Raw genomic sequence first — 64,312 nt, 5'->3', positions numbered from 1 at the left:
ATAAATTATGGATATTATAGGCTAAGAGTGGTCAATTATAATGTAAAACAGTGTGTTGAGTTCATCACACTATTAGTAAGATACTAGCAAAAACAACATTTAAACGTGGTTTGGATTAAGAGATGAGATAGTTTTAGATGAGTTGAATAAAATATTGTTATTATTGTTTTGAGATTTGAAAAAGTTGAATTGAAATTTGAAAAAGTTGAATTATTTATTATATTTTATGTAAAATTTTAAAAAAATTATAATAATGAGATGTGATTAAATAAATTGAGAAGGTTTTCGAATCTAAATGAAACATTTTGATATAAGTTGAGATGAATTATAATTCTCAAATAAACGTGATATAAGAATATTCAATATCACGTGGGAACATATGTAGAGCGTGGTAACAAAGTCAAACACGAGCACAATCCAAATCTTCAACCATGAGATTAAAAATATAATGGAAGAGAAGTGCTACAACGACAACTAAATTCTACAAATGATTTCATTTGATATATTAAATTTACTTTAGAATCTATTATATCACATCAAGTTAAGTCAGTTTGTGAGTTTATTTTTATAAAATTTTTTTTAGCTAAAGTATTTCTCATAATGAAATATTGAAAACTAAAGCATATTAACATGGTCAAACACAAAACAACCACACTTGAAAATACTACGATTTTAGGGCCAGTTAAGTGACTAACAACACATTATCTCACGTGTCATAATTTTCAATATAAGTGATTGACTTGTACAATTTCTTAAAACATGTCGTATTAGCTTGTGTAATGATAATAAAATATAAATTAAAAATACTATTGTGACGCCCCCAAATTCCGTTTGGGATCGGACGGACATTTGAAGTGTCGAGACATGCAACACAAGGTTACCTGCCCCCGTTCATGACATATAAGATGCAATGTTCCTAACATGCATCTAACATTAGGCAATATTCGCAGCGGATAATTTTTTTTTCTTTAGCAATACTATGCACCAAATTGAAAATATCCCAAATGCTTAAAACATACTTCATACATAAAGACCCATCGAATATATCACAACACTAGTCTAAAATGGTTATGATCCAAAAAGTACTAAAGATGTAACTCCATTGTACAAATAGTAATTTACGTTAACTACTATATTAACATTGGCGTCGCACTGTCGCTTAGTCAACTGTGTCTAGTTGATCAGCTCCTGATTCTCCTTCAAGTCCTGTAACAAGATCTACCATTCAGGGGGAATGGTAGTTGGGACTACCAAAATGAGATTTGATTACAAATCTCAGTAAGTTAACAAAAAACTTCCACACAAGCTAATGATGCATGCATGACAGTAAAATCATAAATGCATAATCAAATTCATAAGTAATTAAAACATAACTTGGCCTACAACATAGCATAATTGACATAACTTAAATTGAAACATGAACTGAACTTGACTTGACATGAACTTGATCTGAAACTTGACTTAATATGAAAAATACATACTCCACAGTTGTTGTTGCCCCATGTATTCTACGTGTAAATACATACTCCACAGTTGTTGTGGCCTCATGTATTCTACACAAACTTGACTTAACATGAAAAATACATACTCCACAGTTGTTGTGGCCCCATGTATTCTACGGAAACTTATTCTTTAACTGCTTAAATACATACTCTACAGTTGTTGTAGTCCCATGTATTCTACGTGTCACAATTCCTGTGTCTCACATAGTGTATGCGCCACAATTGCTGTGACCCCATACATAAGTAATCAAGATGAAACGTGACTGGAATACGAAATGACTGAAGCCCTGACGTAACATAACGTGACTTGAACATAACTTGAAATACATGACCAACTTGAGATAGAAACATTTTGTAACATGTCATAACATATAATAGACAACATATTTAATATGACATACTTGTAACGTACAGTAATACATGACAGAATATATTATGTAACAGATAAAAATTGATGACAGAATAAATTCTGTATAATAGACAATTACGTGATAACTTGGCATGGCATGACATATATGATAACATACATACATACATTGTAGTTCATTTACTTAGCACACATACACAATAAACTGCTAGTAAGTTAAAATCTAACTTACCTCGATCTCCGCGTTTCTTATAAAACTTCAAGTGCGACCACGAGGAATTGTAATTAGTGATTCTAAAAGTTAGAACTAAATCACTAATAATTTGAAATATGGAAAATACTAACTTAAAGAGTAAAATTTTCATTTTACTCTCTACATGTGGGAAAATGACCGTTTTACCCATAACTTAAAGATTTTGCATACTAACTCTAAAAGTTTCCAAAATTTACATTCCTCATGTAAATTTTGTCCTAAACTTAAATATCAATTCAGAAAAATTTAAAACAAAACACCACTATGAAGAACACATTATGGCCGAAACATCCATAGGCCATTTCCTTTGATTTTTGTTGCAATTCCTTCCAACTTCAAAACTCATGCTTAAACCAAAATTTTGCAACAAACATTTTCCAATCCTAAGTTCAAAACCATACTTAAAACATCCATTTAGACAAAGCTAATAATTAACATCAAACTTTTTTGTAAAAAGATTCAAGCACTTGAATCACAAGTTTTGACCTTAAATGAAAACATCTCCAAGAATTTCAAAAATCAAATCTTACTTCTAACATATTCATAATATCATCCTAACATCAACCATACTTTAAATCATCAAACTAAAGTCACCAAAATCACAAAATAACATTTGGAGTTTTTGGTTTTATACTTAGTCCAAAAACAGAAACTTTTTCCTCAACTAGTTTTGATAAATCTCTTGATCTATGACTTATAAATATATGATCTTCAAACCAAACCATCACATGGTTTAAAAAGATGTCCTAAAACATATATAAGCTTCTAATTCAAGATCACATAGTTAGAAATTAACCAAAACATAAATTTAGCCAAGAATATCCACACTTTGGCTTATTTGAATATCTCTTTGCATAAAATTTCATATCTTTGAAACTAACATCAAATATCTTCAAAATAATAATATAACATGTATATAAGATACTTAGGGTCCTCCAATAGAATTATTAAAGTCATTAGAATAGGTTTAGACCACCAAAGAGTTAAACTTTCTCAAAACAGAAACTGTTTTTCTTCTTCCAGTTTCTAAGTTTCTAAATCTAAGAAAATCTTTCATCAAAACCTTTAATCATGCAAAATTCCTCAACCAATAGTCACATATACATGTTAACAATACTCCATAAAAATTTCGGACCAATATCTATCCATTAGCTTGGTCAAAAATTCCAAACTATAACATATTCTCCAATTTATTTCCTAGAATGACCTTTCTATAGTTTACACAATATTTGACTGACCAAATGATCTTCAAATGGGGCAAATAAGATATCCATGTAAACTAGACTAAAAAAGGAACAACTTATATGAAGGAGATTTTATGATAAAACACTTACAAAAGCTTCGAAATGGGTGTGCAAAAGATCTCCTAAAAGCTGTCCGAGAGAGAGTGTTTGATATTCTTTCAATGAAAAGTGTAAATGAAGATAATTTCGTGGGGAGAGGTGGCTAGAGATACTTATGGATGAGATATGGAAGAGATGAGGCTGGAGTTGAGAGTTGAGTGTAGTTTTCTCCTATCCAAAATATCTATAAAAGATTATCTCATAATATTCTATCCAATAGTATCTACAAAAATCAACTTAAAATATTTTTATCTAATAATATCTATAAAAATCAACTCAAAATATTTTTACCCAATAATATTCATGAAAATTACTTCAAGATATTTCTTTTTATCCAATAATATCTACAGTTTTGAACAAACGTTTTGTCCGAAAATATGAAAAAATATTATTGCGCCATAAGACTTTAAATAACCCTCCGAATCTAATGGCACAAACCATAATACATTTTGACACTTCTAATTACCTCCAATAATCAAAAACACACTTCTGATACCATAGTAAATAATAACACTAACTATGTAGTTAGACAAAAACCTATACGATTAATGGATTTGTGAAAACTTATGGGGTTTTCACGAGGTTCTTAAAGTTAATAGAAATTTCACAATTGAATTTCTAGCGGGCTGTTACAACTATCACTCTTAATGTATTAAGTTTCTTACAATTATAACTATAGAGTACCATAAGCATGATATTAGAAATGAAGCTTCAAAATAATTCAAAACTCAGCTATTAAATTTAAAAGTAATGTTTAAGATTTTCCTAACGAAGAATTCACATATAGAAGTCAAATTATATTGATCGATTTCGCAAATCGATTCACTGATTTATAAGAGTTACCATTTATCTTGTGTCTATGATTTTTGTTATCATTAATTATATTTGGTAATGTCATAAACTTTAAATGAATACTATTTAAATGATTGATAAAAGATGTTGCCCAGATGACTAATATAAGAGGGAGGTGAATTGAGTTGTATTTAAAAAAATAATAATTATAAATCAAATATACAATATAAAATATAAACAAAATATGAAATAATAATAAATATAAAGAATAAGGATAAGAGAGAAGTAAACTCAGTATGTTAACGAGATTCGGCCCCATTGCCTACGTCCTCGCCTCAAGTTACCCCTTGAGGATCTCAAAATTCACTATTTAACCTCATTCAGGTTGAGATAGAAACTTACACATTTGAATAACACCACTATAAAAGATCCGTGTAGAACACCCTCTATACTTGCAATCACCTTATACGTAATGATTCAACTATTCCCTGTGTAAAACACCTTCTATATGCACAAAGGGTTATATACACCCTTTTATTGATACAAGAGCTGATAGTGAGTAGGTTATCAGAGAACACTCCTCAATGAGTGAAATAAGAATAATACAACGCAAACTATATATCTCAAAATGAATAAGGGTTAATGTTCAATGCTTAAAGAAGAGAGAATAAAAGTTTTAAATGAATGTTGTATGCTATTGGTGTTGTAAATGTAATCTCTCAAATGATCTATTTATAGGCATATGAGACTTCAAATTCAAATTTAAAAAGATTTACATGTCAAAGACAACATCATTCACTTTTCAAAAAATTCAAATCTAATCATTTTACTTTTTGCATATGACAAAATGAGCACACTTTACTTTTCAAAAATTTCAAACCCAATCTTTTTACTGTTTGCATATGACAAAAGGAGCACGCTTTACTTTTTAAAAATTCAAACCTAATATTTTTACTTTTTGCATATGACAAAAGGAGCTCACTTTACTTTTCAAATTTTTCAAACAAATCATCTACCTTTTGTATAAGTAAAAAAAAGCATCAATCCCTTTTGAAAATATTCAAATAAAGTATATACATGTAAAATATGACAATCAATCATTTTTAATATTTTCAAAATTTAAACGTTTAATCATATCATGCACATATGAAAAATGACAATAAATCATCTTTCAAAATTTTCAAAATATTCATGCACATGTTAAAAATGTATTTTAATACTTTATGATAAAATATTAATTTTGAGTCTTAATCCTAATTTCAAATTTTTAAGAGATTTACAACATTACTCTATGACTTTAATGTGAATTTGTTCCTTTCTTACTTATGCTCAGTTCCTTGATGTACTCGACTCCATTGTGTAGATAACTTGAACTTGAAACTCTTTTATTCTTTGAATTCATTTATTATCATCAAAATTTATGTGTAGATATATAATTACACGAAACTTGAAATCTTAGGTTCAACAAAAAAAATCATTTTAAATGTGATACATTGTTACACTTAATTGAAAATAAAATAGAAAATAATATGAGGTTCGATTTGGTCTCTAGGAATTCTTAGATAATAATTTTAAATTTTAAGATAAAATATTAAAATATTAGATTTTAATATTATTATTATTTTAAGATTTAAAATAGTTAAAAAAAATTAAATTATTTATTATATTTTATATAGAGATTTAAGAAAGTTATAATAATAATATAAAAATTTTGTATTTAAAATAAAAAATCTTAATAACCAAACCAAACCTTAATCTTAATAGAATATGTTTATTCGTATTCTCATTCTAACGTACAAATCGCACCCAATCCCCCATTTATAGGCACAAACATGGAAAAAAAAAATAATAATGCTGGGTATAAATTTTAAACAGATAAATTTTATAAAGTCTTTTATAAAGTAAGTTTCATTAATAAAGAATATGTTTTTTATAATTTTTTCAAGTGGATTCCTTTTTTTACAAGGGTTTGTATATTTAGAATTTGTATAAATTATTTTTCTAAAAAAATTATATAAAAGTAAATTCATAAATTCATATAAATTCATACTTTATGATCTACTTTACAATAAAACTTAGGATGCTTGAGAATGAGATAAGATGAAAATTTTGTAAATAGTAGTAAGATGATTTGTAAATAAAAGTAAAATAGTTTGAGTTAAGTTTTTTTTAGATTTTGTAAAAATAGAGAAAAAATTGAATAAAAAATATTAAAAAGTTAAAATGTTGTTTAAATATAAATTTTATTTTATAATTTTACTAAATTAAATATTTTTTTGTTTTATATTTTAAAATTTTAAAAATTTATAATAATTAATTTTAAAAAATTATAATGATTAATTTAAAAATATTTGTAATGAGTAATATTTATAAAATTGATGAGTTGATATTGGAATTATTAGCGAACATCCCCTTATTTTGTTTTAATGAAATCTGGCTAAATAATTTCCATTTCCATGGCTACTATTTCAATCCCAAAGAGTGTTACAAAAGGCATGGATAAAGAATTCATGAAATTTTGGTGGAGTTTTCCTTTAGAAAAAACTTATAATTTCACACTAAAATCATGGAAATCGATTTGTTAACCAAAAACCATGGGAGGTTTCGGCCTTCGTCTAACTCAAAACTTCAACAAAGCTTTCTTATCAAAAATTAGTTGGCTTCTAATTCAAGGAAACATAAGTCTTTGGAGTAAAATGTTAAAATCAAAATATCTTAAACAAAATTCCTTCTTCTCCACTCATCAAAAGCAAAATGATTCATGGATATGGAAATGTATTCTTAAGCAAAAAGAGTTCTTGCAAAAAAGTTCGTGTTTTCAAATAAACAATGGAATAGGAGTGAACGTCTGGAATGACCCTTGGATCCTTACCATGCCAAATTTTACTCCACAACTGAGAGATGAGACCATTCAAAAAGATCCCACTCTAAAAGTTTCTGAACTCATTATAGAAAATCCTAAAAGTTGGGATACTATTTTACTCCAAGCTCTCTTTAATCAAGACCCAATGAATGAAATCCTAAAAATCTCTTCGGCCCAATACAATGATCAAAATGTTGATGATAAACCCATTTGGATCCACCATTCTTGGGGGCAGTTTAGTGTTAAATCAGCCTATGCTGCAATCACTTCAAATTTTGATACTACAATCAATTCCATTTCCTCAAATACTTGGAAAAATCTTTAGAAACTGAAAGTCCAAGATAGGCTGAAATACTTATGCCGGAAAATTCTTAGCAACATAATTCAAACCAAAGAGAGCTGTTAAAGAAAAATTTCCCTATTGATAGTGATGATTGCATTTGTCCCATATGCCAAACAGGAATAGAAAGTCAAGAGCACCTCTTTCTGAATTGTAACTTTACCAGGATGCTTTGGAGGCAATCCCCCTGGCTCTTAATATTTCTAGTCTGACTGAGACAATGAACCATTAGAATGAATGCATTATAAGTCCTAACAAAACACTAGGCATTTTCTCAAATGAAGAGCATTCTTTCCAGATTTTTGCACTTGTTGCCATGGATAATATCTGGTACTTATGAATAAAGTTGTCCATGATGCTATTAAACCTAATCTTGAAATGTTCATTTCTCAAATACTGAAGATTCATAAAGAACATTGTGAAGCTTGGGATAATGTTATGATTAACAACAGCCATAACTGAAAAGTTATTCTAAAAGATCATCACATCTTAACATTTGACGTAGCAGTAAAAGAAAAGGTAAGTACTGCTGCTGCAATATGTAGGAAAGATGAGGGGGATATCGACTTTATTCAAACCAGCTTCATACACAATACAAATCCTAATCAAGGAGAGGCTACAACATTACTCATTAGACTTAAAGGTGCAAAGGAGGCAAATATACAAAATCTAATCATTGCAGATGATTCCTTAAATACTATTATGGCAGCAAATGAAGCATCACATAACCCAGATTAGATAACTCAACAGATAATGCAAGACATTCGTCATATACTGAGTACACTAAATAACTGGTAATTGAGAAAAATACATCAAGATCAGAATCGATACGCGCACTTTATTATGCCATGGACATCATTTAAATTAATTTTTAAAAACATGCCTTTAATCCTTCTATCTGCTTATCTATTAAATTTTCATAGTAGAAAGGACCACTTGTCTGTCTGTATTAATTAAGGACTGTGCCTACTGATGGGTACTAATACTTTGTAACGCGGATTTTCTATTAATAGAAGTAGTCTTTGTTGGAAAAAAACGAAAAAAAATTTCCATTTCCATGGGTTGGGTTCTTCTCACTTGCTTCGGGTGCGCCTCTCGCAACTGTTATGTTCCATCTGTAACTACGTCTATCGTTAGCAAGCGGCAGCCATACTCACTGACTCATCATCAGACTTTTTTCTATCCTTCGCGGTTGCCGCCTGCCGGACTCGGTTATATTTAACGTGAAATCGTTGTGAAATTATTCTCTATATTTGCTTTAACAAGAGTACGTCTCGCTGCCTGAATCGGATCCTGCTGACGGCCCCTTTGAGCCCAGAACTAGTGTTCGGTTTTCTTGCTTTCTTTTAGGGATTTCTTTCACTTTGATACCCTGTAAGGTAGAGGTTCTTTTAGACGGTCTTGATGGAGGAGACTTTGCTTGACGATATCATACTTCGGCTGACGGGGGCGAAGGTTGGTCCGACGACGAAGCAGGTGCAGCTGACCTAGTCGGAAGTCCGGCAACTCTGCCTTTCGTCTAAGGAGATTTTTCTCAGCCAGCCTAATCTTCTCAAACTCGAAGCCCCAGTCAAGATTTGCGGTACAAATCACAAATTAGTTTTACACGCGGATTTTGTAGTTCTTTTTCCTTTTTCGTTTCAGTGCTTGAGTTGTCTGCAATTCGAGTCGGTGAATAGTTTCTCATAGGTTATTTCCTGAATTTGAACATGTTTGAGAGCGGATTTTTTATTTTTGTTTTTTTTTTCCCGTCAATTATCATCCCTCATATTTGAGGGGGCATTAAGATTTGAAACCTTGGTTTCTGGAAGTAATGGGTGGGCTTCGATTGTGAGGCACATTAGGGAGCGAGCTATGTCTCGAAAGAAGTGGGGGCGCGCGCTAATTATATTTGATTGGTTGAATAGGTAACTGAATAAGAACATTCAGTTGGGAGTTATTGAGGCATAAGACTTGTCATTGGAGGTTTCTAAAATTTGCAGGTGAACAAACGAAGCTTTTCATTTGCAACATGTGTCGGGTTGTGTATATCGTAATATGTCTGTTTGGAAAATCAATTTAGGAAGGAGAAGAGATTAAAGAGAAGTGGGTTTTAGTAATAAAAAATAAAATCCTTCTTTTTCAGAGGAAAAATTTCCTTTGTTTTGATATTTTTGTGTTCGACTCTAAATAGGTGATATATTTTCGTTATTGATTGTTGAGGGTGGGATATACTAAATATAAGAGTTTGTAGATCTAAGATTTTGGCTTTTATTCCTCTTCTTCTTCTTTGATTTATGTCTTCTTTTTTTTTTGTTTTGGGGGGGGGGGGGGGGGTGTTGAATGTTACCAGCACCTTCTCAATTAACACCAAAATTGATAATGCTTGCATCCTTACCGTCTTGCTTCCAGTTTATCACCAGCAGCTTGATTTTCCATAAATATGTCATATAATAAGTGTATGAATATTTGGGTTTGCCCTACTTTTACCGAATGCCAAGCTCATTAGAGAAATTGCTCTTTAGAAGAGTAGCTCCTAATGTTCTATCTCCCCACATAATGCGTGCGGATCAACTTACAAAAAAAAAAAAAAAAAAAAAAAAAAAAAACTCATATTTGCCAACTAGCAAATACATTTAAGCCTGTATGGTTGCTCCATTGTATCGGAATTATTGGCTTATACTCTCTTACCTTTCTTGTTAACTTTTCCTTTGGGAATAATGTTACATGGGTGATAAATTTTTAAGTTGGGTTTGCTAATAATAGCTTAGATTTATTCAACCTTTTGAGGTTGTTGAATTCAGCTTTGTGATAAGTGAAACTTTGTATACTACCCGTGAACTTGGTTGATGCCTCTTTACTTGTTTTAATAAAATCTTATCTTACTTATTAAAACAAAAAAAGTGGAACTGTCTAGTTAAGAATTAAAAAAAAAAAGTGGAACTGTCTAGTTAAGAATTAAAAAAAAAAAAGTGGAACTGTCTAGTTAAGAATCAAGCCTGTTAACAAGCTTAACCAAATCAAGCTTAGCTTTGGTTCATATTGTTACACAAATGTTTCAGGTTCCAGGCTTGAAATCAACAAATTAAACCTTACTATGGATAGCCTTCGCAGGTGTCATAGTCTTTTGATAGACAGGTGTTGTATGTTTAAATGAAATTGGGAAACCGTTGATCATCTCCTCCTCCATTGTGACACGGTCTGCAAACTTTTGTACCTCAACAGGGTCTTCAAATTTTACCATTAAGAGTTGCTTAGTCATGCAAGATGCCATCTTGGGTTTCATATTGTGAATTCTTATATAGCCTTTACTACGTGCTCACTTCATGCAACCTAATTGTAATGCCCCACGGGAGTCCCGAGCCATTATCGGGTCTATACTCCAAAAAGACTGTTAATGATACAATTAAAGCCCCATTGGAACCAATTATAAAGAGTAAGAACTTCTCATTTCCAAGTAATGAGGGATCCCATACACCACCTCTCTTATAAGTTAGAATGGGGTATCACAATCTCTCCCACTTAAATTCCCGGCGTTCTCATCGGATCAATCCATCATAAATGGCATAGCTCAATCCCACATTTCTAGTTGTGATAGGTTTTGATACCATTTGCAGACTAATAGAGGCCCAAGCTACATATGGACCTATACTCCAAAAGGACTTGTCAATGATATAATTATAGCCCCATTGGAACCATTATAAAGAACAAAAGTTTCTCTTTCTCAAGCAATGTGAAATCTCATACTCACATAAATCCCATGTTGGGTGGAAGGTCTATGATTGATAGAGATCAATGAGTATGATAAAGGCATATTGAGTATCAAATCTCGCACCTAGAAGTGGATTGGGTTTCCTGATGTCAAATCTCTCACCTAGATCTCGCATGGATCCCTTCCTTTCTATTGTTGCCAGTGCTATCTCGGGCCGAGTTGGAATTTTTTATTATAAAAAAGGGCAGGCAAAACCTGAAGGCTGCTATCCCAATAGGCCAGCGGGCAGAACGAGGAGAGGGCCCGACAATCATACCATCGCGGTCGAAAAAGCTTGTTCCCTTCAGATGACACGCACTGTAGGCCATCCTTGGCCTTCTTTGCTTTCGATGAAAAACAAATAAAATCTCAATCTCCAAAAGCATTTTCCTTCCCCCGCCGCATCTCCCTCCCTTCGTCAAGCCTTGTAGCCTTGGGCTTTCCCATTGAGTATTTTAAAGGTATATTGAGCGTCAAATCTCACACCTTGACGATTCACAAGTAAACAGAAAAAAGTGATTCATTTTCTGATCTGCGGAAATTCTATGATCTAATTTTCATATCATATATATAATTTTTGTGATATTTATTGGCCGTTGTAGCTTTGATTAAAGAATTCTATGATCTAATTTTCGTATCATATATATAATTTTTGTGATATTTATTGGCTGTTGTAGCTTTGATTAAAGGTTTGGATTCTCATTCCAGCTTATCAGAGTTTGGAATAATACAATTTAAAGGTATATTGAGCATCAAATCTCACACCTTGACGATTCACAAGTAAACAGAAAAAAGTGATTCATTTTCTGATCTGCGGAAATTCTATGATCTAATTTTCATATCATATATATAATTTTTGTGATATTTATTGGCCATTGTAGCTTTGATTAAAGAATTCTATGATCTAATTTTCGTATCATATATATAATTTTTGTGATATTTATTGGCCGTTGTAGCTTTGATTAAAGGTTTGGATTCTCATTCCAGCTTATCAGAGTTTGGAATAATACAAATTTTTATCTTTTTGTTTTGACACATTCTAGATGATAGTCAGTTGGCGAAACAAAAGACCAACTTCAACAAGAAGTTTCAAAGTTCCTATGAAGATCAAATATAGTTCTTTCTCAATGAAGGTGGCGTCATCAAACTTCAGTCAATCTTCTGGAGGGAACAACTTCTTTGGTATGGCATTTTCAGAAAAATTATAAATAAAAGCGGTTTGCCTCTTTGAAGAGACTTAATTTGTTTATTTTTTGATTGCTAGTGAGCAAATTCAGTTCATATTTGGGGTTTGAGTTTGCTGTCCATTTAGAGATTGAGTTGAGGTTTGAAGCATTAACCCATATCCAAATTTAGATCTCTCTAGTTTTGTTAAACAAATGAAAACAACCAATTTCTAGGTGTTAATTAGTGTACTAGCTACATATTTATTCATATTAGTAAGACATGTATACCTCGGTCAATATTTTGTATGCTATTAAAACTAAATAGGCCATAACATTTGTACCTCTTACTTGGGCTATGCCTATCTATATCGTTAATAAAACTCTTGTTTACTGATAAAATAAATAGAAATAATAATTTGTGGTATTAGAAAAGTTAGGGCAACACATGAAGTTGTTTCAGTGAACGTAGGGGTGATATCAATTGGGAACAAAAGGACAAAAGTCGTTAGAGATGGTTTGGATGCGTACAATGCATGCCTTGTATCAAAGTGAAATAAGTAAAATGACAAAAGAGAGCAAGTCCTTGCAGTTATAAGAGATATCCATCTGTTACTGATATAATTGGGGACATGACTCTAAGTGAAGCTGAGTGGTATAAATGGATCCATTTAACAGAACCCAGTTACTTGGGATCAAGGCTTGGTTGAGTTGAGCATTATTTTTATTTTTACTTTTCTTTTACTATATCTACAACTCTGGTCCTCACCTTCGTATTTACCACCTTTTGCTCAATCTTGACGTTGCCAGAGGTTTGTGGAACAATTTTTTTGAATTGGGTGGGCTTGGGTTATGTAGAAGGATAGTAGACTCTTGTGCAAACGTGATAGGGTCATATGGCAACCTTTGAATTGCGGTAGTATGGAAGATGATTCATATATCTAGGGTGGTGTATGGGGAGACAAAGGATGGATAAAAATTTTGAGGATCATAAGCGGACGATGGAAAAGCTAAAACCTTCTTCAATACTCTGTTTCTTTGGGCAGCTGCTATAAATCTCAGTAGGATGAGTTTTCATGATTTCCTCGTATATTTTTTTTTTCCTAGTTAGGTGTTTCTCTTGTATGCATCCTATATACTTGGGGTAGGCCTGCTGCATCTTCAAGAATATTCAGTTATTTATAACAATTCACTACCCATATATTGATGTGGGAGGAAAGATTACCTTATAAGCTACCTATTGAGATTTTTTCTTCACCCACCCACAAAAAAAAAGAAAAAAAAAGAAAAAAAAAAAGAACAGGTATAAGTTCCATGAATCTAATAAATATTGGAAATTATTATCAGGGTTATATGGTCTGAAGCTAGATGCTCATGACATCACGAAACTTACGGATGAACCGGCTTTGATTGATCTACTTGACGGCACTTACAAGTGTTCTAGTTTAATTAAAGACAGAGGAAAAAGCAGAAAACCTTAATGAAGGTTTTTTTCATTCAGTTAGAAAAGCTTTCTCTGTCCTGCAGCTCTCAAGAACTGTCCAGTCCCAAAATATTGCCAATATAGACAACTTCTCCAACAATAAAATGTCCACATGCATCTTGAGCTCTGTTTCTGATGATAAAGGAGAGTCCTGCGCAACAGATCCATCTTCATGTAACAAGGTTAGTTGTATAGAGAATTTAGGATGCTGGTCAGTCTGACCCTGGCCCACACCTTCCGAGCTTTTTTCACTAAAGTCAAATGACTAAAATCATAAATTTGATTGCTCAGTTGAAAAGTCATTGGAAAGTTATTCTTCTTATTTGAATACAACCTTTTGAGGGACTTTGATATTAACCAAGCAAACCAGGTAGCCATGGAGAGCTGGTAGAATTATTGGAAAACTACCTGACGTGACTATTGATTTTAAATTTAATACTTTCTTTTTTCCTTTTAAAAAATAAATCATAGTAAATTTTTAAAACCAGCTCTGCTAAGAGAAAAGGTATGTCTGCTGGCTGAGTCTCTGGACGTGTAACATCAATGATGGATCAACATAGTACATTTGAAACATGAATGCTGCACCCATGTATTACGAGTGCCACATGAATGCTGCTCCAGCTCCATTATAGTTAATACCATTGAAAGCTAACAACTTTTTTAATGGTTTGCTATATAATTGAAGGCTGATAACCAGTAGTCTTGTTCCTCTATCCAGGATTCATATATCAAGCCTGATACACCATCTAATCTGCTTGATTATCCATTATGTCAACCTAAAGATATTTTGAAACGTTTGGTACTTGCTGAACCCAAGGACTTGGAGTCTTTGCTCCTTGATGTGGCCAAGTCTTCTGCATCTTCAAGAAATACTTCTGATCTATGTTCAGGCAAGACAATGCCTTGCAAAGTCACCTTGCTGCCTTTTCCATGGTCACATATTTTTAGTGGGCATTGTAGAAATAATTCCGATTCAATTAAATTGTCTGCACGTAGGAGCACATGCCAAGGTAGATGGCTAAGAATAGGGAATGTTTGCAGCTGTCAAAGGATTGCCACAGATTTTCTTGCGAACATAGAGTCACTAACTTATGATCAGAGCCTGGTTCCTTCAGGTCTGAGTTCAGAAAATAAAATTTGGCCATCGATATCTGTTAGTCTTCCTTGGTCTGAGAAGGATTCGTTCTCTTCTGCAATGTGTCCAAAAGCTTCTCACATATTTCGGGGTAAGAATCTCATGATTTTTTTTCATAGATTCTTCTGTTTTCTTTTTTTAAATTGGGATATTGCTTTTTCTTGAAAATGCAGATTCTGGAGGACAAGTTAATTATCAAGAAAACGGTACGACCGGCACTATAGCAACCTTCTTGTTACTCATATATATGTATGTATGTATGTGTGTGTGTGTGTGTGTTTGTGTATGTATTTACCCTTCTTGTTACTCTGTTGCTCAGAGATATGTGAGTTGCCTTTGCATATCCATATACCTGGCTGTTTTTGTATCTGTTTGTTTTGGAACTGTGTTTTGGGCACGTGTGTTTTAGAGGAGTGGGGCATGAGGGTATGCATACTTGGTGTGAAGGGAACAGGTAGAAGGAAATGTGAAAAAATAAGGAAAAAATGGAGATTGGAAACTAGATGAATGATGAATGTTATATCATTTGATATTAATTGCTTCAAACCTTTTGGTGGTGGTCAGTTTTGTTTGCATGTTATGTTATGGAAGAGAACTAAAACTTAGCGGATTTTTTCTGCTTTGCAAACTCTATCTTATAAGTGATCTAGGAGCCTTGGATTAAGCTTAAATCAGTTGTTTTCTCTAATCAGATTGGTGATAGTCATATCTGCCGCATGAAATTTGTTACTAAGATTGAAAAATAAATTGTTAGGTGGAGGGGCCAACTTATGACAATGTGTAATAGTGAAGTTATGGTACTGGGACTAGGAAATAGAGTGATGTTATGTAAAAAAATTTTGGCAGCCGGCAACAACGTACTTTTAGCTTTTACTTTAAACTAGATTAAATAATTTATTTGTCTAGACAGCTCTGTAGTGGCCTAGACGTACATGTATGGGATAGCTGTACATGATTGATTGAGAAAAAATTATGTCCCCCCCCGGGGGCCGAGCGTGGGTCTGCCCCTGGGTCTATGGTTGTGTTACAAAATGTGGAATATCGATGGCATTGATTTCATTCAATATATGAGTTATGTTCTATTGCCTTTTTTCTTTGGGTCAATGTCCTTTTTGTTTATGACAGCTGGGCGATGTCCAAAAGTGGTAGCTGCTGCACAAACTCTATATGACTTTGCGACTCACTCATTCAAGCAAAGTCCAGATGGAATGGTAACGTGGCCAAAAAAGCCCTCACAAAAGGCTATGAGAGCTCGCGAGTTGAAATCGAACGAGAAACCAGAAGAAATATTTGCAACATTGATTCCGGTATTGGCATCCAACAATAGGTTAAGAAGTTTGGACCCTCTGGTGTCCTCAAAGAAGCCTAAGCTCTCCATGATTGAGAGCAGTGGGGAACCAGATTATTACAATTGTCCAAGGAGAGGACCGACAAATTGGTCAACTCCTAGGTCAAGCAGATCATCACCCAACAAATCAATTAAGGACTCGGTTGAAGAAACTAAACATTCAAGTGCCAGCATTTTAAAGCAATCATGTTCAATGCTCCCACCTGCAAGGGTGTTGGATATGGCTTACAACAGTCATCAGAAGGCAAGAAAATCTTGCCCATGGATTGGTGCAGAGGACCGGATGGGGTCGACTGATCACAACTTTGTACAGAAGCTTATTCCTTCTGAAAATTGTTGTGATTTGTCGGTAACACTGATTTGCCTTTGTTTAAACCATTGGTTTGTATATTTTATGGTGTTAGGTGGAAAGGAATTGTTGTAGGGGCTGAAGCTCTAAGCTGGAATGGCACCATTGTAAGGGGTGACCTTGAAGGGTGGATGGGGGTTCCAGTGTTGTAACATTGAAAAAATTGTACACGCGGCAGGGAATTCTTTGCCTTCTGTACATCATTTCATGAAGCAATGGAAGTAAATTTACGTTTCATTCTCTCAAAACACTCGATTCTATTCATTTCTCGCCCAGCTGAAACATCTTACAGCACTCCCACTGGATTATGTAAAAATTTGAAGAATTTAGCTTAAAATGCACATCCAACCGATTTTCTATTTCATATTTATTTTTTAGTTTGCTATAGTGTTATCACTACATGGAGCGTGGCACTATTCATGAATGTAAACATTTTAAAATTAATTTGTCTTTGGGTACTATTTTTTTCTGCATAAAAAATTCATCTTATTTCACAAAAGCACTACCGTGTGTTTGGCGTTATCTTCCCTCTTTGTTCTCGTCGATTCCAGCAACCACAGTTTGCTTTTAGTTGCTCTTCCTTGTTTGAGTGGGTTCTGGCCCTTTGGGTAATCTTCCTTGATCTTGTCCAAAGTTTATCTTATGAGGCCCAAAATGAATGGTTTGTGAAGCTGAGGGTTGCTAGAAATGGGTTCGCGTTGAAACTGGTTTAATTTGATGGGATTGTATTGGTTTGGTGGATTTTGGAGTGTGAGATGAGGGTGGGGTTTGCTTGGAAATAAAGTGGGTGAGCAATGCTACGTACAGTCACTTTTACGTACTTCCAGCGCACTCCACTGATATGATTGGCTGGATTAATTTTTTTTTTAATATCCAACCAATCATATCACTGGAGTGTACAAAAGAGTGCACAAAAAGGACTGTACATAGAATTTTTAATATTGTAAATATTAAAAAAGAGGAGGATATTATTGATAGTTGGAGGAAATATTGCAAATGAATAAAAAATATTATAAAGTATAATATTTAAATGATAAAAAGAAAAAATAGACAAATTGATATATAGTATATTAGATAAGTCAGTATATTAAATAAAAAAAATGAATTTTGATGATATATTTTAAATGATAAGATGAAAAAGTCATTATAAATAATCTTATACGTCATTGCAAAACTGATCTTGTTTGATAATTTTAAGAAATGTCTCATTTGCTGCAAAAATAGTTGTACTTTTTTTATTAATCAAGGGTTTCAAAAAGATGAGATGAAGTGGGATATTCGAGATGGGAATGCATCAAACACCGTAATCATTATCGGAGGTAGCTCAATTAGCGAACTTGTACCGTGAATAATTCGCACTTTTATGAACTTTGGAATTGACTGGAAGGAGAATTCTTTTAGGGTAGTGGTGGCGAGGCAATTCTCCAATCCATTATGAGGTGGCTTTGTGGTATTCATTTGGTGGTATTGATGTGTAGAGAATCTCCCGTCAGCGCGCATGATGTTTCAATTTCAAGGCCGGTGAGGTGCTTCCTAGACCACAAGTTTCGCTTCTCTGACTCAAAGGCTTTTATCAAGGTCATATTTGGCTATCCCTCCATGTAAAGAAATATCATGCATTGTTGTAGCCATCATGAGAAAGTTGCTTCTGACCTTTCATTTACTGCTTGTACTAATTATCTTAAATGATGGTGTTTTCTCTTAGAAGGATTTTTGAAGATATCGCTGGCCTTTAAAATTGCCCCCATTTTGAATTTTTAAAATAATAATTAAAAAAAAAAAAAGAAGGATTAGTTAGAAAACAAGCCTTTGTATGGGTGGACAAGTATTATTTTTTTAAGGAGCAAAACAGAATGTTACAAGAAAGCATTATATAGGGCAAGTGTGTAATGGGGATGTAGCTCAGATGGTAGAGCGCTCGCTTAGCATGCGAGAGGTACGGGGATCGATACCCCGCATCTCCACTTTCACGTTCACTGTCTTTTTTGGTTCTTCTTCTTCTTCTTCTTCTTTTTTTTTTTTTCAGGTCTTTTTTGGTTCTTACACTCATGATTACTTTATAAAATTCATGATGTGAGAAATGAAGCTGAATTTTCTCAGAAGATGTGAATATATATGATATAAATATCCAAAGCTTTCTGACTGGGTTTTCAGTTAGCACTACCTATTTATTACTTATAAAGTATTATGAATTTTTTTTATAAATTTTTTAAAATATTTTTTTAACATCCTTAATCATTAATTTTTTTTTTAAATATATAATTTTATTAATAGTCACTTTCTTAACATTAATTTTGACTGGGTTTACAGTTAGCCTATTACTACCTATTTATTACTTATAAAGTATTATGAATTTTTTTTTATAAATTTTTTAAAATATTTTTTTAACATCCTTAACCATTAAAAATTTTTTTAAAAATATATAATTTTATTAATAGTCACTTTCTTAACATTAAATAAAATAAAAAATTTTAAAAAATTAAATATAAAATAAGTAATAAATAAATAATAAAATAATAATTATCTTATCATTTTCCTTACCGTTAGAGCAGCCTGAAAGAGTAGTTCTGTCTGTAATTCCACGCAGAAAGAGTTTACGTACGGTCAATATATAGGAAAGTGGGTGGTAGACCCATCCTCCCTCGATTCATTGACATCAATCGCTGCATGCCAGAAAGAAACAACGCGTGTATCCATATCCACCCAAATTCTCTTTCTGGCAGTCCTTAATTTGCTTGTGTATATATATATATGCTTATATTATTGGCATAATGTGGTATTTTGTGTATATATATATATATATATGCTTATATTATTGGCACAATGTGGTATGTATCAGTATATACACTGCGCTCTCTATCATATTCATGTGCAATTATTAATTGGTCTGATATCAAATTAATGCTCTTTGTACATATTTTTTATAATCCAACTTTTTTTTCTGCCTCTTAGTTTACGATCAATCAATTATCGGACGTTCTTCCATCGTAAATTTGTTTGTAAATCTTTAAAATGTCGTATTAAACACAAATCATTGTTTGACACGTGTAATGATTCAAGAAAAATTCAATCTACATTTGTCTACATATTGTAAAAGTAGTACGTAAAATAACTTCACATAAAAATTTTATAAGCAATTAGAGTGACTGCACACATAACAAATTCATCATTCACGCCAACTTATGAACATAATTAAGCTTTGAGAATGGGTGGTTAAGAGTAGGCCTAACCAAAATCCTGTTTTGTATAGGGAGATATTGCATGCTTTGTGAAAAAAATACAGATTGAGAAATTTTTAAAATAGAGTAATGTTAGACACAATCTTATGATGTGTACAAGCCTCGTAGATTCTTTTTTTAAAAAAAAAATTAGGCTTATTATTAAAAAAGTTTTTATGTGAGCTTTAGATTTATCCATTTTTTTCTATAAATAGAGTAATAATTCGTGAGACTTGCACTTTAATATTCTCTTTAAAATAATAAATGTTGATTGAGTAAAGTTTGGATCATTGAATTGAAAATATAAATGGTTGAAATTTGGAGACCAAAAAAGGAATAATCGCTTTAAATTTGCATGCATATCATAAACTATGAACATTAAGATAACGACTTTTAACGTAAGATAATGACATAATCTATATAAATATATAAATATATATATATATATATGTATATATGTATATATTATGTTTCACATGGTGAATGTGACATTAAAAACCAAGAAGAAAATCATGTGTGGTAGCGAGATTAATATCTGAAACGAGCTAGATATACTCATTCATCAAGTTTCCCAACTAACAAGTATATATACATGATGTCGTCGATTGCGGTCGGTATGAGTTACCAAGAAATTCAAGAGGGATGTTGCAATATTGGCAATCGTCACAGTCCAAACACGAGCCGGCCGGCCAAGAAATTAGAAAATGCATGGGAGGGTTGAGGACGTTACTTTTGATACAGACTGTACGTACCTAGCTGTTTCAAAGTCCACACCTACTCTATATTACTCATGCATAATATATTAATTCATATATATTTGATATATTTTCAGAAACAAATCGGGAATGGAAAAATGGAATTTCCGTACTGATCCTTTTGCGAGGCGTCATGAAGCAAATTAATTAAGCTGAATTAACTGGTCAAGACATCATGAACAAGCTAGCGTACGTTTGTGTATGTACTTGACATGAGCTACAAGAAAACTTAGGCAGTATTACCGTTTATTTTTTAAGAAAATGACTGTTTTTTTTTTAACAAGAATTAAGTGATAATAAATATTCAATTTTCTTGACACGAGCTACAGCTACTTCTACCAACTCCCACTGGGAACAAGGATTGTGACCGCAAAGCTGAAAAAGTCAGGAGAAGATAAGGACTGACTGATGACCATCGATATTTCTTAATTTCTTATCTATTCTACCCCCAGCTTTCTCTGCTTTTTGATCTCGATCGATCGGCCTTGAATGACAGGTTTTATGTCTTTCCTTTCAGTTTCAGTCATAAACGTCTCAACAAAACTTTCAACCATGCATGCATTGCGTGTCTAGCTTTTCATCTAACTGAGACGACGTCGTCAATGCGCGCCCACATATATATTGCAATGAGAACAATTACAAAATGATCAATCCTTGTTTCGATGGCAGCTAGCTGGCTAGCATTTTTAATTATATGTTATGATCTTTTGAATTCTAATTTTGGTCAAATGTAGTAGGATATGTATACGAGAAAAACTCAAGGCCGGTCAGTTGAGGTTGTTATTTTTACACCCACTAATAAAAGTTGGCCATTTAAGAGATGTATGAACTAAATATCTACACCTACACGCAGAGTTCCTCTTCTCTCTCCTACGCATTATTCTTCTTCCCCCTCCCTTAGAGAAAAACGACGAAAGCAACTCACTCCTTCCTCCCTCGCCCACATGTAACCAAAATTCTATATTCAAATTGATGACCATTTGCTGTATCGTGCATAAGCAAAAATAAAATTTTTTAAATGATCCAGACCACATCCAATCAATGTCCAAATACTATATTTGCCATGAAATGAAATATGAAGTCTAATGATTGCAGAAGTACTTTGAGAAATGATTGTAAGCAAAAAAGAAATCCCTCACACATTTTCTTAGTGGCCAAACAGATTTCTCCCATATTTTTGGAGCAACCAAACAGATTCTCTCCCACATTTTCACAGCACTATACATGTACAACAAATGGAGGAAGAAGAAAGAAAAACAGTACCTCGCTATGACAACAAGTCTCTCAAAAACCTTGTAGAGAGCGTATGACAACAAGTCTCTCAAAAACAGTACCTTACAGCCCAACATCAGAGAGAGTCTTTTAGAGAGAGAAGAGAGAGAGAGATAGGGGATAGATGGGGAGCAGGACGTGGGTGGGAGGAGGGAGAGGGTGAGAGAAAGAGATCATCTGCACGAGGGTGCAAATGCATTTTGCTGAGATGTCTACGTGGCAGCTCTTGATTGACGGGTGTGAAAAAACACTACACACCCGATCGGCTGGGAGTATCACCCTATGTATATATATATGTATAGATATCTATATATATATGTATAGGTAATTAACATGTGCGCATGTACACATGCATCGATTGAAGTACTTCAACACTTTTTTTTTTTTTTTTTTTTTTTTTTTTAAATAGACTTCAATTTAAATCATGAATGAAGGAAGTTACAGCTGTAACTAAGGTCAGGTATAAGCTTTGATTACAAGTCAACTGCTCATCGGTTATACGCTCCCCTGCACATAACTTTCATTGTGCTGGACATTGTCTAAAAACTTCAGAAAAACTCTCTAATGACACAACCCTTTTAAGATGCGAGACTTTGTAAAAACAAAGATGTCCATCTCGACTTGTCTACAAGAAAACAACTCATATTACTACCACCCTCCAAAAAAGGACAATTTATCACCCTCATCCTCCAAAATAAGATAGGGACTAAACTACCATTCTCCTCCAAAAGAGGAAAGAGAATTACCTATTTCAAATTATTTTATTTTAACCCTAACATACAAAAACAAAAACAACTTAAAACATCTAACAGAAAGCCCATCCTCTGTCTGCACCACTTTGTCCCCCACTATCCTTGCTACTTGTAGCTGGCCCAGCCCGCCCTACGTCCTGCCACATCCTGCAGCCTGCAAGCAATGGACATCTCCAGAGTGCAACCGGCGAGCCATCCTCAAAACGCCAATGGACGAGCAAGCGCCAACAGACAACCACCTTCATCGTAAACCCTTATTACAGACTAAAATCTTCACCGACCAAAATAAACACCAAGAAAATAGAAAAACAGAGACTAAACAAACCCAACGGAAGGCCTCACCACCTCCTTATCCCTTAATACAGACTAGAAAAGAACCAAAAGAAAAAACTAAAAACCGAACAAGGCTGGAAAAAATAGAGAATAAAACATTCTGTAAAAACAGACTATAACCTGACTGTAAACAGCCATCGCCGATCCCCTTCTCTGACCACCATCCACGAAGAAAACCGCCATGAGCTACGGCTGGGCTCCACCCCAAAGAGGGTGCCTTATCCCCCCATGCACGTTGGCATGCAAACCGAAAACCTCCTTTGTTTTCCATGGATGAAACAGAGTCCTTTAACCTCACCGGAATGCATCCCAAACTCGCACGCAATTCTTCGCCTCCGAGAGCTAGCCGCACTAACCTCGCTCCCATCGTAGATCCTCCAAAACCGTCCCCTCAGCAGACCATTCTTTCGGCAACTAACTCCAAACCATGCTCATCCCCACATGCACCTCTCAAGCATGCATGTCTTCATTTTATACGTTTGAGAGCTAGCGCCTCCCCTTTGTGTAAACCACCCAAAACCAACCGGTCAGAGACATTGGACTGGGCCATGGGTTTACAAACTGCCCAAAACCATTGTTGTACGCAACCAAGATCCTCCATTGCCATCGTGTAAATCCTCCCCGCCCAACTACGTGATTAATAGAGGTTAAGGATTCAGCCATTCATCCCATCAGAGTCATGACCACAACTTTTATTACCAAACTAAAAAAACAAAACAACCTTGAAATAACCATCCTAGAGCTAACTGGAAAGGAGAGAGTGGAGGGTGGGAGGAGCCTCGGCTCCCACCTCCCTCAAATAGTTTCCTTGAGCTTTTTTCCTAGAGAGAAAGGAGAGTTTCTCTCACTAGGATTTTTCTCTTTTTTTAGGATTCTTGTTTTTTAGTACTCAGCACTTAACATGAAGCATGGGGTATAAAAAATTAATTCTATGATATTATATATATATATATATATGTATTTATATGATTACTATTTAATTAATATAATAATTAATGTAGTACTTAACGTAACTAATTACATTCACACGTGTCTATATTTTAACGTGCCTGTACTATTTGAGTTACACTTTTTTGAGATATTTATATATATATATATATCAAGTACTGTGGCCCGGCCATCTGATCATTGTGACGATAGGTTTTCAATAAGCATGCATGAGACTTGGTTTAGTTTGTTTTTATTATAATTTTCATCTTATTTAATTTAATTATTATAATTTTTTTTAATTTTCACATAAAATAAAATAAATAATTTAACTCTTTCAAATTTTAAAATAAAAATAATATAAAAAATATATTTTAATAATATTTTATTTAATTTTTAACTTTTATCTTAATTCATGATCTTTATCTCATTTGTTTTTGGAAACAAATGGAAATTCACTACAACAATTTGAGGTTTTTGCCACCAATTCTTTTTTCATGACACAAGAGGGTGGCAAACATCCACTAATTGTCTCCAAAACCAGTAGTGGGAAGGAAACATACCCTTTAGCCATGAGTTTAGTTCGGTGGGAATAAGTTTGTGGGAAAATGAATTTTTGTCACTAGAAAATATATTTTTTGCCACCACATGTATTAGTGAGGAAAAAAACTAACATAACCCCTTGGTCCTCATGGGTTATATCTTTTAACATAGAACTTTTTTTTTTTTGCCATGATATGGACTTAATCGCAAAAGGTTATTTTGTCTCACCCCATGTATCCGTCGGTAGTTATTTATTTGCCACGATGATCTATTCTTTTTGGGACGACTAAAAGTGGCCGGTATTGATAGGAAATAAAAGACACACCTGGCATACTCCCCGCGATACCCCGCGAGACCATTTTTCCCTTTCTTGGTTCAGCCCGCCAGCCATTTCCTTTCTTCCCCAACCATCCCCCCACCCAACCGAGCGATAATCACCATGGCCCTCTCCCTATAGACGGCGGCGACTTCGCAAGGAGTATAGGATCCACCCCACCTCGCAATCTCACCGACGTTGCCTATTAAATCCTTGTTCATGCCCTAGATTCCAGAACCCTCTCTTCAGGCGAAAATCACCCAGTAAGTGCGTCCCCCCTCTCTCTCAAGGAATATACACAGTAAGCCTCTCTCTCTTCTCCCTCCGTGTTCTCTATCTATTGGTTGTATGATTGTGTACCATTATAGAGAATTTTGTATGATTGTATAAGATTAGTGGGAAAATATAAGTTCAAGGTTGTCACAACAGCTTTGAGTGGTAATTGATGTTTCGAATCTAGATTTCTAGAATTAATTTTTTGCATATGCCCGCTATTTAGACAGGAAAAAAAGCTGAAGAGCTACCTTTGATTTTGGTGTACTGTTTTTTAGTTTTACCGAAATGGTATAACAGCCCTATGTTCTGGAAATACCCCTGTAGAAGATTTAGCATTTTGATTTATAATAGATGAAGTTAATATGCTGAATTAAAATGCCATTAATTCAGCATATTAATGGGTTTGTATGGAATTTATAAACAGTATTGAACAATTGCCGAATTTTAATCATCATTTTAGCCTTCAATGAATAAAACTTTGTTTTTTTTTTGGACATTCTCTGTAATGAAAAAGCATACGAACAGAGAACATGATTGAAGTATTGAATAAGACTAGGTAAGATGTTGATGTTTCGTGAGCAGCCCCAAGCCTTTATATTTGCCTCGAGATCTTTATTGCTCTTGTTTCCCAATTATACACAATCTCATTGTGTTAATTTTTTTTGCAAAACTACCTATGCTCTGAAAGCATAAATACAGTTAGGGTGTCACATACGCACAATTGTTGGCAGATTGTATCTAACCAGCTAGCTCATGATAAGCTAGTACTATTTGGTTCTTCGCACACTTATTGTCTGAATCCACACCTGATTTTTTTGTCTATCAGACATGCATGCATACATGCCCAGCTACTCACAATTTGTTAGTGTACGTGGAAATGCAGAATATAGGTATTCTGGCTAGGGGCCTATATTGTGTATGGTTGCATCAACCCTGAACAGAAAATGTAAATGGTGTTGTTATAATGGTAATGGGTGAAGTCCAGACTCTGGCAGAATATCCTTTAACCCATACTCTATTGATTGGAAGGTGGAATTGGTTTTTAGTGTTTGTTCTCATGATGTAGTAAAGCTGAGGTCAGTTCAAATAGCCTTTTCCCAACTAGTATTCCCAATGCATGTATTTGTTGTCATGAAGGTGCACTGCTAATGGTCAATTTTCACTTGACCATTATTATGATTGTTTCTTTAACTCCTATGAATCAGTGATGAGATCTTAGAATTGAGGAGATGGGCTTAGGCATCTTTAATAAGGGCAATCTTCTAAGGCTGGTTCTGTGGAGCAACCAATTGCCCTTATTGTTGGAAGCTTAATGTGACGTAATTCACATTGAGTTGATGTGGTTTGCTTTTCTAGACTCACATCTCCACTATAATCACAATTATAGTGGGATTTGCTACAATGATCCACGATAACATCTTGTAGTGGGGTTTTCTTTAAATAGTATTTTCTTTGGTTCTGAAAGGTTTATACGACTACACCAGTGGCGGTGAAGCCCATGGGTAAAGTGCTTTTTCAGACTGCGGAAAATGGTGACAACTGATGTTCCTCTCACCACAAAGACTAGGTAGCAAGTCAATTTGCCACGAAGGGAAACATGTTTCTCCACCCAGAGGCCTCGTGACAAAAAGCGATTTTTTCCCACCACTTAATTGACTCATGCGAAAAGTTTATTGCTCATGAATTATATGCCACCAACGAGTCACAAACCGAATTGGTGGGAAAAAATGTTTTTCTCACATATGCCCCAGATATGTCCACCAAATTGGCTCGTGGAAAAAACCAAAATTTGTTGTAGTGAAAGTCTAGTCAATAAATTACTTAGTACGTGTGACGTACGTAAAACTTCATTACAGAAATTTGCATCGATCGTAAGAATTCCTTCTTTGGACTTGACGATCATCATTCATCAATAGATCAAAAGAAGTCTAGTCAATAAACGTCTGGTACAAGCTGCTGCTGGTCGGGTTAAGACAAAAACGGAGACCTAGCTCTACATTTGCGTTCGTTGTTTGACGGGAACTACTGGAAATTAGAGGGTACAGTAGTTAGTACTCGAGAAGCTTAATATGGAACAAGCTGGCCGTACTGATTTAAGAGAAAAATGTAGCACAACAGCAGCATGAAGCATAGAAGCAACTACGCACGGTTACTGGTCCAAGAAAATCAAAATAATGAGGGTCAGAGCGAGTTTACATTCTAGATGCCTCCAACTGCAAGAAATATAAATAAAAAATAAAAAAACTTGGTACCTTCTTTAGGTCTGGAGGTAATTTTAAGGTAGTATATATATATATATATACAAAATCTGTTGATATTGATTATAAAATTATTACTTATCTCAAAAATTTAAATTGATGAGTGAGATAGAATATAGAGTTAATGTTCGAATTCAAAATCTCTACTGTAATATAATGTAAAATCATAACTTATCAAACCCTGAGGGGTAGCTCAATTGGTCAGGTCTTGAGTTTGCTCCTCAATGGTCACTAGTTCGAGTCCCCTCAGGGCCACTGGAGGTTTACCTGGCCGTTAACTTCAGGGCCTCTTGGGATTAGTCGAGGTGCGCGTAAGCTAGCCCGGACACCCAAGGATATCAAAAAAAAAAAAAAAAAAAATTTATAATCAAAATTTAAATAAGTAAAAAAAGATAAATTTAATTTAATGCAAGCTCTGACCAGTACAGCAGTGCTCCTCGGCACCCCCAAAACCCGTGTGAAGTCAAAAAGCAAAGCATGGCCGATATTTTCCAAGACTTTAGACGCGTTCTGATCATTAACTGGTTTGATATCTCGCACGTACGTAAGTATATGCAGGAAGACTTGGAGTAATAACAAATTAAGAAGCCTAGCTCCTTTCAGAAAAAAAAAAAAAAAATGAAGCCTAGCTAACTACTCCTTATTAAGTCACGAGTATATCCTTACTGATGCATCCTTAATTACTACTTTAACAAGTTCTTTTTCTTTTTTTTTTTCCAAAACAAGTCACTACATTAAATCAGCATTTTCTAGTGGTTTCAGTTATGTCATATAATAGTGGTTTTCTTGACTTTTATCAGTAGAATCGAGTATGGTTTTCTTCATAAAAATGGCAATAATTTATATCAAATATCATTAATAGTCGGTCGAGCTCATGCTGATCTCTTTATGGAACATAAATCTTTTATCTTGAGGTATATATATACGTACGTTGATCGTTCCTATATATTGGCCTCTGCAGGTTGCTACAGCTTGCTAGAGATCATATATATTGACCGGCTCAAACACTTTTTCATACATGCACTTAGATCGATCGAGGCATATTATACGTCCCTAATTAAGTAAATTTTGACCATCCAGTTATGGTATACAAGTAAATATATGCACATCTTTTCTTCATTCCTAGCTTTTGGTTTTTGTTCGTTTGGTTTCTTTAGACCAATGAATTTCACACCCAAAAGATTTATATGATACTATATACATACATACATACATACAGACATATGTATGTATGTATATATAATGTAAGCATGCACAGAAAGAACTCATCATGCGAGCTAAACGCCACCAACACCGACTCAGCTAGAACCTTTTGTTTTTCTCAACTGATCTAGCACATGAAATCATTGCAGAGGAAAAAAATTAGCAAACAGAGATCAATAAAAGGACAGGCATTAAATGGCCAATTTAATTGGGATTCCAACATGAGGAGTTGGTGAGCAATTGACTTGGGAGTTCTCGGGTATTGGTGGACCCCTGGCATCTCCCTGGGGCTTTGTTTTTACGTGACAATTTCTAGAAGTACTCTAACCTTTCCCAGCCCCACTTCTCTTCCGAAGATAAACCCTAAACTGTGCGAAAACACATGGCCAGAATTATTTGATTCTTTTTGTTTTTTTTTTTAGGCAAATCTGCGCTGACAAATGCGGAAAAAGAATAAATAAAGGCGTTACTACTGCTGCGCGATTCCTTTACATTTTTGTTTGTTTATGCGCAATGGGTCTCACGTTTCAATCCCATGGCTGAGCACCATTTACTTTGAGCTGAAAACCAAGCACATAAATACAAAGTTCCTGCTGAATCATCTTAGAATGACTTTGATTATTGACCAGTATTATCAAGAGCTCTAGCTTGTCCTGTGTTTTGCCGTTTGCGCATTGGCTAGCTTGCTTTGTTTTAACCCTAAAATTAATAATTACAATCTACAAAGTCAAAAAAGAAAAAACAGGAAAACATGAACTAATTAATTAATCCCAATAGGCCAATTATGTAAATATTTTTGGTGCAAGGGGATCGGCCAAAGGATGCATGCTTTCGGCCTGGCGTGCCTTTTCTGGTGACGTACTGATTCTGAACACAGTCAAAAAAATAAAATAAAATAAAAAAATCCGGACTACGTGTTCTTCTGATTCTTCGATAGCATTTTGGCATGATTCATTAGTGTCAATAAAGTTTATTTTACCATAATCATAATCATCTTCGTTTTATCCACGCTCTGTATCTATATATGGATTACCGCGTGTTTCACGACTCTTGATTTATATATACTATTCATGCACTGATCTGGTTTTAAGTTTTTACCTTAAATTATCATAACTGTTAATTTCTATCATCATAAACTATCAATTTGTAACCAGTGTAACCACACTTTCAAACCAATGTTCACATGAAATACATCATTTTCCACGAAATTTTATTTTTTTTCGTTCGGTTATCATTAAATAAATCTTTTGGGTCATAGGATTTTTGACTCATGATGATATCATGTTTTGCATCGATCATATCGATTGGGTGATCAATTAGAGTGCATATTCTTAATTTGAGGATCGAGATGAAGGAAAATATATGAACTACTGGATTATATATATATATATATATATATATATATATATATATTATAATATAGTACTTTCAAACTGATCGATCTCTTGGTCAGTGAAGATTTGGTGGCTGATGATGCATGTTCGTCAAGTGGTCATTTCTTTTTCATGAGAATTGAGGTTGCCATTATCTTACGGTACAAGTTAGGGACATGATTTAACTCGTATTCTGAATTCAAGAAAAAACAAATACTAGGACTATTAAAATATATTAAATCATCCCTAAATATTTTTAAACATTGACATATATATATATATATAATATAAATACTATTTCTATTTATCTAGCAATATATATATGTATATACACATATTTATCCCGTTTAGTATCCCACGTGATTCTTGTGATCTTTAATTATTTTGTATTTTCATCGATCATTTGGAGCTTGTTTATATTTTTTTTCATGTGGTTTTCCTAATCTATATATTACGTCTTGTACTAGTACCACTGGAAACCAAAGAAGAAGAAGAAGAGGAATATATTACGTCTTGCACTAGGCTGGTTGATTTTATTATATTATTATTCTTCGTTCTAACCTGGCTTAATTTCTATATGCATTAAGATCATCATCAAGGGCGGTCACATATAGAACTTAATTGCCTGCCTACTAAAATTTTAATGTCAAGTGGGCAGAATGCATATATGATATATATATATCCTCATGCTTAGGAATGATCAGCAGTAACGTAAATCAGTACTTTTTGGAAACACTTCATGTGGACTTGAATTATATTTCAAAACATATAGCACTATATTATTACGCCAGATTAACCGGACCTAGATAGCTAGATTAACCGGACCTAGATAGCTATATGCATACATATATATATACACACAAGCTCAGAGACGTCCCCACCCATCTTGGAGCTACAAGAAAAAATGATTCTTTATTATAATAATAAATAATTTTGGAGCTATCCCGACCTCCCTTATTTCCAAGTACTACTATTCCAATAGCTACATAAATGGACTATATTAATTGAATTCAAATGTTACGTTTACAACTCATCATGTGCCACGTACTTTTGCTGCCAAACTCGATCTCAGTCTTGATTCTTTCATTTTAATTCTGCCCGCCGACACGAGAAAGGCCGATAGAGGTCAGATCAAAACTCAGCCGGCCTAGGACGTTGTTACGTTTTTAATCAAGCCATGCATGCAAGAAAATTAGGCAAAGTCGACTACCCCACGTACGTACGTACTTTTGTGGTGATTTGGTTAACCTGCTTTCTCAAGATCAATACGGGCCAGTACTCTAAACATGCAATAAGAAAGTTTTATCATCATCAGGCTGTCAAAATAATATATATATATAGCTATATATAAAATATAGCAAGCTTTGCTGGTGATAATCCTTTGCCAATTTGCTAATTAAGCAATTTAATTTGATCAAAACTGTACGTAAGTGGCGGCATTCATATGATTAATGCAGATGATGATCATCAAGGCCAACCCTTGATTTAGATCGCACGCGGGCGGCGGATCGAACACCACTTGTCCCCTAACAATATTGGTATCAAGTCTCTTTCGATCCATATTATATATACCAAAGCATTCCATGTAGTACTACTTTTCCAGCATATATGCAGCCACCTAGCTAATTACGTCGAAAAAGTTATATATATATATATACTTGAGCTTTTTATTAATTAGCTTATAAAATATAATATCCATTAATGTTCAACTTAGTTATTGGATATAATATTATTTGTATTATTAATATTTTTTACATGACACAAAGCTTTTTTATTTAGTAATTATAAAATTCTTTATAATTATTTAATTGACTTAATCACTTGAAAATGGATTTATTTGTATTGTTAACCGTACGTGTATTTTGAAGTACTGCTGTTAAATTCATTGTTAATTACAAAATCTCCTTAATTAGAATTTCAATGTAATTAAATTAGCTAGACTGATTCATGATCATCATCAGGTTATTATACTCTTGTTTGGAACTTTTCAACGATCTTAAACAAGATAAAATAATTTTCAATACCAAACATTACTTTCTCGTTTTGTCCTTTCAGCCAGTTTTAATAAATTTATATATTTTTTGTATTATATTAAAATAAATCTGTACTGGCGATATTAATTATGCGTGTGACATTGAATCATGTATTGTTCTTAATTTCAATTGACATGTTGGGTTCGTGCTTAAATAGTTGTGGATGGGGTCAAGTATTAACCAAAAAAAAAAAAAAAAAAAAAAACAATACGTGTAAGTTTGTACAAATTTAATACGTGTAAGTTTCGTGCATAAAAAAAAAAAATCGATTTTTTATAATTTGAAAAATAATATTTACAGTCGTGGTTATGCAATCGGCGCGCAATCTCTTTAAAAAAAGTGAATTAATACGGGACTCACATAAAAAAAATAACTTTTTAATCGTCGATCCTATTATTTTTCAAAGCGATTGTGCAGTATTTACATACTCCACGACTGCACATAGCATTACTCTTATAATTTATGTACGTGAATCTCACTTTCTTAAAAACGAGTTTCAATTTTTTAAAAAGATCCGTACATGGAACTTACATACTAATTTGTACCTGTATTTAGCAAGGGCCGGGTACGAGTGATATCCTTACATTTCCTTTAATACTGTTATATTATCAAGTTATTTTTTTTTATTACTTTTTAAATTTGAATTAAAAATTTTAAAATATAATATTCTTGCAAAAATAAATTCAATTTGATAAAAATTAACTTACTACTTGGAATTATAGGATATAAAAAAAATAATAATGATAGGCTTACTATTTCTTATTATTTATTTACTATTTTTGAATTTTTTATTATTATTTTAATTTAAGTATTTTTTAACATCTTTAATTATTAAGAAAAAATTAAAAAAAAAATATAATTTTACTATTAATTACTTTTTAATTATTAAATAAAAAATAAGAAATAAATAATAAATAAGTGATAGAAGGTAGAAAGACGTTACTACTAACTTTTAATAAAATAACATAACTTTTAAAACTAGTAAAAGAATGGTGGCTGGGGAAGTCACGAAAATAGTTGCCATAGCAACCAATGGCCATTACCATTTGAAGCCTCGACAACGGATCGGATCCGATGAAAAAAATAAAATAAAAATAAACTTAACTGGCTTATTCACTTTTCCCTGTTACCCGATGCTTGTTTCCCAATCTGATTAGAACCCAGCCCAACCGCGTTTTGCCACAAAAAACGTAAAGGAGGAAAAAAGAGCCACAGCTACAAGACAGAGGGAGAGGCACCCTGGGGCTAGGTCTAGGGGAGACAATCATTTTGAGAGAAAATTCTTCACGATATATCGTATAAGTTTAATTCGAATAAATGCCTTTTTATTATTTTTAACATGAGCTCATGCTATTATTGAATTGATTAATATATTTATATCTCTATCAGATTAATCATTAAAGAAAATTGTTTAATTTCTTATCACGCCTTTATGATATTTCAATTGGGGTGACATTATAGATAGGATTTTTGTAAGAAAAATGTTATTGTTAATTTTAGATTTTACATTCCTTAATTATATTAATTAATTTCATACATTTTAAATAATTTTATACATGAATTATTTTAATATAAAAATACTTATAATGATAAAAAAATACGTATATGAATTATAATGATATATTTTACATTTAAGACAACTTATTTTATTTTTTCATTCGTTCTCATTTTCCCAATTTTCGTATGACGCGGGCATGTCTTTTCCCAGAGATTCCCAACGCGTTTGGCGACTCCACTTTCCTTTAAAAATTCACTGCATCTCCCTGCGTCTTCTCCAGCTCCCCCTACCCCCCCCCCCCCCTCTCTCTCTCTCTCTCTCTCTCTCGTAGACAACCACCATTAATATATTATCTCTTACAAGTTACAGAGAGGATATGTATTTTTCTTAGTTTATTGTACATTTGACCTGCAATGAAGGCCAACAATACTAAGCATCAACGCCGTTGGGCCTCCGATACCGTTCCCAACAGAACTGCTGTGAGCTCTGAATCCTCTCCGGCTGGAACCGATTACAGTTCCACTGAAGAGTTCGTTGAAGTCACTCTCGATCTTCAGGATGATAATACGATTGTGCTTCGGAGCGTCGAACCCGCCACCGTTATTAATATTGATGATGGAGTTCGAGCTCCTGCGGGTGCAGCGGTGTCGGCTTCCGCTCCGGCTTCGAGGTCTGCCTCGATCAGAAGGAGCTCTTCGAGGAAGCTGCGGCAGTTCTCTCAAGAGCTTAAGGCGGAGGCGGTGGCGAAGGCGAGGCAGTTCTCTCAGGAGCTGCGAGCCGAGCTGGTGAGGCGGTTTTCTTGGGGCCACAGCCACTCGTCGCGTACTCCTCTTGTGGCTTCTGCGGTGGTGGCTACTCAGAACGGCTCCGTAGGAGAGAGCGGTTTCGCCTCGGCTTTGGCCGCTCGGGCTCTGCGAAGGGAACGAGCTCAGCTGGACCGGACTCGGCCCGGTGCTCAGAAAGCGCTTCGTGGACTCAGATTCATCAGCACCAAAACCAATGGCGTCGATGCATGGAACCAAGTGGAAATAAATTTCAATAACCTCGCCGAAGACGGCTTTCTCTGCCGCGCAGATTTCGCGCAATGCATAGGTTCAGACTCATTCTCATCTGATCGAAACGCAGTTCGAATGAGATTTTTCTAGTTTTCGAAAGCAATAACTTTTCTACTTCTCTCTGTTTTCTATTTTGTTTTTCCAGGAATGAGAGATTCGAAAGAGTTTGCTCTGGAGCTGTTCGATGCTCTTGGACGGAGACGAAGGCTCAAGGCTGATAAGATTAGCAAAGAAGAGCTTTACGAGTTCTGGTCCCAAATCACCGATCAAAGTTTTGATTCACGGCTCCAGATCTTCTTTGACATGTACGCGCGCATAGTCTAGTCATAGTTTTGATTAATTTTCGTACTCTTATTTTTAAGATTAAATATTATTATGAAAGATCGCACCATATATCTTACATCAGAAGATGCCAAAGTTTATCATCCATATTCGCCAAGTAATGAAGATGATCAGTACGTGAACGACGAGAGGACATAACTGTCTTTTGACGTCTATCAAATTATTAATAACTAGTATTTGACAATAATTTGATAATCTATTATGTTACAGGGTGGACAAGAATGAAGATGGTAGAATCGCTGAAGAAGAAGTTAAAGAGGTAGGTTTCTGTCCTAACAATTTCTCTCTCTGTCCCTCTGCTTTTATAATTTTCAAGTAAAGAGGTGGAAATATTATATTTGACATTAAATTGTATATAATATTTCCTAATCAAAGTAAGTATAATTATGATAATATTAAAAAATAGAGTTCATGAATCAGTCAACTGTCTTCAGATTCCAATAATATTAAAGTCGTTGGGACGGCCTATACCGATAGAGGAACGAAAGTGGGCTCTCATGGTCTCGCATAGGCTTCTAATTGCTTTGCTGCATGAAACATTGAAACTCCTCGAGGGTGTCATTTTGGTTTTTTAATTTTTTAAAAATGGATGTTAGGCAGGATTCGGTAATCCTAAATCCAAGAAATTCAAAAACTAACAACTCCAACGTAATAAATAAGGAACTAATTTCTCCAGTACCTTTCGTAGTCTATGACGTTTCCCATGGTTCTAAATTAATCACATTTAGATGGATTTTCCAACAATTAGTGAACTGTAATATCGGTCTTCTAGAGCTTGACAAGGTGGACAAGAATTTTCTAATTTTGTTGAAATTTCTTGGGGAGCAATTATGTCATTTTCAGTGGGGGTTGGTGATGGGGTTTTCGGTCATTCTGTTTCATTTGAGAATGTCTCATTTTTTGGAAAGATGACTTTGAGGGGTTTAATGTATTATATTTTTTTTCCCCGCGATGGGTAGATTATCATGCTAAGTGCTTCTGCGAACAAGTTATCGAGATTGAAGGAACAAGCCGAGGAATACGCTGCTCTTATCATGGAGGAATTAGACCCTGAAAGACTTGGCTACATTGAGGTGAATACTTTACTTTATGTCACATCCTTATTTGTAATGGGTGCTAGTTGCATTATTATTTTTAGGGAACTATCTAGCATGATATATTTTCCTAGTATTCTCATATGCATATACTAAGATCAGAAGTGATACAAACACGGGATCAGCATTTTGCATATACTATACCGGTATAGTATAGAATTTATTTGTTGCGTAGTTTTATTTTCAAGTTTGTTTCTTCATGTTAATTAATGGAGTCTATAATCTCTATCCATAACAGGGCGGCCTTTGACTATTATTTTCAGACGCGTCTTTAATTAAGAGACTAGTGTTTAGGTTTGACATTTTTGTCCAAGACCAATGTTTAGGCGACAAATAATCAGGACTAGTAACCGTGTGTCGTTCAACCATGCATCTAGAAAGGAAAGTTCAAACATCCAACAAATGGCACTCTACGAAAATATATGTTTAAATTTTTTTTGGATGGTATAGTTCCATATTATTAGTTGAGGCTGGAATCCTATATATTTATTCGTTGGATGAGGAATAGCTATTACTTTTATCTTTATGTTAATAAGGTTAAACACTTGAGTGGCTCTCCTTGTACTATTTGGTAATAAGCCCCATATTATTAGTCGTCTAAAAAATAATAAAAAGAAAAAGACTAAGCCAGTATTGGGGAAAGTTCTATGGCAGTTAAAAGTTTCATTATAATTGCTTTACATGACATCGTGTTTGGTTTGCTCCTGTTATATTTTCCAAGATAATAATAACTGGAAGTTAAATTATCAAGATGATTGAGATTTGTGTCCTTTGCTGTATCATTATTTTTCGATAAAGCTAAAGGATTTAGGTAGTGCGCTCGGAAAGAAATAAAAAAAATAAAAAGAAGATATCACTGAATTATTGCCCCTGCCGGCACGACTAATCTACACGATCACTATTGCAGTGACGCTGCTTTTTTCGTAAAATACGCCATTTATAAGACATGGACATGTCACCGCTTTATAGACTTTTTCTTTAATTTGGAAACAAGTTAATTTGCTCAGTGCTCCTCATCAAAAAAATAGAAATATAGTTGTCCGTATCAAGAAACAGAAACTGGGGTATTATTGATATTTCGTAGACTGACAGTCTCGTGATCTGCTACAATTCAGCATTAACCCTTTGAACTGCGTATTCTCAAGTGACGCTCCTGATAGCGATTCCATATGGTTGGATTCTGATGCCCTTACAGTTTTACGAACTCCCCCATTAGACAAGTACTCACGCGTGCTGCATTATCGATCATTGATAGTTGCATGCATTAGCTGACATGTTCAGGATCATTGTGTTCCCAACATGATTCAACCCGTGATGACTTTGTTGCATTGTGTGGTTGATGATGATGTGCAGCTATGGCAATTGGAGACACTTCTGTTACAGAAGGACACGTACCTCAACTACAGTCAAGCGCTTAGTTACACAAGCCAAGCCTTGAGCCAGAACCTACAAGGACTGAGGAAGAAGGGCCCAATAAAAAGGTGGGGCACAAAATTGCTATACTACTTGCAAGAAAATTGGAGGCGAATTTGGGTTTTGATGTTGTGGGTTACGATCATGGTTGGGTTGTTCACATGGAAGTTCTGTCAATACAAGAATAAACGTGCCTTCGAAGTCATGGGTTATTGTCTCCCTACGGCCAAGGGTGCGGGTGAGACCCTTAAGTTCAACATGGCTCTCATTCTCATGCCCGTGTGTAGAAACACAATTACTTGGCTCAGGTCCACCAAGCTAGCATACTTTATCCCTTTCGACGACAATATCAATTTTCACAAGGTACGTACCCAGCCAGTCATTGTTTTTTATTGGTTCGATCTTTACATTATATGTTTAGGACTCTTGTAGAATCTTTAAAGTCAGCGGAAGGTTGATCTCAGCCATTATATACCCCGCACACATCTTAGAATCGTCAACAAACAAAAAAAGAAAGAGAAGAGAGAATATGCTAAGCAGAAAATTAATTAGGTTTGAAATTGTCAAAACCCAAACCATTGACTTCTTTAGAACTTTCTCTAGCCAAGTTCTCTAGCTCTGGGCTCGAGAAATGGGAAAAGAAGCAAATTGTGCTACCCAGTAGATCGAGGAGTTTTTTTAAGAAAATAAAATTTCCCGCTAAATCATTCATTTTCGATCCCCAAAACGTGGGTGCGGGTATATTGTTTGTTTTTACACCTAATAGTCCTCAAGGTTGTCCTTGAATAATTCAAAGATCTTCCTACGTATGCAAGCTAAAATTGAACTGCCATTGTCTGCATGCAGTAACAGTCGTGTGTATTTTAGTAGTCAGTTAATGTTTTTTGTATTCCAAGTTCACAAATAAAAGATGCTTTCACGTTCCATATACTCTTTCTCGAGTCTTCCTGGTAAGGGCTAAAGTTATGTGTTCTCTAATTTACCAAAATACCCTCATGTGCTATTTTCTTTGGCCCTTTTTATTTTCATCATATTAGTAACAACAATAACGGCAATTATGATGAAGTCTCGAAAAATGGTTTTTTAGTTCTTTTATTTCCAAGAAGGATTAGATTGATAAGTGAAATCATGCAAATATCTCATATTTCGCACTAAATAGACACCATCAATTTTAAGTAAAATAATATCATCAAAAATTTTTTTAAAGTGAAATAATAGTTTTTTTTTTTAAATCTAATTTCGCATTGGATCAAGGCTACATTATAAGTACTGCTTTTGATGTTAATATTGAGCGTTGTGATTTTATATGTTGTGATTTTTAGTTACACTATGACAATGTACATTAAGCTACTTTCGTATGGCACCCAGGGTCCTAAAAAGTTAAGACACGTTAGGTAAGGGAAAAATTTTCTATTATTTTGAGACTTCTTTAAAAAAAGGGACATGTTTTGTATTGGGTTCGCTTGAAAATGGGGTAGGGAGAATGATAAGTTGTTTGGGTAAATATTTATTAGATGTGTTTTGTTTTTAATTTTGCGAAAGTGTGGTTGGAATGAAAAATTGTTCAGATAAAAAATTTTTAGATGTGTTATGTGTTGGATTCGGTGAAAGTTAATTTTTGATTTTGTTTATAAAGGATGTTTGAATTGAGTTTTGGAGTTAAAAGAAATGTTAATGCAATTTCTTTTTTCTTACTTCTCATGAAAAAAAAAAAATGTTATGCAATTTCTGTTCTTACTGATTCGCACTGTCATGTATCGTTCAAATCGATTGGGAGGATGACACGTTGATCATATTGTAACTTCAAGGGCTTGGCTAAGCAGTCAAGTACGTTACACATAGTAGTGGATTGTTAATTGCAACAATATAGAGGTCTTGAATTCACAATATTGGAAACCTTATCCATGGCAATTGGCAATTGATCTAGAATACATGCTTGATGCATGTGCTACCTGCAGTTATGTTAATTTTCATTTTATTTTAAATAACTGCAGACCATCGCTGCTGCCATTATAATTGGCATCACTCTCCATGCCGGGGACCATCTTGCATGTGATTTTCCAAAGATTGTACGCTTGTCTGAGAGTAATTATACGAATACTTTTCAGCATGACTTTGGATCACATAAACCGAGTTACATTGACTTGGTTAAGGGGGTAGAAGGTGTGACTGGAATTCTAATGGTGATCTTGATGGTGATTGCATTTACACTTGCAACTCGATGGTTCAGGCGGAATCATATCAAGCTGCCCAAGCCGTTTAATAGGCTTACTGGTTTCAATGCCTTCTGGTATTCACACCACCTATTTGTCATTGTCTATATCTTGCTCATCATCCATGGTCAATCCGTATATCTTGTGCACAAGTGGCACCTTAAGACGGTATGCTTTTGATATCGTTTACCATTGGTATTTATTTCTTCAGCAATAGTGGTGTTTCTTTTGCTTTAAAGAGTTTGCTAACATACTGACTTCATGCTTGCAGACATGGATGTATCTAGCTGTTCCAGTTTTACTATATGCTGGAGAAAGGACCCTGAGGTTCTTTCGGTCTGGCTCCTATCCTGTCCGTCTTCTGAAGGTGAGAAAATGTGGTTAATAATCACCACTGCCATTTGTTCAACTGAACATCTAAGTTGCACATCCATATGCTTGATTGAAGCATTGATCTGAAAACTGTGTGGAAGGGCTTCTGGAGCTGACCCAGCCGGAACTAGTGCCTTCCACTCCACTGGGATTGCAAAATCTTGAGGTGTTTTATCCACTTAATTAAGGCTGACTCAGTTCAAATAATATTTTTTCCTTGAATTGCATAATTTTTAGGTTGCCATCTATCCTGGAAATGTTCTCACGTTGCAAATGTCCAAGCCACCCCAGTTTAAGTACAAGAGTGGACAATACATGTTTGTCAAATGCCCTGCTGTTTCTCCTTTTGAATGGTAAGTCACCACTGCTTTCGGTGATTGCTTAGACTGTATTTTGGGGAAAATTCCAGAAATTTATCACCACCACTACTCGTATATTAATGTTTCGTGACTTGCTGGATGCTTAAACAGTTAAATTTGAAAACTTTGGATATGAATCATTGCTCAATCTGGTCGTCACTATGATAAAATATATTTATAAGAATAGTTCTTTTTTATGCTGCAGCAGTGCCAAGGTTTTGGCATCTTGGCAAGAATGAAAAAGAATAAAACAGAAAGCTAAAGAAATTTAGATGGTTTGAATACTCCAGTCTTATTTTTGGACCACGAATTTCTGAAGGAGAATTAGCAAAACTCAAGAAGACCTTCCTGCTCTGTGTCTGACCCCTCTTGATTTGTTGTGTTAACATGCTATGATTTATGTATACCAGGCATCCATTTTCCATTACCTCTGCTCCTGGGGACGACTACCTTAGTGTTCACATCCGGCAGCTAGGTGACTGGACACAAGAACTTAAGAGGGTATTCTCTGAAGCCTGTGAGCCTCCCGTGGCTGGAAAGAGTGGGCTTCTCAGGGCTGACGAAACAACCAAGAAGAGGTATATTTAAAACTTCCAATGTCTCCTTTCCTTTAGTTAGCACTTGGTAATACATTATTTAATAAGCAAAATTCTTCTCTGGAGATAACAGTTTGCCGAAGCTCTTAATAGATGGACCTTATGGTGCCCCAGCACAAGATTACCGGAACTATGATGTCCTGCTACTTGTTGGTCTGGGGATTGGAGCGACGCCTTTTATCAGCATTCTAAAAGATTTGCTTAACAACATAGTCAAAATGGAGGAAGAGGCAGTAAGTTTTTTATCTTATTTTTCTATATCACTACTAAAGACATACATTAAATCTGCAAACACGGTATACTCATTAATCTATTCTAATTGTCATAAGCTTATTATAAAGGCATTGAATAAATGAGAATCTTATCATGCAAATAAAATTTTAGTTTCCTTTCTTCAGGATTCAATCTCAGATGTCAGTAGAATATCAGACCTAAGTTCTGGAAGCACAGACTCTTCTATGGCCAATAAAGTATGTCCCAAGCGGAAAAAAACTGTGAAGACCACAAATGCTTACTTCTACTGGGTAACTAGGGAGCAAGGGTCGTTTGATTGGTTTAAAGGGGTCATGAATGAAGTAGCTGAACTTGATCAAAGGGTAAGAAGGCATATATATATATATATACGGCATTACTTGCATTATTTTGTTAAAAATATCTGGCGACTCTAACTTCTCAATTTGATCTCAATTTGAACCTTAGGGTGTCATTGACATGCACAACTACTTAACTAGTGTGTATGAGGAAGGAGATGCCCGATCAGCTCTCATTACCATGGTGCAAGCTCTCAACCATGCCAAGAACGGAGTTGACATTGTTTCTGGCACTAGGGTATGCTCTTCGTTGCTTTACATTCTCGGGCTCTTACCATACCAGACACCATTCATGCCCTCTTTATTTATATTAAGGCATGCTTTTATAATTCAGTCAAGTATCCATTACAGAAAAGGTGGTGAGTGCAAATAGTCCTAGAATTGATGGATGTGACATAGATAGTCCTAGAACTGACAATTAGTCATAGGAAAATCTTAATGTGTTCATCAACTGTTTATGATTCCTATTATTAGGTGCGAACCCATTTTGCGAGGCCTAACTGGAAGAGAGTTTTCTCCAAATTATGTTCCAAGCACTGTTCTGCCAGAATTGGTAAGAAAAATGTCCAAGAACCCATAAAAAAATAGATTTAGTTTTTTTTTTTTTTTTTTTTTTTTTTTTTTTTTTTTTCTGATGCTATAATTGTGGTTTTGTTTTATTTTTGGATCAGGTGTATTCTATTGTGGGGCACCGGTTCTGGCTAAAGAACTCAACAAACTCTGCTACGAATTCAATCAAAAAGGTCCAACCAAGTTTGAATTCCATAAGGAGCATTTCTAGTCGAATCTTGGGGAGGGGTAAATATTTTACATTCCTCATTTCACCAATCCATCTCTAACACTCCCCATTTATTACAGAGTGAGAATTTTTTGTAATAATCTAGAAAGGCAAACCCAAAAAAAGGGAACAGAAAACAATTAAATCATTGTACAGTCCTGGGGGGAAAGGAGAAAAAAGGAATGAAAATTGAAAAGCATATACATAAGGATTTTTTTTTTTTTTTTTCCTGACTTTTTTAAGGAAGTGTAGCCTTATAAACTACGAAGCAGAACATATTCCAGTGTATAATAGATATTAAAAAAAATTAAATATGGAGGTGACTCTGAGTTTGTACTTTGTACACATGGCGTCAGACTCGAGGTGTAAAGTGGCAATGGACCTAAGGTGCATTGTTGGGGGAGGGAGCAGGAGTGCGGTACAGCTACAAAGGAGTAGTTGACCTACTAGCACGATTAAAAGCCAGACACTTGGTGATTGTGGGTAGAAAGAAGACAGTTTTGGGAAAGAGAATTCGAAGTGGATATTAAATCTGAGTGGTGGGATCCGGATGATGGATGGAAGATGATGGCCTTGTCTGTTTATAACTTTTCCATAATTTTCTTCATTTGGGGGCCCGGCCAGCGAATCCCTCTAGAATGTGGACAGCTATGAAAGATGTCCACGCGTTTGATTTTTAGAAAGAGAAAAATCATGTCGCGTGTAAAATGGCCTCCAAATTCGTTATATACTTTAGAGAGCTATTATTATTGTTAGTGGATACTCTCAGTTATATATTTTGATGTTACAAGAAAGGAAATGTGTGAAATCTGTAATGAATACAATGTGTATTTGGTTACTCCCTCCTCTTATATGTGTTGCTTGTTTATTTATTTGTATAGAAACGATTCGCCCAATGGGCTGCTGGAAATCCTGATTTTTGATGGACCTTAATTGGCTTTGTGCCACGTAAGATATGTGAAATTTGAGAAATTTTATATGAAAGTCTTATATCAGATATCTTTATCTAATTAATATGTAATTTATTATTATTTTTATTTTATTTTAATGCTTAAATGTGTGTTTAAATATAATAACAAAAATGAAAAATTATATGTTGGTTCGATAGATGCGGGTGGTGTAAGACTTCCTTAGAGTATTTCTCTTTAAAATAATGTTTACCTTTTAATTTCAGTTTTGTATTCTTAAAACAAAAAAAGAAAAAAAATGAAGGTGGATATCATATTAAGATCCTCTATATTTACAAGGCTAATCTATTGTATGGATCATTTTAGTGTTTAGTGTTTACTGTATTTGACAAAATGAATTTGAGTTAAAAAGTGATGAAATGTTGATTTGGTAAAATCCTTGCAATTGAATTTGAAAAATAATGATTAAGATGCAAAGAAATCACTTATAGATTCATTGGCAGACTGGATTCCATCTATTAACAATAATACAAGCATTAACATCCAATATAATAGAGGGACTTTGGACCTAAAGGAAGTTGGTTGAGGAAATCATCTATCCTTCTAGATTCTCACCTGTAGACCATTACCAATTCTCTAAATAACCCATTCTTCCATAGTTTCTTAGCTGCAAAGAGACTTCTCCCAATTAATGATGGGTTAGAACCCAATTAATCAGATCTTTTTTGGGCTATATCTAAGCCATTCGGAGTCTGATTTCAACGATCAAGTAGTGCTTTTCAACTATTTGGATCATTCCGGACTCATCCGTACGGTCGAAATTTTGAGATTAGCCATCAATACATTGGATCTGAACTATCCACGTGTTGTAGATCATTTTGGGCTAGATCACGCCAGTTGGAGTTCCATCGCGACGATCAAATAGTGCTGACAAACTATTTGGATCATTCCGGACTCGTTTCCAGCTAATTCGAGTGTTTCGGACGCAACGGTGATATTTGTTTGTTTAAATTTGAACTCATTTGTAAAGTTATGGCTGGAGAAGAAGCTAAAGGTGTTGGTATCGAGAAATTTGACGGTACAGACTTTGCCTATTCGAGAATGCAGATAGAGGATTATCTCTATGGGAAGAAACTATATCTTCCACTCCTAGGAAGAAAGCCAGATGACATGAGCAATGAAGATTGGAGTTTCCTTGATAGACAAGTATTGGGAGTCATTCGACTAACACTGTCAAGATCAGTTGCACACAATGTGGGAAAGGAAAAGACCACAACGGATTTGATGAAAGCTCTATCAGACATGTACGAGCAGCCATCAGCCAATAACAAAGTGCATTTGATGTACAAGCTATTCTACTTGAGAATGGCAGAAGGAACTCCAGTTATTCAGCATCTGAATGAGTTCAACACCATCATCAATCAATTAGCTTCAGTAAGAATTGAATTTGATGATGAAGTACGTGCACTAATTGCTCTAGCTCAATTGCCAAAAAGCTGGGAGGTCATGAGAACAGCTGTTAGCAATTCTTATGGCAAAACAAAGATGAAGTATCAAGATATCCGGGACCATATTCTTAGCGAGGAAGTTCGCAGAAGAGATACAGGAGAAGCATCAACTTCCAGTTCTGCCTTAAATCTCGAGACGAAAGGTAGAGGAGCTAGTAGAAGTTCAAATCGGGGCAGGTCAAAGTCCCGAAGAGGTAGAAGTAAATCTAGGTCCAGAAAATAAGTACAGTGCTGGAATTGTGGCAAGATTGGCCACTTCAAAAATAATTGCAAGGAAGCTAAGAAGAAGAATGAGCATAACTCTGTTAATGCCACAACAGAAGATCTCCAAGATGCCTTACTCCTTTCAGTCGACAACCAAATTGAATCTTGGGTGTTAGATTCAGGAGCCTCATTCCACACTACAGCACACCGAGAAATCATGCAGAATTATGTCACTGGTGATTTCGGGAAGATGTACTTAGCAGATGGTGAAGCGTTGGAAATCGAAGGCATTGGAGATATACCAATCAATCTGCCCAATGGAAGTGCATGGTTGCTACAGAAGGTGCGACATGTTCCCAAGCTCATGAGGAACCTGATTTCTGTAGGACAACTTGATGCTGATGGGCATTCGGTACTATTTACCGGTGGCACGTGGAAGATAATAAAAGGAGCTATGGTAGTAGCTCGAGGTACAAAAATAGGTACTCTATACATGACTTCAAGTATTAGAGATACTGTTGCAATTGCTGACGCAAATGCCAACCTATGGCATCAAAGGCTTGGTCACATGAGTGAGAAAGGAATGAAAATACTATTATCCAAGGGGAAGTTACCAAAATTGGAATCAACTGATTTCGACATGTGTGAAGGTTGCATTTTTGGGAAGCAGAAAAAAGTTAGTTTCCTGAAAAATGGCAGAACTCCAAAATCTACAAAGTTGGAGTTGGTGCACACAGATTTGTGGGGGCCATCCCCAGTCGCTTCTCTTGGAGGATCGCGGTACTATGTTTCCTTTATTGATAACTCAAGCAGGAAAGTATGTGTTTATTTTTTGAAAAATAAATCTGACACATTTGATACTTTCAAGAAGTGGAGAGCCATGGTTGAAAATGAAACAGGCTTAAAGTTAAAATGTCTGAGGTCAGACAATCGAGGAGAGTACATCGACGGAGGGTTCAAAGAATTCTGTGCTGCAAATGGGATTAGATTTCAGAAGACTATTCCCGGGACACCGCAGCAGAATGGCGTAGCTGAACGCATGAACAGAACTCTCAATGAACGTGCCAGAAGCATGAGACTGAATTCAGGATTGCCTGAATGTTTTTGGGCTGATGCAGTTAACACTGCAGCCTATTTGATTAACCGGAGACCTTCAGTTCCCTTAAAGTTCGATCTACCAGAGGAAGTCTGGAGCGGAAAGAAGGTAAATCTTTCCCATTTGAAAGTTTTTGGTTGTTTATCATATGTTCACATAGATTCTACTGATCGTAACAAGTTAGAAGCCAAATCTAGAAAATGTTTTTTCATCGGTTATGGTGATGAAGAATTTGGCTATCGATTTTGGGATGATAAAAATCGCAAAATCATCAGAAGTAGAAATGTGATATTCAATGAACAGATTCTGTATAAAGCTAAGTCACAAGTTGAACCTGAAGAGCAGCCAAAGAAACCTGAGGTTGTTGACTTTGATGTTACTCGAGTCAACACTGATCAGAACGAGGATCAAGAAAATGATGATACACAGATCGAACAACGTACACCACTCACTGTTATTCGAAGATCTTCAAGGACAATCAGGCCACCACAACGGTTCTCACCATCTCTACACTACATCTTGCTAACAGATAGTGGTGAACCGGAAAGTTATGATGAAGCTCTACGAATTGAAGATTCGATCAAGTGGGAGAAAGCCATGCAAGATGAGATGGAGTCATTGATGTCAAATCAGACATGGGAGCTAACTAAGTTTCCAAAAGGCAAGAAAGCTTTGCACAATAAATGGGTGTACAGAATTAAGGAAGAGCACAATGGTAGCAAGCGCTACAAAGCCAGAATGGTCGTGAAGGGGTTTCAACAAAAGGAAGGTGTCGACTACACAGACATTTTCTCCCCAGTTGTAAAATTGATCACGATCAGTCTAGTGTTAGCAATTGTAGCTGTAGAGAATCTACATCTTGAGCAGTTAGATGTGAAGACTGCATTCCTTCATGGTGATTTGGAGGAAGACATCTATAGGCACCAGCCACAAGGATTCTCAGTGAAGGAAAAAGAGAATCTAGTTTGCAAACTGAAGAAGAGCTTGTATGGCCTAAAACAAGCTCCACGACAATGGTACCGGAAGTTTGACAACTTCATGTGCAGTAATAGATTTACAAGACTGCAGGCTGACCATTGTTGCTATATGAAGAACTTTGACAAGTCTTATATTATCCTACTGTTGTATGTGGATGATATGCTCGTTGCAGGGTCAAGCATCGAGGAAATCAATGAACTGAAGAAGCAGTTGTCAAAGCGGTTTGAGATGAAAGATCTGGGTGTTGCAAAACAAATCCTTGGTATGAGAATTATTAGAGACAGGATTAATGATTTTCTTAAGCTCTCGCAGGAGGAGTATGTAAAGAAGGTGCTTAGAAGGTTTAACATGGACAAGGCGAAACCAGTGAGCACACCCTTAGCCAATCACTTTCGACTAACTAAGGATCAGTCGCCAAAGACGGAGGAAGAGCAAGAATGCATGAATAGAATACCCTATGCATCTGCTATTGGTAGTCTTATGTACGCCATGGTCTGTACAAGGCCAGATATTGCACAAGCAGTGGGAGCTGTGAGTAGGTACATGAGTAATCCAGGAAAGCAGCATTGGGAAGCAGTCAAGTGGATTTTAAAATATCTACAAGGCTCTTCAAATACGTCACTATGCTTTACAAAAGCAGGTTTAAAACTACAGGGATATGTAGATGCTGATTTAACAGGTGAGGTTGATAGCAGAAAAAGTACTACTGGATTTGTGTATACGCTGGGTGGTACAGCTGTATCGTGGGCTTCTAAGTTACAGAAGATTGTTGCCTCTCAACTACAGAAGCGGAATACGTTGCTATAACTGAAGCATGGAAGGAAATGGTTTGGTTGCAGTCATTCTTGGATGAATTGGGAAAGAAGAATGAAAAAGGTATTCTGCACAGTGATAGTCAGAGTGCTATTTTTCTTGCAAAGAATCCAGCTTTTCATTTCAGAACAAAACACATACAGTTGTGATACTATTTTATCTGATCTCTTCTCAATAGTGGACAGCTGATACTTGAGAAGATTCGAGGAGCAGAGAACCCAGCAGACATGTTCACAAAAGTAGTTACTGCTGACAAACGGAAGCTGTGTGTAGCTTCAGTTGGCCTTCGTACTTAAAGACATGACTTGAAGTTGCTGTGATGGTTGCTATGAAGATATGTAGACTCATTTGTCTCCAAGTGGGAGATTGTTGCGAATGGAGACAAAAGTGGTGGGTCATGCATGGCATGTGCTTGTTTAATGCACCGAAAGGCACTGAATGCACCGAATTCAAAAGGTGCGGCTGCACCTTCTCTCAATTGCACCTTCTCATCGACGACTCCCCATCAGTATTATAAATATAAGTGTTATAATGGGGTGAGTGTGTGGGTGTGCAGACAAGTGTAGAGAGAAAATAGAGAGTGTGTGCTGTGTGCATGCAGACAGAGTGTGGGAGAGAAAGAAAAGAAAAACAGAGTGAGTGAGCAGAGAGAGTTTACAAGAGAGATTTTTGTAAAAAATAATTTCATATTGAAATTACAGCAGCTGTGAACGTAGGCAATTGCCGAATCACGTTAAATTTCATCCCTCCTTTATTTAGAATCATCTCTGTGTCAGAACAACTCCCAACAGATAAGTGTAGTATAAAGGCTTGAAGCAAGCCTTTTAATCCATTTTGGGTCTAATGAAATCTTTGGGAATTTATTGTGGTCTATGAAGAAAAAGATCCTAACCTCCAATCATTGAGGTAAGGTCATGTATTCCACTAGACCGCTACTTTTTAACTTAATTGAAGGGAACTAAAGTCTTCACAAACTTGAAAGATAATTTACAGAAACCAAATTATATCACTAGGCAAAAACAATATTTATATGTCCATAAATGCCATATGAGTAAATAATCTACCTCATATATCATATATAATCTCATATCTCATATCCTATCTCATTTATTATCTCATATCTCATATATCATCTCATACCTCATATCTCATCTCTTATGTCATCTCATATCTTATATCTCACATATCATATGTCATCACATAATATCTCATATCTCATATCTAATCTCATATCTTATATATCATCTCATCTATAATATTTTATCTCATATCCAATCTTTTATCTTATATCTCATTTTATCTCATCTCTTATCTTGTATCTCATATCTCATATCTCATATTTCATATCTCATCTCATTTTTTATCTCATCCTATTTCTCATATCTCATCTCATATATATTATATTATCTCATATCTCATTTCATATCTTATATCATTTATCATCTCAAATCTCATATCCTAACTCATCTGATATCTCATCTCTGATCTCGTATCTTATATCTCATATCTCGTATCCCATATCTCATCTCAAATCTCATATCTCGTATCCTATATCTCATCTCATATCTCATGTCTTATCTCATCTCATATATTATCTCTTCTCTCATAGTTCATATCATATCTCATATCTCATCTCTTATCTTATATCTCATCTCGTATTTCATATCTCATATGTCATATTTGATATCTCATCTCTTATCTCTTATCTCATATATTAGTTCATTTCTTATCTTATCTGATTTTTTATCTCATAATTCATATCTCATCTCATTACTCATCGCTTACCTCATATCTTAGCTCATATCTCATACCTCATATCGTATCTCATATCTCATCTCTTATATCATATCTTTTCTCATATCTCATACCTCAACTCATATGTCATATCATATCTCATATATCATCTTATATCTCATTTCTCATATTTTATATCTCATCTCTTATATCATATCTCTTCTCATATCTCATATTTCATTTCAGATATTATCTCATATCTCATCTCATATATCATCTCATATCTTATCTCATATCTCATATATCATATCATATATCATATTTTATCTCATCTCATATCATATCTCATATCATATCTCATATCTTATTTCTTGTCTCATATCTCATATCATATCATATCTCATATCTTATCTTATATCTAATCTCTCATATCTCATATCATATATCGTATCATATCTTATATCTAATCTCATCTCATATATCTCATGTCAACTCATATCTCATCTTATATCTCATATTATATCTAGTCTCATATATCATATCATATATATTCTAATGTCGTCTCATATCTCATATTTCATCTCATCTCATATCATATCTCATCACATCTCACATCTCATATCATATCATCTCATATCTTATCTCATTTAATTTCATATTATGTATTATCTCATATCTCATCTAATCTAATTCATATTATGTCTTATCTCATATCTCATATATAATCTTTTATCTCATATTATCTCATATCTCATCTATATGGACAAGAAGGCAAATTATGGTGCAATCTAGTTAAAGGAGAGAATCTTAACCTGTCATGTTTTAATTTATTTTTATTTAGACGATTAATTTACTGAGTCATTTAAAATATATTGCGTGTCAATTAGTATGATTGATGATAATAAAATTTGAAGAGTTAGATTGCTATTTCCTTTGTGATGCATTGGATTAAAAGTTCCATGTGATCGATCGACCAACATTTCAGAGAATGCCATCTTGATCACTGCCCTTTCTCCTTTTGTGTCTAATGAAATTGTTCATAAATGTGGAATAAGAAGAAGATATCACATGAAAATTATACCATACCATACCAAGTGGTAAGAAATACACATTGCAGAATGTAGTGGAGTAACAATTGTTGTGAAATCTTAATTGTACTCTCAAGTGCACCAACCGTACTGAAATATAGTTTAGCAAGAACTAGGTCAAACCTATAGGGACTTGTAAAAACGTAGAAAATCAATCAAATATAAACCAAATAAATTCTAATTTAGTTGAGAAAGATGAGTTGTAAACTAAAATAATAAATTAAGAACTAAATAGTTAATTAATCAAAACAAGAAATAATTAATTTAATAAACTAATCACAATAAAAGAACTAAAATAAATTCTAAAAATACAAACTAATCTTTCAATAAAATCTCCTTTCCCACTTATGAAAGAAACTTTATTTTCCAGTTACTAATTCTACTCTTCACTCTGTCCAGTTACTAATCTTCGTTTTCAAAGATTCCTACATGTTAATTTTTTATAGAAACCATCAAATGTGCTCTATTATATTCAGAGATTTTTTCCAAAATTTAGTGCGTTGCCGAAGCTGGAGCCCTTACACAGAAGTGAGGGGATATATGGGCCGCTCTACAAGCTTTACAACGAGCCTTTTCTAAGTTAATCACCAGAAAGTTGGGCCTCTTGAAAGTAACCTTTCGTCGGCCTGGTAAATTGATGCATCAAAATGTACCATATTTTAGTCCAAAGATGGCGAAAAAAAAAAAAAAAAACCAATGTGAGAATATCATATCCAAGCCCAGGCTGAAGATTGAACCAAAAACTAAATATAGGCCCAGAGCTAGAATCTGAGAAAATAAAGTCTACAATTAAAAATAATTTTTTCACTTAAATAAAAAAGAGTGTAAAGAACTTGTTTTATACTATTTTCTGGACTTGCACTAAAATGCTATATATCTGCGCTGCAATCGAAGTAGATAGCTTCGCATGTTTAATTAAAACATGCAGCTGCGACATCCTTGCAGGCCAGTAATTAGTAATTAATTAATCCAGAGCCTTCATAAATATTATTAAAGAAGGTAGAGTACTTTGATGGATGGAGTAAATCTTCAAACTTCTAGATCTCTCTCTTAAATTAATGAACTAATGTCTTTAAATTTTACGTATACAAGCAATGAGATCAGATAAAACAAGAAATAGAGATAAAAACTAATTAAGGGTACGTACGCGGTAAGGATAACGACGAACAAGAGTTTGGTGAAGACAACGTGCGTCTACTTTATCTCCTTTAATATATAATAGCAACAGATAGAGATCCTAAGGAATAAAATGCTAATTATCCGACTTCTTGGGGTGATTGACTACAAGTATTAATATTCTAATTAAGCTCTCCGGTTCTTTCAAATTTAACTTCGATGTTGCTACATTCGAGAAAATCACTTTACCATGGTCCGTTGTTGTAGTACTACTCTTATGGTAGATAGTATTTTTCTTTTTTGGTCAACTAAGGCCATTTTTTGTTTTTATCATTTTAATCATATCAATTGACGTTGCATATTTTAAATAGGTTTATACCTTAATGTTGTGAGAACACCATACTTATAAATAGTGAAATAAATGTTGAAACATAAGAATCAAGGATGCACACAATCATACGACATAAGATTTACGTGATTCAACAATTTGTTTGTAGATGTTTTTATTTAGAGGAGATTGAGTTACAAGAGCTTCACTCTACTCACACAATCTCAACTCTTTCTCTAGAGCTTCTTTCCCTCACAAGAAAGCTCTCCATGTTGTTTGCCTCCCTCTCTCTCTCTCTCTCTCTCTCTCTCACACACACACACTCTTCAATATGATCATACAAACATATGAAATAACATTCATATATATAGGCCTTGGCATGAGAAATCCTAAGGTAGCAAAATCATGGTTCTTTGCTCAAGTGGAGTGTACGTTGAGTGCACCGTGAGCGAACCATCTGTACAACATTTGCTTGAACCAACCATCAAATCTATTGAGTGAATTCTCTGCTTGAATTTCGCTTGAACCCAAGTTGAGTGAACAAACTGCCTTGCGCTTTTCAGCCTACAAACCAGACTCCCCACATAACCAAACACTAAATTTCAAAAAATTGATTGAAATAATGTAACATGTTTGTTGCATGCATATATAATACCAAATGTAATAAGAATTATTTTGACGGCTAGTTCATTAATAAAAATTAGGGATTGTGATTGGAAAAGATGCAAAATAGGGAGAATACAATGAGAATAAGGTTTATTCATAGAAGTTAAGAATTGCCTCTAAAACTTACAAGCCGAGCTTAAATAACTAAAAAGATTTGAAAGTTTTTAGAATATTGGCCAGAAAGGCAAAACATCAACTGTTGCATAAACTTTAGATCAGAGCCGCTTTGGAACAGCCCAGTTGTTTTTCATCGAAAAACAACCTTCCAACCTGGTGAGTACACATAAGAAAAAGGGAATGAGTCGTATACACTGCATAGCACCTGATCGAATTTCTTCCCCTTCGAAGATCACCTTCCCCACCGAAACCCTTCCCCATTGATTGGACGGGGATGAAGAGAACTGCAAAATAATTGGACGTCTAGTTGGAGGGTGGCTGGAGGAGCATAAATAGAAGAAATCTTTTAATCATTTGGGTTGCTTTTATTTTTGAATTTATGAGTTTTCTCGAATTAAAAGACTTCGCGTGAATAAAGAGTTCTATCATTTGGATTTTTCCCATTCCTGGGCATGATTTCTCAAGCAGATGTTTTTGATTTGGGGAGTTTGACGAGTTTCACACCTGCGCACCCCAAAATTGAAAAATCTCCCAAAAACGTAGTAAAACAAACAAAAGAAAAAATAATAAAAGAAAGTTTCATGACAGTAAGAAAAACTCACATAGATTTGCAATTCTCTGGGTTTCTCACATTTCCTCTCACAAATGAGTAAGCAAAGCTTCTGGGCTAAGCAAAATTATTTTCGATTTATCAAATCTTGCACCCTTTTGGTAAATATCCTAATTTGATCTCCATCATCTCCTCTTGTTAAATCTTTTTCTTTCGGCATTACTGTTTGTTGAACTCCTGCAGCAGTGAAAATCGAGAAAGAAGTTTGATTCGTAAGTGAGTTCCTCTTGTTGTTGAGGACTATAGTATCTATATTATTGGCATCTAGGTTGTCCGCTTGTTTCCTAAATTTTCTTGAATATAAAATGTAGCCAACATTTGGTTTTGGGCGTAGGTGAAGAAGATAGAGTCCTTGTCAATCATGTTCACAGAAGGTCTTGATAAAAAAGTGCTTTGAGTCGTTGTTGTGAATTTTCCAGCTTGCTCATTGCATGTAGGATCTGGGTCTTTCTTAAGTTGCTTGCATTTTTTTTCCAAAATTATTTGTTTAGAGAGAGAGAGAGAGAGAGAGAGAGAGAGAGAGGATGGAAGTAGTTCTCCTGATCTTGTAATGGATAATCCACGCAATGATAGAACTCTCTCTTTGTGTTCATGCTGGGATGAGTGAAGATGAAGATTATCTTTGAGCAGTTGGGAGTGGGACGAAGAAAAGGGATGAATATGGATGTTTGGGGTTGGAAATATGAAGAAAGGGGATGAGTGGGTTCGGGTGTAGGAAAATGTATGGTATGTAAATCAAAATGCTTACGTGGTGAGCATTTATTGGTGGGCTGGTTTTTGAAGAAGACCAGTCTGGCTTGTCTCCAGGTTTTCCCACTTGAGATACATAATAAAATAAGAATCTTGCTAAAATCTGATCCAATTTGAAATAAAAATTATCTTTAAAAGTGATAGAGAAACATTTTAGTAAAAGGAAAATAACAATTTATATTGATGATTCGGATGAGAAAATGGTTGATTTCAGGGTTGAACAGGGACTACCAGACGTAGCATATATGCATGGCGACCACATCATTCGTGCTTAATAGAACTTTTTGAATTGGGGTCATATATGGGATTTGGTCCGTCCAAAATTATGGTTAAAATATTAACACATACTGAATATTACTGCAATCTAAGAAATCTTCATTTTTTTCGTGTCATATTTAAGATGATTTGCCTTCTTTGAAATAGTCCAACGCTATTTAGCGTAGAATATACCAACTCGGCCTCATTACGTACACTCAAATCTCCCTGTATCGATATGTGATTACGTTCTATCGCAAACGTATGGTATGTCTTGCTAATAATTTATTAGAGAGACAGAGATAATACCTATTGCTCCAATTTTCTAGCTTCTGCGGAAGGTGACACGAATGTTATATTACTTAATCAAGAAATGGAAAGTTGCCCAGAGATAACGGTAAAGAAAAGGTGTTTAAGAGATGAACTCAGGAAAGTCAAAAGTGTCTTTTTAGTCGCTTAGTTTTTGGCAATGTAATTAATTTTTGTTTTGGTGGTTAATAGCTAGAACCAGGCAGCATAAAAAGAATAGAAAAGCTTGGCTTTGTTTTTTTTTTTTTTTGGTTTAATGATAAGTATTATTGCTATAAATAAATTTTATAAAAATAAATTCATAAATTGTTATAATTTTATATGAAATATTAAATTTATTTTATAATAAAAATAAATTTATAATCTAATATATTATATCAAGCCGTGCAATGGCAAAACTAGCAATTATTCTTAGAGGGCCAACTTTTCTACTGCATGAGATGTTTGTGTAAAATGAAAAAATATTACAATATCACAAGGCATAACTGTATATGAAATTAAATCTCGATAATTTTTCAAATAACATAGAAATAAAATTCTAAAAACACAACTTAATGTCTGTGTCAGATTTTTGATTACAGTATTTCATAGAATAATATTAATTCATTATTATTTTTATAAATATAAAATATTTAGAATTTGTTTTCTTTGTTGAAACTATCAAGTAATCTTTTAGAATGTCATCTCTCATTCTAATATCTAAGTCAGTTTATCAAATTTCATATAAAATCTATTTATTTTGACGTCACATTAAGCATAGAATGTTGCAATTGAGAGTTTAAATAAACTTTTCCTTACTCAATGTAGTTTAGAGGATAAATCATCTCCACCATTTTTAAGAAATCATCAATCTTAAGCATTTTTTTTATTTTTTTTATTTATTTTTATTTTTTATATATATTTCACTTTGGATTCTATATTAAGAAACTTAAAATTGTATAATAAAAAACTATGGGATCAATGTTAATAGTTCATTATTTCTCTTAATTTTAGTTTTAATTTAATTTTAGTGGGGCCACATCCTTAAAAATATATAAGATATAGAAATTATATAAAATTTAAGGGTTATAAGAAAAAAATTGGAAAGAGACATTTCTATATATATACTTAAAAAATTTTAAAAAGTATATGAGAATAAGAAAATTATAAATTTATTTTAGATGGGTAATTTCTATATACATGAAATTATGAATAAATTTGGAGGCTATTTTGAATTTTGAAACAACTTGGCTCCCCCTCAACCATTATGTAAATTCATTATTGAAGTCACGTTAGTTTGTATATTTATTTTTATAAAATTTTTTTATAGACAAAATATTTATTTTTTCAAACTGCTTGGAAAGTTACAAAAATTTAATTCAAAAGTCCAGTAACTCATGTCTTATTCTACGTACGTACATCATTTGCAAGTAGCTTAAATTTCCTTGGCCTAAATAATCATTCTTCTTGATTTTTTGTAAAAAGATCTTAATTGAAATATGTAGATAACGGTCTATTTAATACGTTTAAAAAAAAATCTCGTCACAAAATAAAATTAATAAATGAATCCACGTCCGTAGGTAACCCCATCTTGTCCGAATCGCTGAAACGGTTAATGTTGGTGGAAGTCTTGAACGGCTGCCTGACGGTATTTTCTCAGCCATTCATCGCTTCCAATGTGCATTTTCAAACTTGGTAGACCTTTTTCTTTTGTTTATACGTGCGAGAGAGAGACAGAGAGAGAGGCCATTTCTTGTTCACATGAATTCTCATCTTTATTTTCAATATTTCCTTGTCATCTAGAAGCGTGAGTACGGACCCGTTGTGTGAACCCACTAGCTAGCTAGGAATTATTAGAATAATTCTTTGCTCAATTGACAGAAGAAAGTACCCCCCAATATATTATGTCAATTATCAACCGCGTCTCTGACTGGAACAACGTGTTGATTTTTCAATTTTAACCCCTTTACTCTTTTTTATAGTTTTGACTGGAACAACTGATTGGGTTTGCATTTGATTAATTTATAAATTCCAGTTTTAAGATTTAAAAACTCAATTATTTTTACGTATTCTTTACACATGACTCTATTAATATGATTAGTTATATAATTTTTTAATATAAAATAATTATTTTTACTAATTATATTAGTGAAGTACGTAATAAATACACAAAAGTGATTGTATGTAGTAAAATTTTTTTAGATTTCATAATTTATTTTAGTATCAGAACTTTTATATTTGCTTACTTTTGGTCTAGTTAGCTACAAAAAAAAAAAAAAAAAATATTTGTGACAAATTATTTATAATGAGAATGACTATTTATGACCAAAACATACTCATTTAGAAAATAATCATTTTTACATTAAATAACTTACCATTTAAAAACAGTTTTTTTTGGTGGCACACGAAATGTTAGAAAAGAAGTCATAAAGAGATTAAATGGATCGGAGACGCGGGTACGGGTCCTTCGATTCAATAGGGCAAAAGCAAGAAAAAGGGACTTGGCATATATATATATATAGAATTTCAAAAACAAATTATAGAGCACTGAAACCCACGTAATCAATCATCAAATCCAAATGTTTATGTCTTTGTCATTCTAAAGTATGAGCTGCAGGTACGTACGAAGGAGTTCAGGACACTTTGATCCCATCTTCTTATATATGCACACTAGTTTTGTGGATAATGAGCCGAGCTCCATTTGCAGATCAATGATCGGTCTCTACCCTGCAGTTTCTTTTATTTCATCAAGGATATTATATATATATATATATATATATATATATTAAAATAAATCAGAATTACAAAGAGAGAAGAGGGGGGGGGGACTGTCTCAAACAAAAATTAATCTATTACAACCAAATATAAAGTGCATGAAATAAAACTAAAAGGAAAAAAAAAGGCAATAAACCAATACTTAATGCTTAATTTTGTTCCTTGGCAAGGCCATGGAAGGGAAATGATTGATTCAACTTGAGAATTATTTGTATTCGATCTTCTTTATAAATTTTCAAAAAATATCCGTATTTTAATTTGGTGTAAATTCTCTAATGTTTTTTCATGTTATTTTTTTAGTAAGTGCAACATGTGCCTAGCTTTCAATATTGCAATCAATTAAGTTACTTCTCCACAGCTAACAACCCAGCCAATCATTAAGCAAGCTAGCTCGGCCCTGCGTGGATACAAAACAAGGGAAACATACAGAAATTTGTGCTTGATCAAGTCTAGTGGACGCGAAAATAATCTAATTAATCTGGCATTAGTCTTCAATTCATTATTAAATGTTATGGCTAAACGCCAAAACTGGTGTAGGTACTAGCAGAAGCTTCTGTTCTATTACAATCTTATCATTTTATTGATTTGGATTGAAAGATAAGATGATTTTAGATGAAAGATAAAAATTAAATAAAATATTATTATAATAATATTATTATTTTGAGATTTAAAAAAATTGATTTTTTTATTATAATTTATATAAAAATTTAAATAAATTATAATAATGAGATAAGATAAGATAAATATTTTCTGATTCGGATATATAAATATATATATAATAGATGCAGTAATTGCAATGGTCAAAGTCTCCCGGCCAACACGTTATGAAAACTAAGTAAATTAATAATAGAAAATAAAATATCTCAAGCCTGAATGAACCTTTATTTCATACCCCTGCAGGCTGTTAAAGTCATGCATTCCTGATCATTCGATCCATACGAGCGTATATTATAAATACACAACTCCTCCTTGCCTCCAGGACACACAGCTCAGAGCCTTTCTGCCATTTCATCTTGCAAAAGATTAAGAAACTAAGGAAAACAAAACCTTGCTATCTAGCTAGCTCCTTCAAACACATACTAAACAAGGTGCGTACCAATCATTCACAATGAAGGGAGAGGGGAAACGAAACACTAAATGCTTAGTATACGTTGCTGCTTTCATAGTGTTTCAGACCATTATCATCTTGGCCTTCGCCCTAACTGTGATGCGCGTAAAGAGTCCTAAAGTCAGGTTCGGTGCTGTGGTGGTAGAAAATACTTCCAGCAGCACCAACTCATCTTCTTTCGACATGAGATTGTTTGCGCAGGTGGCCATCAAGAACACAAACTTCGGACACTTCAAGTACGATAGCAGCAACGTCACCATCTTATACGGGGACACGCAGGTGGGGTCGGCTGTCATTCCCAAGGGGCGTGCCAAGGCAAGGAAGACTCAGAGATTCAACGTCACCATCGACGTTACCTCAGCCAGCCTCTCGGGGAATGCAAACCTTGCGAATGACATTGGGTCTGGAGTTCTGAGGCTGAGCAGCCAGGCCAAGCTGAGCGGAAAGGTGCACCTGATGAAGGTTATCAAGAAGAAGAAGTCTGGTCAAATGAGCTGCACCATTGCAGTCGAATTGGCACAGCGTGCAATCCAGGAGTTGACGTGCAAGTGAAATAGTATGTATGCGTAAAATATAACCGCCTTCGGGGTGGGTGTTTGTCGATCGATCCATCGTCAATTTTAACTATTTGGTTTTTGTGTATTTCTTGTTTGTTCTTTTATTCTTTTGTAGGAGCTGACGTCGTACGTATTCAGTCATTTCTAGATCGATCTATCTTCGTTTTGTACGCCTTAGCTTTTGGATTTGTGTTATATTATACAGATATATATATATATATATATAAACAGACTTGCTTTAATATGCCTCTGCTTGATTTTAGAGTACTCCTTGACAGTACTAGATCATCTATCTTTGCGCGCCTCAATAATTCGGAAATCTTGGCACTTGCAATATCGATCTGAATTATAATTGGAAGGCATGCACATGGAATTGAGTACAAAACCAGATTGTGAAACAAAACCAGATGAAGATGCATGCATAGTAATAATCAAGTACATGCATGAGGCTGTACCGTGTTGAAGTATCAAAGATGTTGAACACCACGTGGCCGTATGTACAGTTTCAAATATTAAGTACATGTTTAATCTCTAAAAACCATGATAATTGTTGGCAACTATAAAGCTGTCTGTTATTTGGTCTCTCCCTTCCTTTTTCTTTTATTTTCTTGGCAGCAGAGATGGCTTCTATGCCGCTTTATTTATTTTTATTTCTTTTTTGTCAGATTTACTTTATATAAGAAGAATTTTACAATTTAAAATAAATTTATAATATAATTTTTTAAAATTATTTTTGTGATAAAATATTTTCTTTAAACAAAAGGGTTCTTTTATATATAAAATTTGTGTGGAACAAACAACTCGCTCGAGCAAAAAGGCATCTTTTCTGAAATTTGATCTCACTTAATTATTATGTGAGCCAGAGTTAGCAGCACTGCATGCATGGCTTGCGTTCAGGTCCATCAAGCTGAAATTTCATTTTTGTAACCAGCAGAACTGGCGCTGCAGTACTGTTTGAAGTTTGAACTAAAATGCTAATTTCCTGGTCAGCCACCCACCGCCGGCCGGTACCAGTGCTATATATATATATATATATTATCAAGTCTTGCGGCTTATAATTAGTTCAAATTTGAAGTCGACACCAGCCGGTCAGACCCCGTACCCACCTTTAATTAATATGTATGGAAGACTTTTCAACATAACTAGTTGTTATGAATCTAGAGGGAAAATGCTACCAATCTCCAACCGAGAATACCCACCGATTGTAATTTTTTTTAAAAATTTAATAATTAAGTATTTTATAATAACTTTGGGGTTTTTTATAAATGTTTAAAGGTTTTAAGAAAATGTTTGAAAAGAAAAAAGAAAAAAAAGAAAAGAAAAGAAATCTGTAGACGTAGCAGTCAGGCCCCTAATCTAAAACATTAAGCAATCCTTGATTTACAATTAAAAAGATCTCTATAATAAATAGATTTAACCTATTATATGTGAAGTTTTTATTTTTTAAAAGGAAAATGATATTTACAATCATAGAGTGAGTAAGTGCCGCACAATTTGTTTAAAAAAGTAAATAAATACTAGATCCATATAAAGAAAAACTGATTTTTTATAAGAATTGCGTGACTCTAACGAATTTTACGACTGTATCTATTATTACTCTTTCTAAAAAGAGTTATACTATTTATAAGAAGTAAGATGTACTATATATGCACCATTTATTGTAAGCCTCATTATATTCATAGAAATAGTTAAAATATTAATATTTTTTATATAAATTAATGTGACAGACTTTCACCTCAATTATGTGTTTGATATATTGCTCTAGCCAGCTAGGTTTGACAATAGTGTTTATTATTAATGCGAGTGACAAACATCAGCATCCATATTACTAAATCTATTTTTATATGGGATTAAAAAGTTTTATTTTTCTTAACAGCATGATATTAGCAAATTGAGATACAAAGTTCCAACATCATGTGCTCTTTCAAGTGCATATTTCACATTCTCTAAGTCGATCCAGTCTTTCGGAGACTAGGATTCATGAAACGTTGTTTAATTGCGTGGGCCCTTTATTAATTTTTTTTTTTGAAGGAAAATGCTTCATTGCATTCATTAATAAAACGAAGTTACAACTGTGACTTAATAATACAGGAGAACCAGATTATAAGTCAACTAACGCAACTGCTCAGGAGCTTCCCCGTCAACAAATTTCTTTGTGACGGACATTGTCTAAACTTCTTCACCTTCTCTCCTAACAACAGTTAGAAGAGAAAGCACTCTGTCAAAACAGAGCTAAACGACCTTTCTTCCAAAGAAGAAAGGTACACCCACGCTCCATCCTCCCAAGGAGGAGGAGAACCACCACACTCTCTCCTCCCAAGGAGGAAGAGTACAAACACCTACCTTCCTCCAAAGGAGGAGTAGGACTAAAACCCACATTCTTCCTCTCAAAAGAGGAGTGGGACTCAAGTCTACTTTTAACTACTAAAACTAAGCTAAACTAACAAATACAAAAAAACTGGCTTATGGGCTGTAAGAACAAATAGCCAGTCCGAGACAAAAGCCCATATTGAAAGCTTGTGGGGGCCCAAACCCGTTAGGGTTTCCCCACCACATTCTGTATCTTCCCCTGCCGACCCGTATCTCCCCCAACCCGTGAAGGTTCGCCCCGGCCCTTGTCCTTAGGGTTTCATCGTTTTCGACTAAGAGCCGCCGCCCTTCATCTTCATCCCCTGCGTCTTCCACCGCGAGATCCCCTCCACCAAAATACAAGTGCATGAGCGTCCGCACAGAGACATCCCTATAGTCGCCGGCTTCAACCAGCCTTTCCCCCGACGCCGCACATAACCACCCATCCGTTCCAGTCCGACGTGCGCCCTTTGGCACCGCACAAGCGCCTCGTCTCGTTGGTTCGGCTTGGCTCTGTTTTCTTGCTCATGCCGGTCTGCTCATGCCGCCATTCTCCTCCGTGGTGGTGGGTTTGAATCAGACCACTGGGGGATATATCTAGAACTAGTCGGCCTCTGTTTTGATTGAAAAAAACAGGGCTCTGCTCCCAGCGCATCCGAGACTCAGCCCCCTTACCTGCTCCGGAGGCCAAACACAGAAACTCAAAACCAACAAAACCTCCGGAGTCACTACGCGAAAGACACCAAAAAAACCTTAAGCCACCATTAAACAGCCCCTCAAGCCTTATTTGAAGAAAACTAAAAGACATAAACAAAAAACAAGCAGACGGAGACGATGGGAGGGAGGGAGGAGCCGAGGCTCCCCACCCCCCTCTTACGGTGTTTTCGAGTTTGTTCTCTAGAGAGATGGGAGAGTTTTCGAGTAACGGGCCCTTTATTAATTTGTATTCCACATTACTTTAATAATGTTGAGGCATATATTAAATTATAGTCATTGAGCGTACTGAGGGTGCAAGAATATGAATAATATATATGAATTAGTTTGTGGAGACAATTTTGGTTTTGCATTTGCCTGTAGGGCAGCTGGCAGCTGTAAGACTATATATTGGTCTGGACCAAAAGATTATTCGGACTGCATGGTTATGTCCGGATCGATAGTTTTATTGGTTAATCTCGGTCCCAACATGTAGAAAAATTCGGTAATTGATCCACTTCTAAGGTATATTTTTATAGACCGGATTGGACCGAGACTGCGACTAAATGTATATATATATATATATATAAATATTTTTAATATATAATATATTATTTTATATAGTAATTGTATATGTTAATTATTAATTAACATTTTATATGGTACCGTATAAACTATTAAATAATATATACTATCAATTAACTAATATATATCATATGATAAATCATTTTATTATATGTAGATACATACTCTATATCTACACCTAATTAAAGTAATTAGGTATTTTTTTTAAGATACCTAAGTTGGAAATAAGCATGGAATTATTTAATATTCATTAACCATATATAAAATGTTAATATGCTATCAATTAACTAATATATCATATCATGAATAATGTTATTATATGTAGATACATACTCTACTATCTACACATAATTAAAGTAATTAGATAATTTTTTTTAAAATACCTAATTTGCATATCAATATGGAGAATCTATGGAAAATGAAATTAATTAATATTCATTAACCATATATAAAACATTAGAATTTTAATATAGGCCATTATGAATACTAAGGTAGTAACTAGTCACATCATAAATTGATAAATATAATTATAATTAATTATTTTTTAATGAGTTAGTGACATAATCCACATCAAAGAGTTCACTTAATTTTAATTTTAATAATTTAATTAATTTTTCTGTAAAAAAAAAAAAGAGAAAAATATCCATGGACCAAATTGGATCAATTAGACATATAGTTAATGGTACGGTCCAATTCAGTTCAGTTCAGTCTATAGGGATATTGTGGCATAATGTGAATACTGTGCCATCTGTAGTCTAGTGTAAAAATAATATATTCACATGTTTTTATGACAAAATTTCACTACAACATAAGAGGCCTTTTGCGACAAAATTAATTTCGCCGCAAAACAATTGCCGTAACAATGCACTTGTTCGTGACGTTTTTCATTTCACCACATAATTCCATTGTGAAATTGGGAAATGCTAATGGAGAATTCACTGTATAATCTTTTTACGGCGACTTGAAACCTATTGTGACGGTTTTTGTTGTCACAACAATTCATTGCACTGTTGCAGCATTTTGTTTCCATCGAAGAGAGAAAAATTGCCACAATGAGCAACTTTTTGTGGTGACAAAAAGTCAGCGCAATAAAATTACCGTGAAAGGAATTCAAGTAGAGTGGCACTCCAAGTCGGATGGGTATGAAAATTAATTTCACATGGGCCAATCAACAAGTGCCACATAGACATTCTAAAAAGAATTAAAATGGACCCTCATACACCCTCCCCCATCCCCTAGCTACTCTCCCCCACCCTTCGTCTCTCTCTCTCTCTCTCTCTCTCTCTCTCTCTCTCTCTCTCTCTCTCTCTCTCTCTCTCTCTCTCTCTCAAAATTGATTTTAGCACAAAATCATGATCTCCAACCATCGGTTCTTGCTACATTTTCTCTCCCTCCCTCTGATTGTTGCTATGTAACTCCAATCTCCCAAAATTGTGATTCCATCTCCCAAAAAGTTTCCAGATATCTCTTCACAATTCATACATAATGGAACTTTTCCTGAGATGGGCAAAGCAACCGAGAGATGTAGGCTAGCTCAGATGGGCATGAA

At 34.5% G+C, this 64,312-nt stretch overlaps 2 protein-coding genes, 1 non-coding gene and 1 pseudogene across 6 annotated transcripts; all 4 read left to right on the top strand.

Moving 5' to 3' along the window:
- Positions 1-8,463: 8,463 nt before the first annotated feature.
- Positions 8,464-16,916, top strand: LOC122281412 (annotated as a pseudogene).
- A 1,643-nt stretch (positions 16,917-18,559) lies between these two features.
- Positions 18,560-18,632, top strand: TRNAA-AGC. The gene has a single exon. It is a non-coding gene; the product is annotated as a tRNA-Ala (tRNA).
- A 15,074-nt stretch (positions 18,633-33,706) lies between these two features.
- On the top strand, positions 33,707-43,221 carry LOC122281381 (respiratory burst oxidase homolog protein A). Of its 4 annotated transcripts, XM_043092818.1 has the most exons (15): positions 33,708-34,517; positions 34,626-34,785; positions 35,033-35,081; positions 35,782-35,895; positions 37,270-37,692; positions 39,324-39,710; positions 39,814-39,909; positions 40,152-40,267; positions 40,684-40,851; positions 40,943-41,102; positions 41,268-41,465; positions 41,569-41,697; positions 41,934-42,012; positions 42,131-42,257; positions 42,594-43,221. In XM_043092818.1, exons 1-14 carry the CDS (start codon positions 33,839-33,841, stop codon positions 42,238-42,240), a joined length of 2,868 nt encoding a protein of 955 aa, XP_042948752.1. In that variant the 5' UTR covers positions 33,708-33,838; the 3' UTR covers positions 42,241-42,257; positions 42,594-43,221. The 4 variants fall into 4 exon arrangements, 3 of the variants coding, with proteins under 3 accessions (XP_042948752.1, XP_042948753.1, XP_042948751.1); XM_043092819.1 differs by having other exon boundaries at positions 39,438-39,710; positions 42,131-43,221; XM_043092817.1 differs by having other exon boundaries at positions 42,131-43,221.
- Positions 43,222-58,406: 15,185 nt separating this feature from the next.
- LOC122281803 (late embryogenesis abundant protein At1g64065-like) lies at positions 58,407-59,378 on the top strand. The gene has a single exon (XM_043093605.1). The coding sequence runs from the start codon at positions 58,580-58,582 to the stop codon at positions 59,129-59,131; it is 552 nt and encodes a 183-aa protein (XP_042949539.1). The 5' UTR covers positions 58,407-58,579; the 3' UTR covers positions 59,132-59,378.
- The last annotated feature ends 4,934 nt before the right edge of the window (positions 59,379-64,312 follow it).

The sequence above is a fragment of the Carya illinoinensis genome, chromosome 11 (genome assembly GCF_018687715.1).
Source record: "Carya illinoinensis cultivar Pawnee chromosome 11, C.illinoinensisPawnee_v1, whole genome shotgun sequence".
NCBI lineage: Eukaryota > Viridiplantae > Streptophyta > Magnoliopsida > Fagales > Juglandaceae > Carya > Carya illinoinensis.
The sequence above is the reverse complement of the archived record's forward strand: the minus strand, read 5'-3'. Positions and strand labels throughout refer to the sequence as shown.

Coding starts and splice junctions, on each gene's coding strand:
- LOC122281803 (XM_043093605.1), top strand. CDS start 58,580: ATGAAGGGAGAGGGGAAACGAAACACTAAATGCTTAGTATACGTTGCT.
- LOC122281381 (XM_043092818.1), top strand. CDS start 33,839: ATGAAGGCCAACAATACTAAGCATCAACGCCGTTGGGCCTCCGATACC. Junction 35,896..37,269: donor AAAGACTTGGCTACATTGAG/GTGAATACTTTA, acceptor GATGATGTGCAG/CTATGGCAATTGGAGACACT. Junction 42,013..42,130: donor GCACTGTTCTGCCAGAATTG/GTAAGAAAAATG, acceptor TTTTTGGATCAG/GTGTATTCTATTGTGGGGCA.